This window comes from Stylophora pistillata, chromosome 1 (genome assembly GCF_964205215.1).
Source record: "Stylophora pistillata chromosome 1, jaStyPist1.2, whole genome shotgun sequence".
Taxonomy (NCBI): domain Eukaryota; kingdom Metazoa; phylum Cnidaria; class Anthozoa; order Scleractinia; family Pocilloporidae; genus Stylophora; species Stylophora pistillata.
The window spans coordinates 33,132,115-33,204,203 of NC_142519.1; the positions used below are offsets into that span (position 1 = coordinate 33,132,115).

The following is a 72,089-nucleotide window of genomic DNA, read 5'->3' on the forward strand; positions in this document are numbered from 1 at the left end:
TTTTCGTCAAAATAAATAGTTAAGCAAATAGCTATAGTCATTATATAATTTATAATCATCACTATAGTTCAATCAGAACTAATCAGTGTACCTGCCATGCGTCTTCTCCTTCCCTGTTTCTCAGTTTGTTACTTTTGTGTAACTTAGCTTTGACGATTGTTTATTTGAGCTAAATCGTCCAAATTTCCAACCTTATATATACTCAGTTCAATCTTCCGGCGTAGGGTAAATTCAGGACTTCTTATTCTCGAAGTCCAATTCAACGAAAAGGTTTTTATCCAAAGCCCGTCTTATTTTTGGTTTTTGTTCTTCCGCCGCCAAGCAGGAGACACCAACTTTTCAGGTAATACTTGGCATATTCAGGAAGATTTTATCGAAGAAATATTTCTTTTAATTTTGGAAGGATTACTTGTGTCGTTCTTACTTCACTAGCCAAAATTACTAGAAATCTTTCATACAGCTTAATCTGACCATAATAAAATACCTCCTACTGTTTTGAGCCACTTCCACTCAAGGAAGTTCAAGCGGGGTGCTCCAGATTATGTTGAACATAAAAAAACAACACTAATAACTCTTACTTGACTGTGCTACTCTCTACTTATGAAAATCCTGGTTAAAAGGAACTAAATGATTTTTTAAGCCTTAACCAAGAAGCGTTAGTTGAGATTACTCTTGAAATCAATTGTTGGAAAATTTCACTTTCAAAGGTTCTCAATCACATCTAAATTTACTTTCTTGATATCATTCAAGATATGTAAAATGCTCCTGTACTAAACTTAACACAGTTTCAAGATCTTTCATCCTTGAACTTTCCCCACAACACCTATATTTTTACCTGTTTATATGAGTCGTCTAAAAGAAAACCCAACAATGTTTGCATGAAACTTGCAATGTTCATAGAGGACCACTGATGAGGTCAATGAACATACATGATAATTGCTAGTTACAAGATGATCACGCTAACAAGCTTCAAGGAGACTATAGAATCATATGCGGTCGAAAAATTAAACTCACAGGTTCATTTTAACTCTTACGATTTATTGGGGGAACACTTCATGCTTATGAAATAAACTCCAAATTGGGTTAAGGGTAATATATTTATGAGAAGCCAATAGATCGTTGCCAGATCGGTTCTGTGGATGGTACATCTAAGGGACTCAATAGTAAAAGATTAATAACTACCGTTAGCTTTCTTTTAATCTGATTTCAGGGATAAATGGGATGATTAGTACGGCTTTATGATTGTATCCATTGTTCGGAGTAAACAGGAGAATGTCATTGACAATACAAAGGACTTACATAGCGAGAAAATTCGGTAGAACTCATGTCAGACATTGACAAAATACCGAAGATAGTACTGATACGGGATATTTCAAGAAAGGAGTGGACAAAAAAGCTCTCAAATTTGTCTGTGCGAACTTATTGTAGCCCTCATTAGAGTCGTACATCATCTTACAAGGGTTTATTAGGTGTCAAGGATCACTGACAAGATTTAAAAGTAAAAAGAGCTGGGTAACCTGACTTATACGCAACTTGAGGAAAGTATAAAAATGAATTACCCAAAACCCTTTTGGAATTTTCTGCAGCAATAATACACCGCAGAACGTCTAATGCGATCTATGTAATGGATTATAGTTAGTAAAGTATTGTTTGTCATTGCGTGTTATATACTGATCGTGAGTTTAGAAAAATACACTAGTCATAAGGTTTGGATGTGAGTTGATTGAATTGTAACTTATTTTTCATTACAATCACGCTGAATAAAGCCGGAGGCTTGTGCGCAGGGTGCATGACAAGAAAAAAAGGCTTCTTAGACTCGTTCCGCTGTTTTCTTAGTAAACTCGGCCGTCTGAGTAGATACTGGGAACAAATCTACCTGCAGCTGAGCCTAATGGTTCCCAAGAATAATGCGAAAAATGAAAGGACATAATCTAAGCTGTCGTCATTACCCGGAACGCTGTGCTTGATTACATGTGTTATAAATAGCAACAAAGAGTTATTTAATAGTTTCAGAAAAGAGTCGAATGGTGGAGCAGGATTTTAAATCATAGTTTCCATTTCAAACTAGATGGATAGCTAGATAGCTAAGTTTGAAGGATCGTGGAAATCTCTACCAAAACCGTCGTCATGTATCGAAACGCAACGATTCGTAGTGAATGTTACACTTCTTATAGGATTTTTATCGTCTAAGCGACAGACAACAAGCAGCACAGCATTTTTTAAAGTCCTTTACTTCTGTAATTCGATCCTGTATTTTCTTTTTCATTTCTAAGGCCACAAGATCTTGGTCACTTTCACAAAGGTCACTTTCACAAAGTTCACTTGTATTGCAACAATGTAAGTGTCACAATCCTCTAGCGTAGCGTAGTGATGCTTCTACAGCAACTCCATAAAGTGTTAGGGCGAGGATGCTGTTGTTATTGGAGTCTGGACAACAATCGGAACACCACGAACTGAGCTGAGAGTTGAGTTACCGACAGCGGTCGTACTGGGGCGAAGACCTGATGTTCGCGGCTGGCCAGCCTTCAAAAAAGACGGAAACACGGGCGACTCAGGAATTGTTTTTTTACAAGTTTTCTTTTGTTTTAAACTCAATGCCACATCATATTTTTAGCACTGCGTCTATTCCTTGTTTTCAACATTAAATGATTTTTCCCTCACCATGTCAGCAAAGAAACAAAATATTTCAGGTGAAAAAAGGGTACAAAAAGCGGTTTAAATTTCATGATGCAATACTAGCATTTGTTTGGTGCCGGTTCTGAAGTCAAAGGATACACACTTTGTAAAAATAACAAAAAGGTGATTGAACGTAAGGATCGTTCCACTGCTAAAGATGTGAATGAGTATGACATGACAGGTGTAACTGTTAACTTTACGTTAGCCGTCTGGCAGCTGTCATTCAGCCACCTTTTTTCTTACAATTGAAGCAGAAAAATGTTGCGAGAATAGGTCAATTTAAAATACATTTTTACTTTGACAATTGTTCCCTTATTCCGGCTGCGTGCTCTGTTCGTTTTTAGAAATAACCAAGGCTCTCCTTTTACAACTTTTTTCTCGCTTCGTTCATCTGATATTCGCATAGATGAGTGCCCAGGTAAATCACTGATACGGTAAAGATTATTTTTATATACGTTTTTATTTTGAATTTTGTCCTATAAATAGAAATTTACGTCACTTTCATTTAACTTTATTATTAAGACTCATAGTCTATACTAAAACGCTGGATACTTTCCCGTGAATATTGCATGCATCCTCCCCGTGTGCAAATTCCGTTTTAATCTTCCTTGGTATCCGGGATCTCGATGATAAGGAAGTTGTTTTTTTCGAACATCAACTTTGCATTTTACCGTCAGTCGAGGATCTTTTCCCTGACTCGTGAACACGCACTTTTTTATTTTTGATACAGTTGTTATTGCTTCTAGATACCAAAAGACATTCTTGAAGCTTAGTTAAAAAGCAGTTATCTTGTTTAAGGCAGGTAGTTCCATTAGAAACAAATAAATATCCTCAAAAAGTTGTATTTGCATTGTTTACGTCTTCAAGGTTTAGGCGAAGAAATGGCTAGTGCCGAACCTTACTGCATGCACCTGCGTGCCCTTTGTCTGGTTAAAAGTCAAAAGAGATAAGTATATACATTGAGAAACTTTCGAATTGAATCCTACAGATCGAAATGGTAATGTAACTTAAACACAGGCGACTCAGTCAAGTTGAAAAAAATTATAACCCACTGCTTTCTCATGCACCATCTATGAATTTCTTCACTTCCATTACCAACTCCTAGCTCTATTTGTGATTTCGGAGGCAAGAGGAGCTTCCCTTGTTAAGAGTTAAAGTTTTCTTGAAATAAATTTTAGGGACCTTGAAGGGTAAGTGTAAGGTTGATTTTTTCACGGGGAGCAGGTTAGGTGACTAAACTCTTTAATTTTCAAACCCTTTCATTTCAGATGACAGATTCGCTATTTGTGTGGTTTCTGAGGCATAGAGAAGTAAAAAACATATTAATCAGTAACGATTTACTTTTGATCGAGGAATAAAGGAATGCTTAGCATTAATATATCGGCTTCAATATTTGATAAATGTACCATTTATTCCATCATTACTTTTAACTGCCATATTATTGTAATACAAAAATGTCTAATCTTCCATAGGAAGTACACACATTCCTCAAAATTGGGAATGACGTCAAACTAAGTGTCGTGTTGTTTAAATCCATCCGAGCGTGTAACAAGTGAACAAGGTATTTTTAATAGCAGCTTTGTTTTGCAATTTCCTGTAAATCACCCGCCAAAGCAAAAGCATTCGTCCAGAAGTCGGTCAGAATGAGTTGGGTTCGGAACCCAAACTCTTGAACAGTTATGGAGCCATGGATCGATGTGATATTTGAAGGTTTGGTTAAGAAGGTAGGCGGCGTCTGTGGTTTGATGTCTGTGTTGTTCATCTGTCGGCCTCCGCTGCCTCTTTTCCCTCCTGGGCTCTGCTAAATCAAAAAAGAGTGAAATCACTTAGGAAGCATCCCTTTAAAAAGTCCCATTCCGTAAAAGTATTTTTATCGAATACTCAGATCCTACTGCAGAGGACACAATCGGATGAAGTTGTTTCATCCTTTCTAGCATATTAGTGTGATGAGTTGATAACCTTACCTACATGTCAAGTGTAAGTTTGTGCTACTTTCTCGGATTCTGATTGGCTAAAAGCGCATATATATATATATACATATATATATATATATATATAGCGGTTATAAATTAATGACAGGAAGATCGTTTCGCCATTACTCTGAGTAGCTTGCGCTGCGATCGTCAGACGGTCTGACGATCGCAGCGCAAGCTGCGTGAAACGATCCTCCTGTCATTAATTTATAACCGCTATTGAAACGCTCTGCAACCCGCATCGAGCACTTTTTCACAGCCACGACTTCTCCTAGTCTGTTTACTCTAGTTTGAGCACTCTGGCATGGCTTAGACGACACCACAAATGTTGGGTCGTTTGGGGTGATCCTCTCGGTTCTCCTCCATCCTAGCATCAGCACTGCGCTGATGAGGCCCAGAAGGCCGAAACAGTAAAGAGCTTCTCGTGCTTTTGTCGCTACTGCATAGTCAAAGCGTGATATACGGAATCCGAGATTTTTCAGGTCAGTTTGCCCTCTGGGCCCTCTCTTCTACTTTTGTTTTGTGTATGATAATGGCTTTAACAATGAATGTAGATGGACTGGAAGAAATGTTAAGGATTGGCAACGAAAATGTTCAAGACCGCTCAACCGTTAATGGCGACTCATACGCTTCAAGAGCTGCTCGCACTTCTGATATTGCAAGTGAAACAAGACCGCCACAAATACGGTTTACCGAAAACAGTATGCCTCAAAGGTCGAAATCTGCCTTCTTTATGCCAAACAAGAATACAAGCGCCCGTGCTGTATTTGATGCTCTTGCCGAGTATAATGTCTCTCCGACCGACATTCAGTGTTCACAACGTAAACTCAACGGTGAAGTTGTTGTCACCTTCAAATCTATTGCCGCCAAAGAACAGTTACTACCCCTAAATTCTCTCAACATTGATTCCGAACCTTTCGCCCTTCAAGACATCGACAAACCGCTCACTTTCCTAACTATCTACACGCTCCTTTCGAACTGTCTGAACTTGCAATAATTAAACGCCTTACGCCCTACTGTGAAGTCATTCATTATCGCCGAGGAAAACACTCGTACGCGCCCAACATTTATAATGGTCTCCGACATTACAGAGTCCGTATCATTAAGCCCATCCCCACCTTTCTTCGTTTTGGGAAGTACCAGATTTTTATTAAATACAACGGTCAGAACCCAACCTGCCGAAAATGCAATCGTCCAGACCATTTCAGCAACGCTTGCACAAACAAAATTTGCTTCAATTGCTAAGGTGTTGGCCACGAAGCCCGTGATTGTTCACGCCTCTTATTGTGCTGTATTTGTAAGCAGGAAGGTCACTTTGGCGTGAACTGCGAATACTCCTGGGTGTTCCCAACAATTTATGGCACTCACACTGACGAAAACCAAGATGTAAATATTGACGAAGAAATAGACGAAAACCTCCCTCTCGCCTCTGTTCTCCTGCCGCCAAAATCACCCATCAACGAAAATTGTACGCAAAATCCTCCACCATCCACCGACGAAAATTGTACGCAAAATCCTTCACCATCCGCCGACATCTGTACGCAAGATCCTCCATCCCCTCCACCGCCCGATGATTTCAACGAGACTTAGCCACCCTCTCAACCTGAACAGTCTGAGCAACATTCTCAACCCGAACAACCTTTGCAACACTCTCAACTTGAACCGCAACACTCTCAACCCGAACTGCCCTCGCACAATCTCTCTGAACAATCTTCTCAACCGTCATCCATCTCTTCTGATTCCCCGTTCCTGGATCCTTACGGTTTCATTGCTCCCTAACCCATCAAGCCATCATCCCGTCGCACACCTGCTCGCTTGCCTGATCTGTCCCTTGCCTGCACTCGTAAACCTACTACACCTACGCTCACCACTGGAAAGCCACGCTCATCGATACCTGTTCCCACCACAGCCTCGTCTCATCCACTGCATACCTCTAAAACCGAAAATGATATGGAAACCACTCACGATCTCAAAAGAAAATCATCCGATGTATCTCCAAGTCGAAAGGAAACTACCCCCACGGAAAAGAAAAAAGGAAAAAATCGACACTCTAAAAAGTCCAAGTAAGTTTTTATTTTTTTAAGTGAGTCTTTTGTCCAAATTCCTTCAAACTCTTAACTATTAATGCAAGGGGGCTAGCAAATCCCCTTACCTACAATTTCTTGTTTGATTTGATCGAGAAGTCCAACTGTGATGTCTGTTTTGTACAAGAAACGTTAATTCATCCTGAATCTACTTTCAAATCTCTATCCCGTAGATGGCTGGGCCGTAGTTTTTGGTCCCCTGCCTCCGGGAAACAGGGTGGTGTCGTCACCTTGATTTCTTCGAAATGCTCAAACGAAATCGTATCTTGGAAGAAGGACTCACAAGGTCGTATTGTCAGTGTTTTGATCAGGTGCAGCGACTTTGATATTAATTTAGTCAATATCTACGCTCCTATCAATCCTACCGAACGGAAAAGTTTTTTTGTTTCGATTCGTGAATTTTTCATTCCCTCCTCTGCGACTATCATCGGAGGAGATTTTAATTGTTACGACAACGCTCTCGATAAATGTGGTGGGAATATCTCTATACACAAAGACTACGAATCTTTAAAAAGTGATTTCGCGCTTTCAGATGTTTGGCGAAATTTGCATCCAAAATCAAGAGAATTTACGTGGTTTAATTCCACACGGTCAATTAGGAGTAGACTTGACAAGTTTTTAATTTCGAAAGATTTATTATCACCCAACGTTAAGTGTGACATTCGCCCTTGTTCGATATCCGACCACGATTTTATTTTTCTTACCTTTGATATTCCCACCGCTGTAAAACGCGGTCCAGGCGTCTGGTGTTTTAACAACTCTCTTTTGAACGATAGGGATTTTTGCGCTACTATAGAGAAACTAATCGATGATCAAGTACGTTTTTTATCTTGTTTTCCGTGTCTCCAAGATTGGTGGGAGTTTTTAAAACAGTCTATTAAAGAAGAAACGGTCTCCTTTTCCCGTAAAAAGCGAAGACAATTGCAAAGAGACCAGGTGATTTTGACGAACAAATTGATCCGTCTTCGTCAACGTTTAGTTGACGGAGACAATTCCGTTATCCCTTTAATTTCTGACACCGAATGTCGTTTGAAAGCCCTTCGAACTAAACAAGTCGAAGGAATCATTATTCGTAGTAGAGCAGAATGGCTAGAGGAAGGCGAACGCCCCAGTCGGTACTTTTTAAATTTACAAAGAATTAAAGCTCAACGATCCCACATCTCTTCGGTTTATGATTCTACCGGTATCGAAGTCTCCTCCCAAGAAGAGATTGAAAAAGTTCATATCGATTTCTACACTCAGTTCTTTTCCGAAGAACCGATAGATGCTGCTCTTAAAGAAGATCTTTTATCTTCTCTACCACGGAAATTAACTTTTGAGCAGGCGTCATCTTGTGAAGGCGAGATAACGCTTGACGAACTTACTCTCGCTATGAAAAATATGAATGGGAATAAATCGCCTGGCCCTGATGGCCTTTCGGTTGAATTCTACGCTAGATTTTGGGATCGTTTAGCTCCACATTTATGTCGAGTCTTAAATGCATGCTACCAAACCGGAGAGATATGTGATTCCATGAAGATGCGCAACACACGCGTTATTTTTAAGAAAGGAGATCGTAAGAATCTGAAAAATTGGCGTCCGATTTCCCTCTTAAACGTTTATTTTAAGTTATGCTCAAAAGTTCTCTCTCTTCGACTCTCTAAAGTTCTGGAATATATCGTTGACACTGATCAAACTTGTTCTGTGCCCGGACGCAAAATTACTAGTTCACAGGTTTCCGCACTTACTTAGTACTTAGTACTTACTAAACCAACTTCCAGAAGACATCAGAAAACAAATAGGCTTATACAGGGATGACGGCCTAGGCGCATTCCAGCAAACACCGAGAAGGATCGAAAAAATTAAAAAAGATATTTGCAAAGTGTTCAGCACCAACGGCTTGAAAATAACTATCAAAGCAAACAAAAAAGTGGTCAACTTTCTCGATGTCACTTTGAACCTAAACAAAGGATCTTATGAGCCATATTCAAAGCCTAACAACACACCTCTGTATGTGCACCGTGATAGTAATCACCCACCTTCCATCCTAAAGAACATTCCCCTGGCGATCAATAAAAGGCTTAGCGAAATTTCATCGGACAGAGTATCCTTCGACAAAGCAGCACCCATGTATCAGCAAGCGTTAGAAGCAAGTGGCTATAATCATCAATTAAAATTTGACACAACAACTAAAGACCAGAGGAGTACAGAAGGGAGAGGAAGACACCGAAATATAACTTGGTATAACTCACCTTTTAGTAAGAACGTTGCCACTAACGTGGGAAAAAATTTTTAGGCATCGTAAAAGAACCCTTTTCGCCAGGGCACTAGCTAAGAAAAATTTTTATTAGGAACACTTTGAAAGTAAGCTATTCTTGCATGCCAAATTTAGAAAGAAAAATCGACGCCCACAACAAGTCTTCCCTCGCAAATAATTCTCAGTCGCAAGAAAAATCATGCAATTGTAGAGACAAACACTCTTGCCCGTTACGTGGCAATTGCCTAATTCAAAATGTGGTCTACCAGGCCACAGTTGAAAGTCCCTTGGGAACCCAAACGTACGTCGGCCTTACTGCGAACCAATTTAAAACAAGATTTAGAAATCATACAGCTTCATTTAGACATGAGAACAAAAAGAACGCAACAGAGTTGAGCAAATTGTAAAACTGTTCCCTAAAGGATGCTGAAACGGAGTTTTCCGTGACCTGGAAAATAATAGCTCGCGCCAGGCCGTACTCAAATACCACAAAGAGATGCAATCTTTGCATAGCTGAAAAATTCTTTATCATATGCAGAACAGGGGCGGGCACCCTAAACAAAAGGAACGAACTGGCGAGTGCGTGCCGGCACTCAACTAAATATTTGATAAGGCTGCTCAAACCACCTACTTAAAAGGATCGTTAGTCAACTAGTGTCTTATCCACCTGACGAGAGAGGACTTTTAATCCTTTCGAAACAGATCTGTAGTACTAAGTTTTAAAATTTATTTTCCTAAATAATTGTTTACAAAGCTCCATATGATTGTAGAGCACTCTCCGATTCAAGGATGAGGTTTTTTACATTTATATATATATAACTTCCTTTTCTAGACTGCCTGGTAAGCCACAACGACAACTCATTACGAACGACAGTTTACAGGAAACCGACACACACCGACAGATTACTAGACGAGTCATGCTACAACCCTACATCACACAAAGCCACAACTATCAGAACTCTAACACGACGCGCACAACTAGTATGTGACTCGACAGACAGCTTATCCGACGAGAACAAATACCTTCACCGTGTTTTTACGAAGAACAACTACAACAACGACTTCATCCGACGAAAAACTCACCGACCCACTACCACTACCGAAACAAACGACACCGCAACCCCTACGACTACAGAAACCATACCGTACATAAAAGGCATGTCTGAAAACATCTCGCGCATCTTACTACCCTTCAATATCCGCGTCGCCCACAAACCCATCACCACACTACGTCAGTTACTAACCAACGTTAAAGACAAAGACGAACCGAGGAACAGACAGGGAACGATTTATAAGATCAATTGTTCCGACTGCCAAGCCTCCTACATCGGTGAGACTGGCAGAAACCTCGCAACAAGACTAACTGAACACAGACGGGCGACGAGGAAAGGTGATGTCAGCAATCACATTGTTGAACACCATCGACTTACCAACGACAACATTGACTGGGACTCTGCGCAGTGCCTAACCTACAGCACAGACTATTTTCAACGACTGACTCTGGAAAGCTGGTTTACTAACTTAGAACAGACTCCCCTAAACAGATGTCAACAACTACCCGCCCCATACAAACGCCTCATTCACGACATAAACATCACAAACGACCGAAAAAGAACGACCTAACTTTACCGACAAATCGAAACAGACCAATCACGACCGACTTACGTCACTTGAGTCTTACAGCCAATAACATCACGGCAAAACCAACCGATCATTTCACACGAACTGGAATAAGAACATTCTACTGATAACAATCATTCACTTGACTCTGATGATGACTTCCGCACAGGTTGTCGAAACGTCAGCCACTACCACCGACAACAGTCCTTCTCAGGACTACACTCACCCGGACGATCAGACTACACCTTCACATATATGTTGCAATTGCACATGCTCACTACTTTATTCTAGTTTGAGCACTCTGGCATGTATAGGCTGTGTATATATATGTATATATATATGTATATATATATATATAACTGCAGACAGTACTGTTTCGGCCTTCTGGGCCTCATCAGTGCAGTGCTAATGCTAGGATGGAGGAGAACCAATATGGTCACCCCAAACGATCCAACCTTTGTGGTATCGTCTAAGCCATGCCAGAGTGCTCAAACTAGAGTACACTAGCGAGCATGCGCAATTGCAGAGCAATGACTCATCCTAGTTAGAGTGCTCAATTTGGACATGAAAGCAAAGCTTTGTATGCCAAAAGAGCTATATATATATATATATATATATATATATATATATAAATAGAATAAATGTTTGAAAAGAAACAACCATGCTGGCAACACGGCAATCGAAGATGTGATTTACGTGATTGGAGACGTGGTCTCCGGGGAAACTTAATTTTCAAGGTGACCGGGTAGGGGAAGCCTTTAACCCCAACTGAAACCCAACTAAGGATCTATTAAAGATACACGACCGAAGTCAAGTTAGCGGATGACAAAGGAGGATCCAATTACGGATACAGGCTAATTTCAATTAAACAAATTCTGTATACGAGGGAAACCCTAATCCTAACCCTAATTTATAACGTGTTGCCAGCATGGTTGTCCTGATAGTGTAGTGGTCATCACACCTGACTAGTAACAGGGGGACGTGGGTTCAAATCCCGCTCAGGGCAAATTTTTTTTTCAAACATTTATTCTATTTAAGTATGATTACTTGGGGTGTACAGGGTTAGGGTTTCCCTCGTATACAGAATTTGTATATATATATATATATATATATATATATATATATGCAGTTAGATATAGCTCTTTGGCATATAAAGCTCTGCTTTCATGTCCAAATTGAGCACTGTGGGGCGAGTCATTGCCGCTAGCATTGCGCATAGCTCACTAGGCTTTCCTAGTTTGAGCACTCTGGCATGGCTTAGACGATACCACAAATGTGGGATCATTCGGGGTAAACATATCGGTTCTCCCCCATCCTAGCTAGCATCAGCACTGCACTGATGAGGCCCAGAAGGCCGAAACAGTACTGTCTGCAGTTATTTATGCAGTTATATATATCTTTTTTTTCTAACAATAATTGGACGATGTTAAGCAAAATTTTGTGATAAACCGAAGCCCAAGACTAAGGATGCCAATTTCTCAACAAAATATCAGTAAAATCACCATTATGATACTTTGCCATGATCAAATTCAATACTTGTTTCATCACCCATTTACTTCTTAGAAGACGAATAGTGTTCCTCCATTTCTATGGGTTTTAAAACCTTACCTTCATTTCGTTCAAAATCCTTGGTAAATGTTGCTGTACCAATGCGTTTGCCAGACGAATTATACCATTCATACCATTCCTTATTACCAGTTTCCCACCAAGTTGCAGATGGCTCAACTGTTTTGTGGAATTCATCGTCAGTGAGATGAAGGCTTTAAGTACGCGGATGTATTCGTCGAGCACTTGCTGGGGCTTAAAAGGAAAGGATACAAAGTCTATTTCTGGTAATTTAACAAAGTTATAACTATGGGATGATGAAAGGTTAATGGATGTCAGATTGGGATAAGTCTATGTTATTTTAAACCGGAACCATATCCATAAAACTGCTTATACAGTAGCTTTTTGTTTTCAGGTAGAATTTCGAGAACATGAAACAAGGAATTTCTGTTCCTAATACAATGTAGCTGTATATTTAAAAATGAATGATTCCGTTTACGTAGTACTGTCTTCATGAGACATGCGTTTAAACCGAATCTTTTCCATGAAATTATTTATTTCTAAATTAAAACACAACAATTAGAAATAAGGACATACCTTTACGACATACGTACATACCTTTACGACAGTTCTCCGAGTTGGACCATAAAAATGGACATTGCTGGCGTTATAGGAGTTCCGTGGCCATCTCGAAGACTATAAAAACGGAAGAGATTAATTCGGTAGATTGCTTAAAAAAAGATGCAAATGAAGGTCCAAGCTACCACGTTTAAGGGCTAAGAAGGATAATAAAGCTGTTTACACACACCATGTGTCTGCGGAGAACAGAAATTTTATCTGATAGAATGAGAGACGTATCTCGGGCTTCTGACAGTTCATGACGAACATGTCGATCTTTTTGGCATGGCCACGTGTCTGTCTGATTTGCAGGCAAACTGGTACCCATGGAAATGATCCAGCACAAGACAAAACTACCAATGAAATATCCTGTTTTAAAATCAAGAAAGAAGTATGATCGGTATAAACAGCTATAATTTTTGACAATTTGTTTTAAAGTTTTGAGAGGGAAGATCCTACGAAATTGTTCTAACTATTTCAAATAATATGATCTAAATCTGATTCTCTACCCAAAGAGTTATTTTGCTCTAAGTGTCACATAACGTTACGAACACATTTCTTTAGACCAAAGCAAGTTTTTTATTCGCAAAAAAGTACTTAAGTCTTGGTTATATGAGTGAGAAATAAGATGTCAAGTTCTTTAGATGTGCAATTATAATCATACCTTTCATCCTCATGAGCGGTGAAGATTTGACTGTTTAAACACCTTCTCAATTGGTTCACGAAAAAACAAGAATACTATCTTGAGTTTGGCTACAGGCCTTTTATACCTACATGATTGAGTCATGTATTCTACTTTAAGCGCTAACAAGCTGAGAAAGGAAGTTGAAATTTCTTTGTTAATGTTTAAAAGTAATTTAGACTTTGACTACCAGTTCCATTTTGTGTTCATTTCAGGCCTCCAGTAAGAAGCGTTTCTTTTGTGATGGAGTGCTAATGTACCTTTGTAATAAGGTTAATTTCTGAATAGTTATGTTCCTCCTTAACTTGTTCCGTAGTCAGGTAGCACCCTTACGTGTGTGAAGTGACATCCACTTGCAAAAGAAGTTTCTCGTAATTATACCAAACATTCAACTTTGGTATAACTTAAGTCGTCGACTTTTTTTCAAAAAGCATGACATCCCCATTTTTTTTTATTTTGGTAAGTTTATCATCTAGATGGAGTTGTTACTATTCGCATTAGCCTCAAAGTGCTAATCGGGAGAAATGTATAATGAAACAACTCGAATGTGACACGTGACGCACAAACTTTTTCAGGCCCAATAAACTTGAACGTAAGTAAATTTAGTTGAAGGTTTTTGTGAAAAGGATATTGAATTTGAATATGGTCGTTCAACGTTTCAAATCAAAAGCGGACGAAGTTATTCTAACAACTTCAAAACAGTAGCAACAGGGGGATAGCAAACCAGCTCATCAATAAAATTACTACAAAGTTTCGAAGAAAAATTATATTCTTTGACAATTCTAGAGAAACATATATCTATATTAAAGGACGATTCTAGAGAAATATATATATATATATATATATATATGGCATGGCTTAGACGATACCACAATGGTTGGATCGTTTGGGGTGACCATATTGGTTCTCCTCCATCCTAGCATTAGCACTGCACTGATGAGGCCCAGAAGGCCGAAACAGTACTGTCTGCAGTTAGATATAGCTCTTTGGCATACAAAGCTTTGCTTTCATGTCCAAATTGAGCACTCTAACTAGGATGAGTCATTGCTCTGCAATTGCGCATGCTCGCTAGTGTACTCTAGTTTGAGCACTCTGGCATGGCTTAGACGATACCACAATGGTTGGATCGTTTGGGGTGACCATATTGGTTCTCCTCCATCCTAGCATTAGCACTGCACTGATGAGGCCCAGAAGGCCGAAACAGTACTGTCTGCAGTTAGATATAGCTCTTTGGCATACAAAGCTTTGCTTTCATGTCCAAATTGAGCACTCTAACTAGGATGAGTCATTGCTCTGCAATTGCGCATGCTCGCTAGTGTACTCTAGTTTGAGCACTCTGGCATGGCTTAGACGATACCACAATGGTTGGATCGTTTGGGGTGACCATATTGGTTCTCCTCCATCCTAGCATTAGCACTGCACTGATGAGGCCCAAAAGGCCGAAACAGTACTGTCTGCAGTTAGTTATATATATATATATATATAAAGTAACGTGATGGATTAAAGGTAAGTGCCCTTAGTTTAAATCAAAGAGTTTTCAAATCCTCAATATAAAACGTCGTCGAGTTAGACAAAGAAAATCATATGGCGATTGAAATATGCCCGCATTTTCCGAAAAACACCCTGACACTTTCATTGACGAAAAGCTTCCTTACATCATAATGTCGTGATGCCGCTGAAATGTTTTCTACAGCTATTTTAAGAAAACACAGGTGAAAGAACCCAGCAGGTGTTAGCTGTAGGTGAGCTCCATCTATCGAGTCTCATTACGTGCATAAACAATTAAGAACTTTCCCGGAATTCAGCTCTGCAGAGAACATAATAAGAACCTCTGTAAAGATTTGTCAGTTCCTTCAAATAACGATTGCAACGTTAGATCTAATTGAATCGAGGTTCTGCATAAACACTAGCCACCATGTTTTCAATCAACTAAACCGCAGACAGTTATTCGATTCATATAGCTCAGTAGAAGTGCAGACCAGTCATCCTTTAGTTATGTAGATATCGAAACGTAGATTAAGAAATATTTGAAGCTGTTTTTTTTTTTAATGCACGAGATAAGCAAAGTATTCAAATTCCTTTGACTGAGTCTGGTTTGCATAAATTTGTGGGGAAACAATGCTAAGCTTGCCACCAACCCCGAACTTAGCTGATCGAATAACGCAACACAATAAGTCTTACAAGAAGTATCTATTCTATAAGTTTTAAAATCGGATTTTATTCCGAATCCAAAAAAAGGAGCTAAGACATCTATGAGTGTTATATTAACGACTACGGTAATTTTTGACCGATATCTCGTCTGGAAGGGTAAGGCTTGGGTGAAGATTGACTTTGATAGGAGAAGTGACAGTGACGTAAAAGTTCATATGCATTGTATTACATATTTATGACGATTACATTACTTATCGTTATGTGAACACTATACAATTAGCAATATGTTTTTTCAAGTAGGAAAAATTTCTCCTTTGATTATTACTTGTCATCTCTGGAACGTCTCTGAAAGTTTTGATTTTTACCCAACCGATAATCAAAGCCAATTCCATGTCCCTAATGATACTGGATAGGAGGAGATGAAAAGGACACACAGCAAATCTCATCTTGTTTTCTTTATTTCAAATTACAGTAATTCATTGAAATTACAACTTATTTTTTATCTAAAATCTACTTACACAGACAGTGTACTTTTGCCGGATTTTAATTGCATTAACATCTTCTCATTCTACTTTTGTGCTATATTAATATAACAATATGGTGTATATCTTTATCTTCCATAGGAAGTACCCAATTGCCGTTATCACAATTATTTGGATTAAATTAAACTAATATCTTACCAATTTATTCGTGGAAAATATTAATATAATAGAACGGTATATATCTTTATCTTTTATAGAAAGTACTCGGGTTTTGCTTTTTCCCTCCCAAGTAAATTTGGTGTACAGCGATACATCTTGAAGAGTTTGTGTTTTTAGATAATGATTCCCTGGTTTGTAGACAGAGTCGATTTCTTCGTTGGGTATCCTGTGGTGTACTGTTGTTCCTTCGTCTTTGCTGCTGATTCAATTATAAAAAGAGACGTTTAGAATACCAGTCCACGTAAGAAATTCCCATATTTTTCAACAAGGAAACATATGTCATTAGAGACACTCTTATTAGTTGTATAATGGGGATTATTAAAAACCAGATCATTGGATAATGCAATTCAAGACTTTTTATTGGCTTAGCCATCATGGTATATGAGCCAATATACCATAATCTAATATCTGTACATTGTAACATCCTGTTTCTTCTTACAAAATAAAGTCGAGAAGATTTGTCTAATATCTTGGGGGCGTTTTTTTAATAAAACAATTATTCCACTCGCGTTTGTTGGATATGAGATCATCTCATATCCAACGCGCGCTCGTGGAATAATTGTTAAATATACCTGTTTCATGGGTGTATCCAGTTACGTTATTCACGCCGGGTGAATAACGTTACAAGGAGGATAAAAAAAAGGTATAATTAAACATTTATAAAGGGTAAAGAGCAATAGGGGAAAAAGAAGCAGTCACATTTTCTTTAAATATTTATATGGGGAATTTGTCTAACAGTATTGTTCCTTTTTCTTCTACCTGACCTAAACTGGCAAGACAGATAGTCTCAACTTTTATTAAAGTTTTGTTTATTTTTCAAAACGGGAATCTCGTAAGATATTATTCCAAGTCAGTCATAGAAAGTGAATTTGTAATTTTTAAAATAAAGATGTATCAAGGACAAAGAAACTTTAAACAGAGAGAGTAAAAGAAAGAAAGAGAGAGAGATTGGGAACGACATTGAGTTTTCTCTAGCCGCTTTCTAAACTTGGCTCCTGACATATTTACCTATGACGTGTTTATGAGGACTGAAACTGAAAGGAGTTCTAGTCGAGATTATTCTAACACCTCCATTATTAATAAAAGTTTTGTCCACCAGCTTCAACAAAAACATTTCCCGTCCTCGCTCTAATTTTCCAGAATCGATTGCCATTTCAGGTCGTAGGCGTGCTACATCAGTGTTAAAAAATACTTTGTCATATCAAGGGAAAACAATACCTTCCCTACAGGGATAGAGCGTCCCCAAACTCATCAACAACTTAGTGACTTTAATGAGACACTGGGAAATTTTATTTTAAAGTTATCACGATCATCTCATTGAAAAATAAGGGTATCGTTTAGGGTGAAATTAATTCTGCTTCGGTAAAAGTTATTCCGCTGTTACAAAAATGAAGAAAGGAAAACATCGTTGAACGATAGGAACATGTTTCATTAGACAGGCGTCTGATTTGCGTTACTCAGGGAGCTAGGAAGTATCTCATTGTCACGTAAAATGCATAATTTTTCTCGGAAATATTTTTCCACGAAAAACGATGCACCTGTCTATCTCAGTGCTGAAGACCAAAAAACATTTTCAAATTCATATCGGTGAAGTCGTCAAAATCAACTCGATTTAAGCGTCCAGAGGAACATGAATTCCCTGGGACGTCAATTTAAAAGTGTATGACTGTCGGGTTGACACGTTCTTTAGGAAAGGATACAGCAACAATTATAAATTATTAGCAGTATTCAGTGTTAAAAAGACTATATTACAGAGGCTTTTTTCTTGGAAATATCACTCAACACGTCGATTTCATTTTATAAACAAATCTGTGATATTCGTTTACATTCAAGACCACGAAACCGTACGGAAAGAGACGAATGGTTTCTCTGGGGAGCTCCCGCGGAATATTTTTACACTGATATCTCCTGACATGTCCTTAAGTAACCAAGGAAGTACGGAGAGGGGGAATTTTATCATTTGGTAAAGAAGAAGTCGGAGAGTATCGCAGTAGAGGAAATTTTGCGGTAGGTAAATAACAGAAAACTGATGGTTTAGTGTTTGAACTGAGTCGATGTACTGAGGAGTTACTGAAACGACAGTATCATATATTTGTAAATGATATCAATAAACCACGGTAGCGGTTTGTTGACGTTATAAAATGCTTCTGTTTCGGAAGCAAACAATTCTTCAGGAAGGGAGACTTCGAATTATATTCTTAATCAGATTTAGCTGGGGCCGATGAAAAGGAGATTGTTTCGAAATGAAACAATCTGGTAACAGAGAGGAATTGAATTCATTCCGTGAATACTAGTTGTCATAAATATAGTTCGACGCAATCAGGCTATAGTACGAAATATTACAAGGCTTCGGTGATGACTCAGTTGCGGATGTCTATTATTTCTCTCCTGTTATTTACCACCGGTTCGACTGGACGGAAGTCCAGATCATTATGATCAGAAAGCACCAATTTAGAAATGAGACCCACGATCGTTTTACTTCTGATTCATTAGCAACACAAAAAATGAGTTAGGATGTAAACAATTAAGAGTTTGAAAGTTACAACTATATTTTATTTGACTGGAGAAGCGTTGAATTCACTGAGCAACACTTGTGCCTATAATCATTGTAAATTACAAGTTTATCTTGAAACACAAACACTTTCGTTTAATTGTGCACTTTTAAAGCTTTAACTTTAGCATAAAACTACCACATTTGTGTAATAAGCCAAACGATTTACGACCCAGTATTTTACATCAATTTCTGATTCAGAAAAATAGTATCCATCATGCACGATGTGCCCAATACTAATAGTCCCTTCCTATTCCCATGGGAATCATTCTCATCCGAAGGTAGACCCTACCAACGAGGTCTCCATTCAAAGATATTTGTAATGTTACCCTAGCCTGTCCGATCTGTTATTGATATTGCTATCAACATTTAAAACTACTAACTGACATTTTGTCATAAAAAAACTGCGAACGCAAGTAAAGCCGAAACAAGGATTAATTCTGCATTCGACATACTTAAGTTTACGCTTCTCTTTTAGGTTGAATTTTAAGCTACCAACATTAGTTATTCAAAGAAGATTCTTATTAAATTATTCTTAATAAATTAAGTCCTCTTGTGAAATCAAACCTCAGACCGCTGGATCCACTCTCTGCAACTGAGTCAGATGACTCTTTGATGACTATGGGCCATTAGTCTTTACTACACTTAGTCTTCAGAATCTTTTTGAAATCAATGTCCATCTCAAAGAGGCTCGAATAGAGATCATTCAAAACCAACGACAAGCGAAGTGATACGCTATGAGCTCTGTGGGTGAGCTAGAATTCAGGAGTCCTGTTGAGTTCTGGGATCTGATCTGAGAGGTACGAATAGGCATGACTGCTGAGACATGGCTTCCACTTATCCTAGATCCCACATGTGCTGTTGCATTTAAGCCCTAAAAGGAGAGAGACCACCTTAGTGAAGCTTCCATTCGTTCAGTTCAGTTTCTTCAGGACAGTCCCTTTCAGGACATGGGAGGGTAAATATAAATTGGAATAACGCGTGTGACGAATGCAGGAACTCTTCTTCCTTATTACCTAATACGAGTAAAATAAAGGGAAAAACGCCACATTGACCAGTTTAAGAGGCCTGTAAAAATGCTTTGAGAAGAATTGCTCATGATAAAAATGTTAATTGTCTGGCATTTGAGAGTATCTGTTCGACATCTTCGCGTACATTTGTGCTAATTCTCACGAAATGTCTGCGTACTTACCAGAGTAAAAACGATTTCCAGTTTTCGCAGATACGAAATCATGTTTCGCAGTGCGCTCTCCAAATTCATCGACTAGTGAACGGCTGCTGCACCCTCAGGGAATCTCCGGAAACTGACGATAGAATTTTGAATCAAGGATAGGAAGCTGCTCAGAATATTTTGATCAGTAAAGAGAATTGTTCCAGGCTGAAAACAAGTTGATCATTAGCCGTAAGAGAATATTGTTTCAGAATAAAGTGAAATAGCAGTAAATAGTACCATTTTCTGAAATGGGACGACAGAAAAGGTCTGGATGTAAAAGGGTTTCAAACACCTGATATTGAAAACATTTGAGGTGAATAGTAAGCCAAATGCATGTACCTGTAATCTGCTTCTATTCAGCGGTTGTGGCAAAGAGAACGAAAACTCGGCAGTTGTCCACTGGTCAGCTGGGGTGAGCCATTGCTTGGACTAAACGAAACAGTAAATTGATCATAGAACAATTGAACAAAGACAAATGAACATGAAAAATATCAAGTATAGTGTGTACAGTAAAATAAAAAACTGACCCTCTCGGTCACTAAATCAACCGATTGCACAACAGAAGGATCCATCGGCTGATCATGAATCCATATGTCTAAACTAAACTCGAAGCCAATTGGGAATCATGCGGTGAAAATATCACATTACTCCCTAAGAAAGAAACTAATTCATGAGAAAATCCATCAAGTCGGCAGCCCCTCAGAGAATTAAGTGGTTAATTTTTCAGCATAAAACTTTTGAAAGTAATTAGGAATTAACTGAATTCTTTCTTGATGAGGAAGTCGATTCATAGATAGCTGATTAATTGAGTGACTGACTGACTGACTCAGCGACTCACTGACTTAATAACTTAATGACTCAATGACTCGCGGACTAACTGACTCACTGAAAGAATGACTTATTCAGTAACTGCATAAGGCCTAAATCTTTCATTGCTGAAGGACCTACCGAGAACCCTAACTTATCACCAGACTCAATGACTCACTGGCATTCTTCCTTACTGACTTAAACGAAACTAGATTAATGTATGAAAAAAAAAAACAGACTTACTACATTCACATACGACCTATGAACGTCTCCTCCGAGTATCAACGACATCGGTAACAGATGTTTTATCAAACCTCGAGCTGTTTTGCTGACTTTACAGTAGGAAGAATGTCTATCAACAGGTGCACCATTCGTCGAGGATAACAGAATCGTCATGGCTATCCTGGCTACAACTGCTTTCCGTCTTAAAAATCCTTAAAAGAACAAATGCATATCAAATGTTTTTCATCAATCGGGTCAGTCGGCTACCGAATCAAAATTAATCCTTGTGTACTCAACGGAAATTTTTATTTACGTCGCAAAGTCGATATCATACACGTAAGGTTATAAATCGCAGTTTGAAGAGTTGCAAATAGTTTGGTAGTTCTCAAGCTTTGCTTCTTTGACAAGTAAAAAAGATGCCTTACCTGTCATTTTGCTTTCCTTGATTCTAAATTGGCAAGGTTTTTGCCACTTCTTGTCTTTAAGTCTAAACTGAGAGAATCTTTATTGGTGAACGGCTTTTATATAGTTTCTTTCAATATATAGTGTCTTTCTTTATATTGTGTCTTTCATTTTTCAAATGTGGCAGCAATTGCAATGGTGTGTTCCTATAATTTGTGGTTTAAATATAATGAAATATCCCCACAAACCAATCAGATGGCTATTTTTTTTCCACTCTTGCAACAACAACACATCTAAAAATTTTAAATTGACGTTTTGATAAAACCGAATAAAGTGAACACTAAGCTCGTTTCAGTGAGGTGAAGAGATTAAAAAGTCACTTTGAGCCATGTTTTGAAAATCAGGAAACTTTCAGTTCCTTTAGTCTGGGTTAAACTTCGCTCTCGAAAGGTAAACTTACTCACTTTGCGTCATGTTTCAGTACTTGTGGTTTCTGTCTCGGATCCGTTGTCGGCATTGAATTATTAATTCGGGAAAAAGAGACGGTATTTTCTTTTTTATCATAATTTTGTAGGGAACAGAGCTGCTTTGATTTTAGACTTGAACCAATTGCGAGAAGCTTGAAGATTTAAAAAACAAATAGCTATTTGTTACAATCTTGCATTGTTAGATAGAAGTCAGAGGGACAAAATTTCATTAAAGAAGATTCGAACAAATACTCGTTTTATAACCAGGTGGGGAAATTGAAAGTTAAGTTTTTCTTGAAGTAATTGTAACAACGTGAACATTTCAGGGTAATTTTGGGTGACAACAGCAAGGATGGCAAGATATCATCGATTACGAAGAACAGAACTTCGTCGGAACGAAATTCATCGATCGGAACACAATTGCAAATTGGGGACGTTTTCCAAGAAAGGCCACTTTTCCCATACATATTAAGTCGATAAGATTTTTCCCCCGAAGAAGTAGCGTGTCCAAAGACGTATTTGGAAACTGATCGTGGCCGTGACGGCACAGTAACATGATTCTCATGTGAAGGGTTAGTATTTGATTGTTGCTTTGCGATTATACGATGTACGCTTTTGGTTGGTGCGCTAAAAAATAGAAAATACAAACTACAGGGAAGAGATATCTGTTTTTGGCTGTGACATCAATAAATTATATCACAAAGTGTTCCCTGCACTGGACTGTGGGCGTCGAATTTTGGTCATCTCAAGAACCACAAGGGAAGAGCTTTTTTAAATAGTTTGTGAAGTTTCCATATTCAAGCTTGGCCTGTAACACAACTGAGGCCAATTTGCAAAGGAAGCACAAATTTCACACTTGACGTTTACGTATTCAGTCGTCTCGTATGTTATGAATGAAGAGTTACAATGAGCAAACTTGATTGAATTTGACCTTGTACTTTGTCGTCTCGATCGAGTGACTTCAGGAATAAGGCGTTTTGCACACTTCCCTCATATACTTTCGAGCTTACTGGATCATAACAACACCAATCCAATTGACAAGGCAGCTATTTTCTAAAGAGGAAGGAGCAAGACTACTTGCATCGTGAAAAAATCAGTTTGGACTCACAAGTGTACGCGTTAAAATTTGACCGATAAGGAAAGTTAGGAGACTCTTTATCATGTTGCCTACAACTACAGTTTGGTTTTTGGCGAGTCTTTATAGGACTCAACGTCTCGACTCACGACTCTCGACTCAACGTCACGACTCACGTTGAGAATGATCTGGAAATAGCCGTTCCATCACTTTAATTGCACGTAATGCCAATTTCAACTGCAGATGACCCGATCAGCATCAGGACAGTTGGCAAAACACCGTTGGCGAAACCACAAACACTGAACAACTGCATCTCAAAGGAATTTACCAAAACTTCATTTTCTTTTCAAAACAATATATAGCACTGGCCAAATGAGACCGAACAGCTTGCCAGGAATTTATCCTCAAATCAATGTTATCGATCATCATTTTACAAACAATGTAACATATGATCATAATTCTACTTCTTAACGCTTTCTCTGGCCAACCTTTTTGAGGTATTGAAATTTAACATAAAGTGAGCAATACATCCGAAAAGAAATGGAAAGACAGAAAAAGCGACGATATGAAACACCATTCTCCCATCTTTTCATAGTCTTGAAAAAATTGAAAAGTTTGAGAGTTGAGATGAATATATTACAGATGTCACTAGTAACGCCATACAACAAAATACACAATTAACGACATAGCGGCTCACGTGCTAACATACCGATAGGAAAGTATTTGCATTCTCTGTCAAAGGCACTTATAGTTTAGTTCCACAGAATGTAAATACATTCCTTATTCTCGAAAAACGGGCAGTAGTTCTTGCTTGTGTGACTCTCTACTCAGTTCTGAAAATCCTGGTTTAGAGGAAAACCGACTTCAAAACTCCACATCTTGTGGAACTAGATTTTTTTTCTCAGCCTTAACCAAGAAGCGTTAGATGAGATAATTAACAACTATTCACCAAAGTGGAGGTGGTTAGTGGTGGCAATAAAACTTTCATTCTCCCTCATTTTGAATATTGTTGCCCCCTCTTACTTGGATTGGGGAAAGTGCAAGCGAATCGGCTAGAAGATGCCAACTATTATATTCTTAGATCACTGCTAGGTTATCTCAAGTCTACCCTTTATGATGAATTGCTGCGAATCTTGAATATGAAAACGTTAGACCAGAGAAGGAAACAACAATCCCTTATTCTGTTATATAAATGTTTGCATAACGACGGTCCCAAATACATCAGAGATTTTTTTAGTTTTAGGGAAACTATGTACAACCTGAGAGGAACCGGCATTAATTTGTGCGCACCTAAATTTAATTTAAATTTTATGAAAAAATCTTTCACTTATATGTGTGCGCAGCTGTGGATTGGATTACCTACAAGTGTAAAACTGGCCAATGATATCAACCTTTTTAAGAAGCTATTGAGAATATTGAAACTTTAGCTGCTTCTCAATTTTATACTTGTATTTAAGTGACTCTCAATTTCATTGTACAAACTTAATTTTTAATTTTAATTTTAAATTATTTAAGCTATTGCTTCACCATTTTATACCTGTATTTAAGTGACTTCGAATTTTACTGTACAAACTTAAATTTTAATATCAATTGTTAGTTATTTTAATTTCTAATCAATTAGGTTTTGACAGCATGTATTAGGTTTTTTAGATTCTTAATCTTAGAGGCACGTACGTATTTTGAACGAGCTCTATGAGCTCCTTGACGCTACGTGGGTAAATAAAGTATTGATTGATTGATCCACCGCTAACCAACGACACTGAGGTGAATAGCTGTTTTAGTATATACTAAAACAGTGAGATAATATACACTGCTTCGTCGTTAATTTGAATGATTTCTTCGCTTGTCACGGATGCAAACCGGGACGCCATTTTTTCCCGAGTTGCTCGGAGGTAAACAGCAAAGGATATTCGGAGTTTGACTAGCCAATCAGAGCGCGCCTTCAACGCTATCCACTGTTTTAGTATATACTAATTGTTGATATCAGTTGTTCGAAAATTCCGCCTTCAAAGGTTTTCAATCACATCATGGTCACGCATTTTTCATTTCAAATATCAGTAAATCAAGACGCTTTTGTGCAGGTTGAGTGATAAGGAAAAACTGCTCCTTAGACTCGTTCCCTTGATGCGTTGTTTTCTCATTAAACCAGGCCGTCTAAAATAGATACTAGGAACAAATCTTCCTGCTAAGCCTGCTGGGTTCGCAAAAATAACGCAAAAAATCAAAGGACATAATCTAAGCTGTCACCTTTACCCGGAATTCCGTGCCTCTGTGTTGGTATTCTAAATAGGAACAAGAAGTGATTTAATAGGTTCAGAAAAGAGTCAAAAGGTGGAGCAAGACGCTGAATCATAGTTTCCACGTTCAACTATTACTCTCTTGCTAAGAGCGCCAGATAACTCAGTTTGAAAGCTTGTGGAGATCATCACCAAAGACAAGTCCTTTACTTCTGTGGTTTTTATTAAATTATGCCACAATCCTAACAGTAGGCTGTAATTCGATCCTGTATTTTTCCTTTTATTCTCATTTCTTAGGACATAAGACCTTCGTCACTTTCACAAAGTCCACTTGCATTAGGACGATGTTAGTGTAAAAATCCTCTAGCGTAGCTGATGCTCTTACAGCAACTCCATAAAGTGTTAAGGCCGAGGGTGCTGCTGTTCTTGGGGTCTGGGTAACAATTGGAACACCACGAACTGAGCTGAGAGTGGAGTTACTGACAGCGGTCGTGCTGGGGCGAATACCTGATGTTCGCGGCTGGTCAGGCTTCAAAAAAGAGGGAAACATGGGCGACTTAAGAGTTTTTTCTAACCAGTATTGTTTTATGTTAAACTCAATGCAACGTCATATTTGTAGCATTCGAAGAATGAGCGGTGCAAACAGCACACTATGAGAACTGATAACAAAAAAATTTAGGCCTGCTAGACAAGTCTTCATCATCACAGCGTGAAAAGGATTTTTATCTGCAAAAACACTGCTATTAGGTAAGTTTAAACATCATTTTAACCGCCATACCTTTAATGCACTTTGAATTGCGCGAACAAAAATCATGATATTTCCAACTTTCCACTTAATTTCTTGTAGTTGATGTGTTACATCTCTAGCCACTGAGAAAGAGCCGAGTTGCCTTTTTAACCTTCTTATAAAAGGCATAAACACTTTCAAAATACGATAGTTCACTTCCAATGTGCTTCGAGGCTGCAGATGGAAAACGCTCAAATTAGTAAGGTTGAACAGAGGTCAAGCTGCAGAAGGGAAGAGCCTCATACTGTGAAATTTCATGGAATTTTCCTGGCACTAAAGACTGTTCAAAGGTCAACCGCCCCCGGGGTTTGCCTTTCCTTAATGCGTTTGGAAGACCCTAGAATGATAACAATGCCACCATTTATAATTTCATATCTGTGTCTCATCATTGTTTCACTTTCCGTTTGTTTATTCCTTGTTTTCAACGTTTTCAACGAAAAAAGCAATTTAAATTTCATGATGCTTACTAGCGCATTCGGCTGGTGGTGGTTTTCGAGCGAAAGGGTTCATGCGTTGTTCAAATAAAAAACAGCTAATTGAATGTAACAATCGTAAAGATGTAAAGAAGTATGATGTGCCTCTCACCGTGGTTTTATTCGTAGCCTGTAATTGTTGGATAGGTGTAACTATTAACTTTACGTTAGCCGTTTGGTAGCTGTCATTCAGCCATCTTTTTTCCTACAATTGAAGCAGAAAAGTGATGCAAGGATAGGTCAATTTAAAATATTTTTTACTCTGGCAGTTTTCCCTCTCTTCCGGTTGCTTGCTTTGTTAGTTTTTAGGAATCACCAAGGCTCCCCCTTTACAACCTTGGGACACGTTCATGGTACTTCAATCCGCTTAACGCGTCAAAAACTGCGATTGAGGAGATTTCTCGTCTATTGCATCCTTGTCTCCCAACTCTCAGTAGCAAAATCTTTAATGCTGCCCTGTACAAAGTGAAAGAGTACTTGATTTTCCTTATTTTCAATTTCATTAGCTGCACTTAAATGACTCTATAGTGGGTCACAACCTTTTCCATTATGTGTAAGATATCTTTCAATGATTTCTTCGGCTTAGTGGATATGCTAACATCATGCATCATTCGTAAAATTAAACTATTAAAGATCTCTTATAATATATAAAGTACATAGATATTGGTTAAGAATGCTTACAATGGTTTCTTTTGTCTTGAATACATCTACGCCCAACTCTAGCAGCATTGGAAGCAATTTATTCAGTTGAGCCTTTGTGTTCGTATCTAACTGGCATCTCTTCTTAGTAATTGCTGTGGACGATGTGATCAGTATGGACAAGACAGCAAGCAAAACTATAAAAACGGACAGATGAGACAATTAGGCAAGTTGTCGGCACATACCAAGATATTATTAAGTGTTTATTAAAAACCTCTTGTATAAACCTAGTCGACTTTGTATAGAAAGATCATTTGTATGTTCGCTGCCATGGAAAAATCGCCTGTACTAAAAGAGGAAATTTATGATCGGTAAGTAATTTCACAAAACTTCTTCTTTTCGCATTAACTTGTTGCCTTCCTTTATTATCAGAGATTCCCAATTTCGAACCAAAATCAAAGTAGACCCAAAAGCAGTATATTTGGGGGACACTTCGATTACATTGCAAAAACTTACCTTTCATTGTTTGAGTGTTAGTCTTGGCAAAAACTCCAATAGTTGCCTATATTCGTGAGTATAATAAGGTTCCACTGAGACAAATCGAACTAGGCAATCTTATATAGTCATCATGTCTATGTCAAATTTTATATTTAAACCTAATTTACATACAGGTTCTTGGAGACTCAGAGTCGGTCATTTCCCTCCGTTATGAGAACTTTGATCCGGTAAAACAGGTGAATTTAGTTCCTTTGGACTCTGATTTCAATGTCAGAGGCAGTGCCCTGCAGAGTGGCGATGCAAGGAAAAAGATAGTATGCCGTAAGGGGATTTTCGGTAACGACGATCATAAATCTTTTTCTGGTACATTTCGTGTGCTCTCTCGAAGCATTTAACTATTGGAGCCTTCATCCTGGAAAAAAATTGCCCGAGTGAATTCTTATATCATACTGGATAGTGCTAATAAGTCCCCCTGGCATTGCGTGGTCCTTGATTCCGAAGTCTTTAGGGAAACTTTGTTACACCGGTACCCCATGTAGTTTTTAATCGCCGTTATTATGCATTAAAGCAATTTAAGGATATTATGGATTGAGTTAGATCACAGATGTCTCCATCAAAGATCAAAGACTATGATTTATCTCTCTTCTTTTCATCCAACTGTTCTTTAGCTACTATTCTACCTCTTGCTTTTTCTAATCTTTTGAAATGTCCTACATTATCACTCTTAGACAAACGTAAGAAATTTACATGACATTGTTTTTGATTTGACCATGCAGACATTAAAAATTAACCAGATAATTTTGCCTAACAGGCTCAGTGACGAACATTCGTTAGACTGATCAGCTGGTTGTACCAGATGATCACTTGTTCTTACTAACGCTACAACAGCGTCCTTATTATTAATTGCTGTTATGTTATATTCCCCTACGTCAAAGTACAAAAAAAAAAAATATAGTAATATTTGCCTACATAATTTATTCGAAATTGAATTTACTTCGCTTTATGTTGAAACGGTTGACTAGCCTTTTCGACATGAAATAGTTTTAAAACGCGCCATTGTAGTGTACCACCGTCACTGACAATCATAATCGGACAATCAATATGTTGTAGAAATGACTGAGTGTAGTACAAAAAACAACATCTAGTGCATTTTAATCTCAATCAGAGCACGTATGCATGTTGACAATTGAATAAATTACTTCATTTTTTCCAATAAGAGACGGTCTGGGACGTAGAATACATAGAAGTTCGGTTCAGATAATGGCTATACGATAATTCTTGCTTTATTCATCTGATATTCGCAAGCAAAGGTGCGTGGAGTAAATCAGTTTTACAGTAAAGAGAACTTCTTCATACGCTTTTATTTTGAATCTTGTCATAAAAGTAGGAATTGGCTGACGTCACTTTCATTTATTTTTCACTGTCAAGCAGTCATACACTATTTTTAAACACTGGATACTTTCCCGTTAATATTATAAGCGTCCTCCCTGTGTTTAAATCCTGTCTTAATCATGCTTGGTATCCAGGATATCGATAATAAGAAACACCTTTTTTTCAAATATCAAAGGAGCATTTTATCGTCGACGATCAGTCGCTGATCTTTTCTCTGCCTCGTAAACACATAGTTTTTTCATATTTAATCAGATACTGTTATTGTTCCAAAACAATTTTGCGACCGAGTTAAAACGCGGCAGGTAATTTCACTTGCAAAAACACTAGCTACCATGTTTTCAATCAACTAAACCGCAGACAGTTGCTCATCCTTATTTTTTAATTCCTACCGTGAGCTCAGTAGAGGTGAAGACTGACGGTTTTGATTTATCTAGCAAAGCATTTTTTCAAATTCGTAGTTTTGATCTCCTAGTTTTTTTTGACATCGAAGAAAAGATTAAAAACTGATATTTGAAGTTGTCTTTTTTCAAGTGCACGACCTAAATATAGTATTCAAATTCCTCTGTTTGATTTTGGTTCGATTATATTTATAAGGAAATAATGTTAAGCTTGCAACCCCAGACCTGGCTGATCGAATAACACAACACAATAATTCTTAAATAGCAAAAATATTTATTCTTTAAGTTATAAAATCTGCTATCTGAGAATTTTATTCCGGATTCAAAAAAGGAATCAAGGACATATATGAGTTTTATATTAACTACTATATCATAATTTTTGACTAGTCTTTGGTCTGGAAGGGTAAGGTTTGGGTTAAGATTGACCTTGATGGGAGAAGTGACTGTGGTATAAAATCTGTTACATTCAATATGCACTGTATTACACATTTACGATGATAAAGATGCTTGTCGTTATGTGAACTTTGTGCAATTGGCAATGCATTACTTCAAGCAGAGAGTGTAAAGTATTTATACGGGATTAAATTACATTATTATCTTTCCAATTTACTTTTGTGATATGTATTTATCTTCTGTGGGATATACCCACTTGACGTTATCGTTATTATTTCTATTACTTTTTTTTTACTCGAATATTAGTTTTTCCTGCAGATCTTAATTGCAAGTTCTTGTTTCAATTTTCTCTGAATGAGTATTAAGTGTTTCTACAAGTCCATAATATATTTATTAATGCTATTAATGCTATATTAATATAATAAAACGATATATTTATTTATCTTCCATAGGAAGTAAACAATTGAATTTATAATAATTATTTCTTTTACTTTTTTTACTTGGATTTTGGTTTTCCTACAGATCTTAATTACAAGCTATTCTCTTAATTTTCCATAAATCAGCAGCAAGTGTTACTACGTGTCCATAAAATTCGTCCAACGTAACTTTGGTGTGCAGCAAAACATCTTGAGTAGTTTGTGTTTTTAGAGGACGACTCCCTGGTTTGTTGACAGTACCATTTCTTCGTTGGGGAGCCTGTGTTGAAGGGTTGTTTCCTCGTCGTTGCTGTTGATATAATTACAAAGAGAGACGTTTACGCTACCAGTCGACATAAGAAATCCCCACATTTTTCAATAAGTGAATATACTAGCGATATTAGAGACACTCTGAATAGTTGATCACTTATACTCATTATTTTCTATATCGAACTATGAAATGAAATGAATTATGAATTACTTGCTACATGAAGAGTTAATTCGTTTTCGTAATCCGAGTGAGATTCACTTTGCTTTAATGAGAAGGGTAGTCAAATTCAGTATTGCTACAATTCCAACAAAAACAAGGCAGAATATCCTGATGTAGCTACCTTTTAATTTGAGTAAGAGGATGAATACAGGAAACCTCACATCATTTGTATGTTGAAAGATCCGTGCAAATACAAAACAACACTTACAATCATTCTGACGATTCTTTGCAGGTGATTTATGAGTGCCTTGGTGTGATTTTTGATAGACCCGAGTTCGTCAATAACCAGTCCTTTAACATCTTGGAGTCGGTTCAGTTGTCTCATGGAACTTTTTATGGCTGACATAAAGATTTTCAAAATGCGGAAGTTTACTCTGAGAATCTGCCTCGGCTAGAAAATGAGAAAAATATATCTATGAAAAATTTTTTTTAATAAAATGGAGATAATGCCATACCTGTTTTGTCTTGACGTGGTTACCTTGACGTAGTTAACTTATTTAGTTAATCAAGTTCATTAGCAAATTAAGCTATGATAAATGGTCGTAAGTTACCTACGTAATGAGCGTTACGTGCAGTGACTTACAAAACTATTCTGAAGGTCAAAAGATTAAGTGAGAAACTGTTGGTTAAACTGTTGGAGAAACTGTTGTTTACCGTATTTGCTGTTTTATTGAACCTTCCGAGAGGTACGGTGAAGTCAACATTGGTTTCCTTGAAAGGGTCCTTCCCCAATTTTCTTTCCTGTAAGGTAAATAATCAGAATAATTAGAACAACATGACGAATGATACAAAAACTGGGAAACGCAACACCCTTGTTTTGCGAATGTTTAAGCATATATGCCATTATGTTTCAACTGAATATCCAGACATCATCAAAGTTATGAAAAGTTATAACTTAATGTAGTAGACAAAACTTACAATCGTGTCGGTAAGGACAGTGATTTCATTCGCCAGAGACTGAGAGAGACTTAATGCGTTTGAGAGCAGGACACGAGCTCTGGCGTCCTTTTGGCATAGCCGTGACTGGAAAGGACGTGTAATTATAACGGGTAAACATGTCGCTACTGTGATGATGCAGCAAACGTGAAAACTCACTGCAGTGAACACTGGGGTAAAAAAAGCATAACTACAATTTAGTAGGTGCAATTAAAAAACAGAAACATTGTCTTTTACTAGTTCAACTGGGCTGCATGGTTAAACTAAGGACATATAATAGAAAACGAAATTCAAACTAAAAGTTTTTATCGGAATTGAAAGAACTAACCCTTGACTGGGATATTTGAAAAATCATGGCTGGTAATGATATCATTCATATTCTTCAGTTAGATGTTTAACTTGGCATTTATGAATGCAATATCGTTGTTAGACTTGTTTCCACTTTATTATTCGCCGGCAAAAAAAATGTAAATTTATATCACAGTATATGTAAACAAGATGAAAAATAAATGTGAAATATTTTTTGAAACTCTCATGGGCATACTCAATTTCAACAATACGTTTTCTTTGGTAGCTTTCTAGACTTGTCTCCAGACATATTTACCTATGACGCACTATACTCTGATGTACTCCGGAACCTCCAGTATCAATAACCTTTTTGTACACCTGCTTCAAAAAAAAAGCATTTCCCGTCCTCGCTTTAATATTCCAGAATTGACCGCCACTTCATTTTGTAGGCGTGTTACATCAGTACCAAAAACACAATGCAATATGAAATCGAAAAAAAAAAAAGCTGTAAGGCTAAATTACACCTTCTCTTTGGAGATAGATCGATAGATGAAAATTGCTTAACCTTCCAAAGACCCAAACGGATCAACCGTGACCACAACGGCTTAAATAAGACACTGGGAAATTTTATTTTGAGGTTACAAATTCATCTTAAGATAAGCGTATACTTTGAGGTGAATTTAGTTCTGCTGCGGTCAAAGTTATTCTGCTGTTATAAAAATGAGAATAGGAAAAAACATTTTTAAACAAAAGGAACATGTTCCGTTAGACATGCGTCAGATTTGCGTTACTGAGGGAAGTGGGAAGTATATCACTGTTAAGTAAAATGCAAAACTTTTCTCGGAAATACTTTCCCTTGAAAAATGATGCCCCTGTCTAACTCAGTGCTGTGGACCAAAAAAGAGATTCAAATTTATATCGATGAAGGCGTCAAATTCAAATCGATTTAAACGTACAGAGAATCCGGTTGTAAAAGTAGTAATGTATCATTGTCATCTTAACACTTTCTTTGGAAAAGGATACAACAACAATTATAAATTGTAAGCAATATTCGGTGTTTAGAAGAGGCGTTTTTCTTAGAAACATTAGTCAACACATCGATTTTATTTCATAGAAATCTGTAATATTCGTGTAAACTCAAGACCACGAGACCGTGCGGAAGGAGAGGAATGGTTTCTCTGGGGAGCTCCCTTGAAATATTTATACACTCGATGTCTCCCGCATGTCCTTAGGCAAACAAGAAGGCACAGAGAGGGGGGATTTTATCATTTGGTAAGGAAGAAGTCGGGGAGTATCGTGGTACAGGGAATTCCACGGTAAAGTAGAAACAGAAAGCTGATGATTTATGTAGTTGGACTGAGTCGTTTTAAGAGTTACTGGAACGAAAGTGCATCTATTTGTAAATGATATCAACAAACCGCGGTGGCGGTTTGTTGACGTGAGACAAAAGTTTCTGTTTTGGAAGCAAACGATTATTTGTGGAAGGGACAGACCTCGACACATACTCCTCAGATTTAGCTTGGGCTGATGTGAAGGAAAATTGCTTTTAAACTAAAGTTATACAACGGTAACGGAAAGGAACTGAATTCATTCTGTGAATCAAGTTGTTATAATATAGTTCGATGTAATCATTTATTTATAGTGTGTAATATTCAAAGGCTTCGGTGTTGATTCGGCTGCGGATATTTATCATTTCTTCCCGCCACTTGGACTGAACGGGAGTGTAGACACGAACAGAAAGCACCAATTTAGAAATGAGATTCACAAGCGTTTTATTTCTGATCCGTAGCAACACAAAAAATGAGTTGAGTCGTAAACAATTAAGAGTGATAATGTTACAAGTCATTTCATTTGACTAGAGAAGTGTTGAATTCACTCAACAACACTTGTACCTATAATGATTGTAAATTACAAGGTTATCTAGGAACACAAACGCTTTCGTTTCATTGTGCACTTTTAAAGTTTTAACTGCGATACCATATTTAAGTAATAAGCCAAACGATTTACAACCCAGTATTTCACATCAATTTCTGATTCAGAAAAATACTATCCATAATGCACGATGTGCCACAATACTAATAGTCCCTTGCTATTCCTATTGGAATCATTCCCGCCAGAAGTTCAGTAGACCCTGCTAGCGAGTGGAACAGGTCTCCATTTTGTAAGGGACCCTGTCAATCTGAGCCTTAAACCGTTTTAACCTGTCCGATCTGTTATTAATATTGCTGTCAATATTTAAAACTAATAACTGACATTTTGTCATAAAAAACTGTGAACGTAAGTTAAGCCGAAACGTTATCAAGGATTCTTTCGGCTTTCGACATACTTAAGTTTACGGTTCTCTTTTAGGTTGAGTTTTAAGTTACCGACTTTAGATTTCAGATCTGTAAACGTATTTACTTAAGGAAGAAAATAATTCTTAATAAATTGAGTACTTATGTGGAATCAAACCTCAGACCTATGGATCCACTCTCTACAACTGAGCCACAAACACTCTTTGGCGACTATGGGCCATGAGTCTTACTACACTTAGTCTTCAGAACCTTGTTGAAATCAACGTCCATATCAAGAAGGCTCGAATAGAGATCATTCAAAACCAACGACGCGCGAAGTGCTACGCTATGAGCTGTGGGTGAGCTAGAATTCAGGAGTCCTGTTGAGTTCTGGGAAGTGATCTGAGAGGTACGAATAGGCATGACTACTGAGACATGGCTTCCACTCATCACAGATCCCACATTTACTGTTGCATTTGAGCCCTAAAAGAAAAGATACCACCTTAGTGAAGCTTCCATTCGTTTGGCTCAGTTTGTTCAGGACACTCCCTTTCAGGACGTAGGAGGGTAAATTGGAATCAAGCATGTGACGGATGCAGGAATTTATTACATAACAAGAGTAAAATAAAGGGAAAACGTCGCATTGGTCAGTTTAAAAGGCCTGTAGAATGCTTTGAGAAGAATTACTAATGATAAAAATGTTAATTTTCTGTCATTTAAGAGTATTTGTTTGACATCTTCATGTACATTTGCGCTAATTCTCACGAAAAGCACGGATCACATTTACCAAGTCATTTATGAACCAAAAGTACATGCACTTACCAGGGTAAAAACGATTTCCAGTTTTCGCAGATACGCAATCATGTTTTGCAGTGAACTCTCCAAATTCATCAACTGATGAACAGCTGCTGCACCCTCAGGGAATCTTCGGAAGCTGACGGTAGAATTTTGAATCAAGGATAGGAAGCTGCTCAGAATCTTGTGATCAGCAAAGAGAATTGTTCCAGGCTGAAAACAAGTTGATCATTGGCCGTAAGAAAGTATTGTTTCAGAATAAACAGCAATAAATAGTATCATTTTCTGAGATGGATTGGCAAACAAGGTCTGGATGTAAAAGGGCTGGAAACTCCTGATATTAAAAACATTGGAGGAGAATAGTGAGCCAACCTGTAATCTGTACCTGTAATCTGCTTCTATTCAATGGTTGTGGCAAAGAGAACGAAAACTCGGCAGTTGTCCACTGGTCAGCTGGGGTGAGCCATTGCTTGGACTAAACAAAACGGTAAAGTAACGATACAGCAATTGAACAAAGACAAATGGTCTCAAGTATAGTGTGTACAGTAAAACAAGAAACTGACCCTTTCAGTCACTCAATCAACCGATTGCACTACACAAGGATCCATCGGCTGATCAATCAATATATCTAAAGTTAACTCCAAACCAACCGGGAATCAAACAGTGAAAATATCACATTACTCCATAAAGAAGAAACTATTTCGCGAGAAAATCCATCAAGTCAGACAATTCAGTTGTCAATTTGTCAGCATAAAACTCTTGATAGAAGTTTTGTTGGAATAAAGAATAGAGAATTAATTGAAATGAGAATTAACTGAATTCTTTCTTGATGAGGAAGTTGACTCATAAGTAAATGATTAATTGAGTGACTAACTCACTGACTTACTGATTCACTGACTTAATAACTTAATGACTCAATGACTCACAAACTAATTGACTCACTGAAAGAATAACTTATTCAGTAACTTTATAAGGCCTAAATGTTTCATTGCCGAAGGACCCACCGAGAACCCTAACTTGTCGCCAGACTCAATGACTCGCTGGCATTCTTCCTTACTGACTTAAACGAAACTAGATTAATGTATGAAAAAAAAAGACAGACTTACTACATTCACATACGACCTATGAACGTCTCCTCCGAGTATCAACGACATCGGTAACAAATGTTTTATCAAACCTCGAGCTGTTTTGCTGACTTTACAGTAGGAAGAATGTCTATCAACAGGTGCACCATTCGTCGAGGATAACAGAATCATCATGGCTATCCTGGCTACAACTGCCTGCCGTCTTAAAAATCCTTAAAAGCGCAAATGCATATCAAATGTTTTTCATAATTCAAGTCAGTCGGATCGGTTACCGAATCAGAAAGAGTCATTGTGTATTCAACGAAAACTTTTATTTACGTAGCAAAGTCGATATCATACACGTAAGGTTATAAATCGCAGTTTGAAGAGTTGTAAATAATTTGGTAGTTCTCACGCTTTGCTTCTTTGACAATTAAAAAGGTATGCCTTACCTGTCATTTTTCTTTTCTTGATTGTAACTTGCCAAGGTTTTTGCCACTTCTTGTCTTTAAGTCCAAACTGAGAGATTCTCTAAAAGTGAACGGCTTTTATACAGTGTCTTTCTAGTCATTTTTCAAATGTGGCAGCAATTGCAATAGCGTGTTCCTATAATTTGTGGTTCAGTATATGATGAAATATCCCCACAGACTAATCAGATAGCGATTTTTTTTCGACTCTTGCAAGTTTTACCAACAACAACGCATCTAAAAATTTAAAAGTGATATTTTGATAAAAGCGAATAAACTGAACGCTAAGTTCGTCTCAGTGAGGTGAAGAGATTAAAAAGTCACTTTGAGCCATGTTTTGAAAATCAGGAAACTTTCAGTTCCTTTAGTCTGGGTTAAACTTTGCTCTCGAAAGGTAAACTTACTCACTTTGCGTCATGTTTCAGTACTTGTGGTTTCTGTCTCGGATCCGTTGCAGGCATTGAATTATTAATTCGGGAAAAAGAGACGGTACATTTTCGATCATGATTTTGTACGTAACAGAGCTGCATTGATTTTAGACTTGAACCAATTCCGAGAGGCTCGAAGATTTAAAAAGCAAATAGCTATTTGTTACACTCTTGCATTTTTAAAGGAAAGTCGGACGGACAAAATTTTATTAAAGAAGATTCGAACAAAGACTCGTTTTATAGTCAGGTGGGGAAATTGAAAGTTAAGATTTTCTTAAAGTAATTGTAACAACAAGAAAATTTCAGGGTAATTTTGGGTAACAACAGTAAGGATGGCAAGATATAATCAATTATTAAGTACAAAACTTCGTTGGAAAGAAATTCATCGATCGAAACATCAATTAGGGACGTTTTCCAAGAAGGGCCACTTTTCGCATGCATATTAAGTCCATGTTTTCTCCCGGTAGCGTTATCAATGAAGTGTTTGGAAACTGATCGTGGCCGTGACGGCGCAGTAATATAAATTCTCATGTGAATGGTTAGTATTTGATTGTTGTTTTACACCCCAGTAACTACGATAGACGATTATATGATGTACGCTTTTGGTTGGTGCGCTAAGAAGTAGAAAATACAAACTACAGGAAGACTTTTAAGATTGGCTGTCTGTTTTTGGCTGTGACATTAATAGATTAAATTAGGACGTTTTCACATTGCATTCGCTTGGGGACGTTAAATTTTGGTCTTCTCAAGAGCCCCAGAGGAAGAACTTTTTTAAATAGTATGTAATATTTCCAAGCGTGGCCAGTAACGCAAAGCCAATTGGCAAGGGAAGCACAAATTTCACAGTGGACGTTTACGTACTCCTATCAGTCGTCTCGTATGTTGCAACTATAAATAAAGGGTTACAACTGGACAAACTTGATTGAAATTGACCTTCTATTCTGTCGTCTCGAGTGACTTCAGAATTAAGGTGTTTTGCACGCTTCCCTCGTATACTTTTGGGCTTACCGGATCACTGACAGCACCAATCCAATAGTAAGGCAGCTTTTTTTCTAAAGAGTGAGGAGAATTACTATTGCAGTAAATGGCTTGAACCCGGGGGTAACAGTCCTTCTCAGGACTACACTCACCCGGACGATCAGACTACACCTCCACAGAATTACTATTTACATCATGAAAAGGTCAATTTGGACTCACAAGTGTATGTGTTAAAATTTGACCGATAAGGAATGTTAGGAGACTCTTTTTGTGATTGTGTTGCCTACAACTACAATTTGGGTCTTAGCGAGTCTTTATAGGACTCACCGTCAAAGCTACCAGCATGACTCACGTCGAGAATGATCTGGTAATAACTGTTCCATCATTATAATTGTACATAGTGCTGATCTTAACTGCATATGACCTGAGCAGTATCAGGACAGCTGGGAAAACACCGTTGGCGAAATCAGTCACTGAACAACTGCGTGTCAAAGGAATTTACCAGAACTTCTATTTTCTTTTCAAATGAGACCGAACAGCTTTCCAGGGATCTATCCTCAATTATAGTTCACCACTAAATTTTCTCCGGTTCTTATTGGTTTAAATCGATCACGTGACGTGATAGTGTTCATCCGTGGAGAGACACTATCAGCCCATAGTGCCTGCCCGCGGAAGATACCCGAATGGATAGTGCCCGTCCGCGGAAAATACCTGGATTGATAGTACTCATCCGTGAAAAGTTTTGAATAGTTTGACGGCCGCGAAGTTAGGCAGATCGGAAAAACAGTGAGTTTTCAATTCTGACAGGTATAACGTATTATTTAGCCAATGTACGGTTGCGCATTATTGACATTTGTGACAAGCTGTAGGCGCGGAAGAAAATTTAGTGGTGAACAATAAAAACAAGAGTGTTTCTGTCTCGGAACTATCGGTCTGATAGTTGCCCCTTGGAAATTTGATGTTCTTAAAACTAGCATATTTGTTTTAAGAACATCAAATTTCCGCGGGGCAACTATCAGCCGATAGTTCCTCGACAGAAACACTCTATTGTTTAAATAAATGTTATCCATCATCCTTTCACAAACAATGTAACATGTGATCATAATTGTGCTTCTTAATGCTTTCTCTGGCCGACCTTTTTGAGGTAACTTACATACTAGTTGCAAATTATTTACATTCTCCGTCACTGGCACTTATAGTTTAGTTCCGCAGAATGTAAATACATTTCTTATTCTCGTAAAACGGGCAGTAGAACCCATAATGTAAAAGTTCTCTAGCCAATTCCCGCGGCTGTCTGATTTTAGGGTTTCGTCCTTCCCCCGCCGAGCAGGAGACACCAACTTTTCAGGTAGTATATTCCAGTATATATCGAAGGAATATTTCTTTTAATTTTTGGAAGGATTACTCGTGTCGTTCTTACCTCATCGGCATAAAATACTAGAAATTGTTTTGTAGCTTAATCTGACCGTAATGAAATATCTCCTGTTTTGAAACACTTCCACTAAAGGAAATTAAGCGAGGTGCTTCAGATTACGTTAAACTCAATAATAAAAAACTACCAGTTCTTGCTTGTGTGACTGAAAATCCTGGTTAAGAGGAAACTGACTTCAAACTCACATCTTATGGAACTACATCGATTTTTTTTCAGCCTTAACCAAAAAGCGTTAGATGAGATAACTGTTGACATGAACTGTTAGAAAAATCCCACTTTAAAGGTTCTCAGTCACATCACGGTCACGTATTTTTCATTGCAAGTATCAGTAAAGCAAGAAGCCTTTGTGCAAGCTGAGTGACAAGGAACAAGTAACTCCTTAGACTCGTTCACTTGATGAGTTGCTTTCCTATTAAACCTAGCCGTCTAAAGTAGGTAATGGGAAACAATCTCCCTGCTACACCTGCTTGGTTCACAGAAAGAATGAAGACAATCAAAGGACATTATCTAAGCTGTCGCCTTTACCCGGACCGCAGTACCTTTAATGTGTTAGTATCATAAATAGGAACAAGAAGTTGTTTAATAGGTTCAGAAAAGAGACGAAAGGTGGAGCAAGATGCTAAATCATAGTTTCTGTGTGCAACAATTACTTTCATGCCAAGAGCGCTAGATAACTCAGTTTGAAGGCTCATGGAGATCTTCACCAAAGACAAGTACTTCACTTCTCTAGTTTTTATTAAATTATGCCATAATCCTTACAATAGGCTGTAATTAGATCCTGTACTTTTGCCTTTTTTATTTCATTTCTTAGGCAAGAATTTGGTCACTTTCACAAAGTCCACTTGCATGCACCGAATCGAAATATGGCATCCAATTTGAATTGCCATTGTTCTGGAGTGACTAGCCTCTCACACATGTGATAATCCTTTTGTGTTTCCACGTCAAGACGAGGCTAGTTAGTCCAAAACAATGGTAATTCAAATTAGACGCCATATTTCGATTCGGTGAATTACAACGATATTAGTGCAAAAATCCTCTAGCGTAGCTGATGCTTTTACAGCAACTCCACTAAGTGTTAAAGCCGAGGGTGCTGCTGTTGTTGGGGTCTGGATAACAATTGGAACACCACGAACTGAGCTGAGAGTGGAGTTACTGACAGCGGTCGTGCTGGGGCGAATACCTGATGTTCGTGGCTGGTCAGGCTTCAAAAAAGGAAACATAGGCGACTTAAGAGTTTTTTCTAACCAGTATTGTTTTATGTTAAACTCAATGCTACGTAATATCTTTAGCACTCAAAGAATGAGCGGTGCAAACACCACACTATAAGAACTGATAACCGAAAAAATAAGCCAAAATTTTGCTTGAGAAGTTTTCATCTTCACAGTGTGAAAAGGCCTTTTATCTGCAAAACATTCCTATCAGGTAAGTTTGAACATGATTTCAACCATCATACCTTTAATGCATTTTGAATTGCGCGAACAAAAATCATGATATTTCCAACTTTCCACTTAATTTCTTGTAGCTGATGTGTTACATCTCTAGCCACTGGGAAAGCGCTGAGTTTTCTTTTTAACCCTCTTAGAATAGGCATAAACACTTTCAAAATGCGATAGTTCGCTTCCAACGTGCTTTGAGGCTGCAGATGGAAAACGCTAAAATTAGTACGGTTAAACATAGGCCAAGCTTCGGACGGGAAGAGCTTCTTATGGTGAAATTTCATGTAATTCTCTAGGCACTAGAGACCGTTCAAAGGTCAAACGCCCCCCAGGGTTTGCCTTCCCTTAACGCGTCCGAAAGACCCTAGAATGATAACAATGCCACCATCCATCATTTCATATCTGTGTCTCATCACTGTTTCACTTTCTATTTGTTTATTCCTTGTTTTCAACGTAAAAAGCGATTTAAATTTCATGATGCAATATCGGCATTCGGCCGATGGCGGTTCTCGAGCGAAAGGGCACATGCTTTGTTCAAATAACAAACAGCTAACTGAACATAAGAATCATTACACTGGTAAAGATGTAAATGAGAATGATATGCCTCTCACCGTGGTTTTATTCGTAGCCTGTAATTGTTTGATAGGTGTAACTATTAACTTTACGTTAGCCGTTTGGTAGCTGTCATTCAGCCATCTTTTTTCCTACAATTAAAGCAGAAAAATGATGCAAGGTTAGGTCAATTTAAAATATTTTTCACTTTGATAGTTATCTCCTCTTCCGGTTGCTTGCTTTGTTAGTTTTTAGGAATCACCAAGGCTCCCCCTTTACAACCTTGGGACACGTTCATGGTACTTCAATCCGCTTAACGCGTCAAAAACTGCGATTGAGGAGATTTCCCGTCCATTGTTTCCTTGTCTCCCAACTCTCAGTTACAAAATCTTTAATGCTGCCCTGTACAAAGTGAAAGAGTACTTGATTTTCCTTATTTTCAATTTCATTAGCTGAACTTAAATGACTTCATGGTGGGTCACAACCTTTTTCATTATGTGTAAGATATCTTTCATTGATTTCTTCGGCTTAGTGCATTTGCTTACACCATGCGTTATTCATAAAATTACACTATCATTGATCTCTAATAATATTTAAAGTATATAGATATTGGTTGAGAATGCTTACAATGGTTTCTTTTGTCTTGAATACATCTACGCCCAACTCTAGCAGCATTGGAAGCAATTTGTTCAGTTGAACCTTTGTGTTCGTATCTAAGTGACATCTCTTCTTAGTAATTGCTGTGGACGATGAGATCAGTATGGACAAGACAGCAAACAAAACTATAAAAACGGACAGATGAGACGATTAAGCAAGTTGTCGCTATATATCAACATATTATTAACTGTTTATTAATAACTTCTTGTATAACCTAGTTGACTTGGTATCAGAAAGATCATTTGTGTGTTCCGGCGCTGCCATGGAAAAATTGCCTGATCTAAAACAGAAAATTTAAGACTGGTAAGTAATTTCACAAAACTTCTTCTTTTCGCATTAACTAGTTGCCTTCCTTTATTATCAGATTCCCACTTTTGAACCACAATCAAAGTAGACCCTAAAATGGTATATTGTGAGGACACGTCGATTACATTGCAAAAACTTACCTTTCATTGTTTGAGCGTTAGTCTTGGAAACTGACTCCAATTGTTACCTTTATTCGTCAGTTAAATGAGGTTTCACTAAAGCAAATCGAGCAAGGCAATCTTCTATATTCATCTTGTCTTTGTAAAATTTTAAAAAAACCTAATTTACATACAGGTTCTTGGAGACTGAGTCGGTCATTCCCCTCCGTTATGAGAACTTTGATCCGGTAAAGCAGGTGAATCAGTTAGTTCCTTTAGACTCTGATGTCAATGTCATAGGCAGTGCCCAGCAGTGTGTTGATGCAAGGAAGAATACAGTTTGCCGTAAGGGGCTTTTCGGCAAGGACGATCATCAATCTTTTTCTGGCACATTTCGTGTGTTCTCTCGAAGCATTTAGCTATTTGAGCCTTCATCCTGGAAAAAATTGCCCGAGTGAATTGGATACTGGATGGTGCTAATAAGTCCCCCTGGCTTGCGAGGTACTTGATTCCGAAGGCTTTACGGAAACTTTTTATGCTGGTACCCCATGTATCAGAAAATACAGTTTTTAATCGCTGTTATTATACATCAAAACAATTTAAGGATATTATGGATTGAGTTAAATGTCACAGGTGTTTCCATCAAAGATCAAAGACTATGATTTATTTCTCTTCTTTTCATCCAACTGTTCTTTAGCTACTATTTTACCTGATGCTTTTTCTGGGCTTATGAAATGTCCTACGTTATCGCCCTTAGATAAACGAAAGAAATTTACATGACATTGTTTCTGATTTGACCATGCAGACACTAAAAATTAACCGGATAATTTTGCCTAACAGGCTCAGTGACGAACATTCGTTAGACTGATCGGCTGTTATACCGGATGATCACTTGTTCTTACTTACGCGACAACAGTGTCCTCACGACTAAATGTTGTCGTGTTATATTTCCCTATGCGAAAATACAGGAAATATAACAATGTTGCCTACATAATTCATTCGAATTGGAATTCACCTCGCTTCATGTTGAAACGGTTGGCTAGCCTTTTCAGCGTGAAATAGCTTTAAAACGCGCCAGTATAGGACTTTCACTTAAATCAGAATTGGACAACCAGAAATGTTTTAGTGTAGTATAAGAAAATCACAAAACAACATCTGGTGCTAATTCATTTATTTTGATCACAATCAGAACACGTATACATGTCGACCATTGAATAGATTACTCCATTTTTTCCAAGAAAAGACGGTCTGTGATATAGAATACATAGAGGTTCAATTCACTTAATGGCCATACGATGATTCTTGCTTTATTCATCTGATATTCGCAAGTAAAGGTGCGTGGATTAAATCAGTGTTACAGTAGAGATAACTTCTTCATACGCTTTTATTTTGAATCCGTCATAGTGTAAATAGCAATTGGTTGACGTCACTCTTATTTATTTTTGACTGTTAAGCAGTCATACACCATTTTTAAAAAGTTAAAATATTATGTGCATCCTCCCTGTGTTCAAATCCTGTCTTAATCTTGCTTGGTAACCAGGATGTCGATGATAAGAAACACCATGTTTTCAAATATCAAATGAGCATTTTTTATCGTCGGCGGTCAGTCGATGGTCTTTTCCCTGCCTCGTTTTCATTTTAGATGCTGTTGTTGTGTATTCTAGATACCAAAACATTTTGCAACCGAGTTGAAACACAGCTAACGTACGCTAGAAAAGTTCCGTTTTTCTCTGAATTGTGATTTATGCACTCTGAATCAAAACACAGAAGGAAAGTTTTTTTTATCATTATATACTAAGAATGTGTGAAGAAGTCTTAGTGTATACTCATATGAATCTGACTGTAAGAAATTGAAAATGATGACCGAGTCATGGAAACGTCATGCTCTCTATCCAAGAAAAGAAACCTAAACAGATTCAAGGGCGCCATTTAACTCCATCATTACTTATAAGTGCCATCTTATTTTAATACTAAGTGTAATATTGTTAAAGGCCATACGGGCCTGTAGCAAGTGAACAAGGTATATTTGATGTCAGCCTTGTTTTTTATTTTCCGTGAATCATTCGCCAAAGCAAGAAAATTGTCCTGAAGTCAATCAGAATGAGTTGGGTTCCGAACCCATGGAGCCATTGATCGATAAGATATTTGAAGGTTTGGTTAGGGCAGGCGATATCTTACGAAATTGCAATTGTGTCTAACTACTTCAAAGAATATGATCTAAATTTGATTCTCAACTCCCACATACTAGTATTTTGGTCTTAGTGTCACATAACGCCATGAATACATTACTTTGGATCAAAGAAAGTTTTGTATTCGAAAAAAGTACCTCGGTCCTGGGTATATGAGTAGAAAATAAGATGTGTAGAAGTTCCTTAGATGTGCAATTATAGTCCTACCTTTCACGCTCATAAACTTTTTAAACACATTTTGAATTGGTTCGGCCTCAGGCCTTTTATACCCTTTGATACCTACACAATTGAGTCATGTATCCTACTTTAAGCGCCAAAAAGCTGAAAAGGCAAGTTAAATTTCTTTACCGATGTTTAAAAGGAATTTAGATTTCGATTACCAGTTTTATTTTGTTTCTATTTCAGACTTCTCGTGAGAAGCGTTTCTTTTGTGATGGAGTGGTAATGTAACTGGGTAATTAAGTTTATTTTGAATAGTTATGTCCCCCCTTAACTTGTTCGGTAGTCAGGTAGCACCTTGACGTGTATGAAGTGACATGCGGTTGCAAAAGATTTCTCTCGTAATTATACCGAAAATTCAACGTTGATATCGTTATAGCTATCACATTTTTAAATTTTCAAAAAGCTTGACACCCTAAAATTTTTTAGTTCATTATCTGAATGGGGTTATGTAACAATTCGCTATAGCCTCAAATTGATAATCGGGAGAAATTAATAATGAAATGATTCGAATAGTGTCGCGTGACGCACAAACCTTTTCAGGCTCAACTTACTGGAACGTAGGTATATTTAGTAAAAGGTTTTTTTGTGACAAGTATAGTGAATATGGTCGTTCAAAATTTAAAATCAAAGATGGAGAAAGTTATACTAACAACGTCGAAGGTGGAGTGGAAAGATTTTTTGAGGGATAGTTTCCAAGAAAAGGGATTTTCTTCAACTATTCTAGAGAAATAGTCCCGTTTCTCTATGCTAAATTACCGTTATAGCTTAAAGGTAAGTGCTCTGAGTCAAAATCAAACGGTTTTCAAATCTTTAAGATAAAACGTCTTCGAGTTAGACAAAGAAAATCATTTGGCGATTGAAAGACGCCCGCATTTTTTCAAAAAACATACTGACACTAGGAGTCCATTCTGTCTGACTCTTATACCGACGAAAAGGCGGCTTCCTTACATTATACCATGATGTCGCTGAAATGTTTTCCTGGGCTATTTTAAGAAAATACAAGTAAAAGAAACCAGCTGGTGTCAGCTGTCGGTGAGCTCCGTGGATCGAGTCCTGTTACCAGCCTAAACAATTAGGAACTTTGCCAGAGTTCAGACTCCCGCTTAGGGTAATGTTAATAAAACTCAAAGGTGCAGAGCACATCATACAAACTCTCGTGAAGTTGTGTTTTGATAAAGTAGTGCGACACTAAACACCAGCCTTCAATGAATACTTTATGTGTTAGTTCATTCAAAAAAAAAAAAAAACCAATTGCAACGTTAGGTCTAACTGAATCGAGGTTCTACACAAACACTAGCTACCGTGTTTTCAATCAACTAAGTCGCAGGCAGTTAATCATCCTTCTTTCCTTAATTCATATAACTTAGTGCAGACTAAAGGTTTTGATTTATCCAGCAGGAGCATGAGTATTGATCTCCTAGTTTTTTTGATATCGAATTATAGATTTAAAAATATTTGAAGCTTTGTCTTTTTTCAAGTGCACGACATAAAGAAAGTATTCAAATTCCTTTGATTGAGTTTGGTTTGCATATATTTGTGGGGAAACAATGCTAAGCTTGCCACCAACTCCAAACCTGGCTGATCGAATAATACAACACACCATACACCGAATGAAAATATGGCGTCCAATTTGAGTTGCCATTGTTCTGGACTGACTAGCCTCTCACACATGTAATAATCGTTTTGTATTTCCAGGGCTAGTTAGTCCAGAGCAATAGCAATTCAAATTGGACGCCATATTTGCATTCGGTGTATGTCTTACCAGAAGCATTCACTCTGTAAGAGCAGATCCGTGCAAGAATAAAACAAAATCGCAAATCTTCGGCAAACCTGAAAAAAATTGAATTCACTCGTCTTTTTCATACAGATAGCCTTTGGTAAGTATATGAATGCCATGTGGTTTTTTCCTTGAAATATGTGTTAATTCCTGAGAAAAACGATGGAAGCCGTTTTCAACTTAGAAAAAGAAAAAGTTGCGGATTAAAAAATATCCGGATACGTGTGGACGGAGGTACAATTTTGGCAATCCCAAATACGTGCAAACAGGGTTGAAATTAGTCATGATTCACTTGACTCGCTTGTCAAAACTACTGCGCTCGAAAAAGCTGTCATAGTTCCAATTTGTTGTATAACTTGCCATGGTCTAAACACCCTAATTTTATAAACATTAGGTTTATCTGAGTATTCAAGAGAAGTGAAGAAGTTATGGCTCTCCCATGCCTCGTAAAACGGTAGGCAAAAAATAACGATAATTTTGAGCGTGTGCCTTTGTTTAGAATTTCGTAAGATCAAGAATGACAATACCCGAGTTAACGATCTTTCAAAGTATGTAAAGTTTACTTTGGGGAAATTAATGTGAGATTTTTTAGAATTTGTTGAAAATCGTCAACGAAATACTTAAAATCACGCCATGTTGTGTATGCGTGACCATTAACAAAAACAAAATCGTTTTTGTTTTAAAAATCCTGGCAACTCAAAAAGCGGAAAGAATAATGCATATATACTGACCTCAACTTGGATATGGTATTCTCGAATTTTCAAAGTGCTTCACTTTACCGTTTGTTTAATTTCATTCGGGAGGTTTATCATGAAAAGAGAAGCCCGCCGCTACAGCCACGATCAAAACCGGCTTAGTTTTCCGGCGATGAATTCTTCGTAGCTCACTTTACACATTTGTACTCTTTATACTGTTAATACACTTTTTCCTGAAAATTCTGAAAGAAACCGCGAGAGGGCTGACGATAAAGCCAACTAGTTCAAACATGTGTTCCCATGCAGTTCACAGTGAATCCATTTTGAGACTATGTGCAAATTACGTCTCGTTTGTAAAGCAACACAAAATTTGCATATCAGGCTGAGCAAGAGTTCATGGATAAGGTACTCCCAGTGGCCAAGACAGGGTCTTTTTGTCATATGTCTCTTTTCTTTTGTTTTTGACGATCGTTGTTCCGAAGTTTTAAATCAAATCAGTTCAAAACAGGAAAGAGATCTCGATGGTTTCAATTGACAGAACTACCCTACCTAATTTGCATTGTGCGACAATATGATATGATAAATGTACGAACATGGACCGCCGACTATACTCCCGAAAGAGCAAAAGACTTACATCATTTCCCCATGAGCAGGAACACGCAAAGTATTGTCTTTCCTAAATTTAGAATCTTTATTTAGTTCACGTGGGAAATAAACATGTACTAATGAGGTTAATTTAATTACATAAAATTGAGGTGTTCGATTCTTCAAAAGTAAGTAACAAGAAAGATAAATTCTTGGTAAAAATAGTATTAGCGTTCTAAAGAGAAATCTGCTACACCAAATTAACGCAATACAGAGAGAGAGACCGCTTCCTCCCCCCTCCCCCCCACCCTATGAACAATTTCAACTGTCACGCAAGCTCGCTCGGCCCCCCGCGGGGGTACTCCCTTATGAGGGCTTAATGGGGACGTGCGGCCAGCCAGGTATGTTTTTCGAGATTTTTGTCTTAAACAGGGTATCGAATTTATCATTTTTGTCTTAATCAGGGTATCGATTTATCAATTTTTGTCTTAAACAGGATATCTTTTCTTGGAAGATAAACAGCAAAACTTTTACAAGCTCTAATTTTAATTAATATTGAATTCCGTCGATTTTGGCATTGATACCAGGCACATTAAATGTCTTAAACAGGGTATAAAAAATCGGAATTCTGTCTTAAACAGGGTAGGAAAATCAGCGATATTTGTCTTAAACAGGGTCAGGGTATGAGGGGCCGCACCGCACCTCCCCACCCAGGAATATATCGAGTACCCCCCGGGACTCGGCCTCTGTCAAAAATAAATGATAAGCAGGATTGACGATAGAAAACTCTGAACATAAGCTTTAAATAGTCGCCTCGATCAGTGTTTTAATAAATTTTGTCGCAAAGAACACCAACATGTATCAAGCGCACAAGGAGCACAAATTGCAAAATTTAGACGTTTTCAGGAGCAGCCGTTTTTATCGAGACGCGACATAAAGCGACGGTGCAGATGTCAAACTTACGGAGACCGCAAAATGGAGAAAACGGCAAAACAGGAAAACTTTGGGCTCTTACGAACAGCTAAGAATATAATGTTTTAGTTAAGGTTATTATATTCACTTTGCTATATGCATCGGAGTTGTGTTAATTTTTATTATATCAATGTCTTGATGGTCACATGTACACAACAGGATGGCGTGATTTTATGTCTTTCTTCATGATTTTCCAAAAATTGTAAAAAATTCCAAATTCATTTCCCCAAACTAAACTTTACATATTTTGAAAGATAATCAACTCTAGTATTATCAATCGTAATCTTATGAAATTCTGAACTAAGGCACATGCTCAAAACTCTCGTTGTTTCTCGCCTACCACATTACGCAACACGGGAGAGCCATAAGCTTTTGACTTCTCTTGAATACTGGGATTAATCTAATCTTTATGAAATCACGGTGTTTAGACTATGACAAGTTGTACAACAACTTGGAACTATGATAGCTTTTTCTAGCGCTGTTGTTTTGATATGCGAGTCGAGTGAATCGTGACCTATTTTAAACCTGTTCGGTGTCGCCAACTCGATCCCGGGACTGAAAACGAAAATTTTTAACAAATAATTTTTTCAAGGAAAAAAACTACACAGCAATTGTATACTTTCTAAAGGTTACTTGTATACAAAAGAACAGCGAATTTTATTTTGCCATGCAATGTTTGATTTTGCACGGATTTGCTCATAAGTTGTAAAATCTGTTCTGAATATGGTGATTTTATCGCGGATTCAAAAAAAGAATCTAATGAGATAGTTATGAGTGTTATATTTACGACTACTGTAATTTTTTACCATTCTCTCGTCTGTAAATCTAGGTTTAGATCGACTTTGATGGGAGAGGTGACGATGACGCAAAATTTGTTAATATGCGCTGTATTACACATTTACGACGATAGGGATGCTTATCTTTATGTGAACATTATACAATTGGCAATGTATAGTTTTAAGAGCGACTGTTTTTCAAGACCGCGTGAGAGGTGGAACATGGACCGAAAAATGACTGTCCTCATATTTCAGGCAGAGATGCCTTATAGTAAACTTAGAAACGTGGCAGGGTTTTTTTTCCCAGACTTGCGTCTTTATCCTAGAAAATTCGCCAAAACTAAAACGAGCGTCGGTAGCCGTAAAATGGCGGAAATCAGTGCCCCGAGTAGAGGTAAATGAACTTTGTTCATGAAAAGCGCAAAAGAAAGCAAGCTCGTATCAATTTGACAAACTTGTATAGGAGGGATTGAGGTACGGCTTAAATCTAAAACGAGACCGTTTCATTTAATTTTGACATCACGGAACGCTTTCAAAAATCACCAATATTTCAAATATCGCATTTTGTGGCCCATTTTCAACTATCATTTTCACCGTGCGGTATAACTCAGAATCGGTTCTGGTTCAGCTCATGATAAGTGGAAATAGTGTTGTTATCGAGGATATAAAAACTAATTTGGGGCTTTTCATTTCCGCACGGAAAAACCAGGCTGAACTTTGTGAAAATCGCAACATCGTCATTTACGTCACGACATAATCCAATTAGGCACTCCGTGGTTAAATCCGGGATTTCAAGCACATTTTAGAAGTTAACACCGTAGTCGATCAGGAAATCAATACAGTAAGCTAGCCTTGCATAGCTAACCACGGCAGATTGGTTTTTATCTCTGCTTTCGTTTCAAATTCTCATCCATTTCCCATGGCAGAATTGTTTACAATAACACATTCCTTAACCCTTTTCTATCAATCTAAGCATACATTGGGCAAATAAGACCCATAACTGTTGTTATTTGTTTCTTGTTGAAATTAAGAGACAACATTATGTAAGTGTGTACATTGCAAGGCTGTTTGATGTGACACTTATTGCAGCCTAAAACACCCACAATGATTCCCGATTTCCATTGCAGTGAACCATTCATATAACAACAAAACACAAAAATCCAGTATTCTGCTCCAAGAGCAACACTGAAAAAGTGTCGATCTTTCAAGATCAAATCTTGCTCAAGAAGTCAAAAGTTTGTATTCAAAACACACCTCAGGGCCAGGCTTGCTGTTTGGCTGGAAGATGCCTTGTCTCTTTATCCGCTAGCCCTTGTACCTCTTTTCGACGAAAGCTAGTGTCGCAAACACAACATTTGCCTCGTTTATGATCGAAAAGAATTCTAGGAAATTCCACCACAACTCGAGAAGGCAACACCTCACATTTCCATTTTAGCAAGTTATTAGAATCGTGTCGGGCCACCCAGTCCTACCCGCAAAATATCACATCGATCGAGACTTTTGCCACTCAAAACTGGCCCAAAAAGCCTTGGTAGGTCCTAGTAGCCATCCACAGATGGCCAGAGACACGACTTCACTTGTGAACTCGCCAAGCTTGCATGAAAGCATTTTGGCGGTCCAGTCTACATGAAACCACCTCTCACCTCTGTTTTCCTTCAGAGGCTTGCCTCTACCCACACTCCAGCTTAATGATGCTGTCCTGAGGGCTTCTGTAGAGGGAAAATGGCTCGAACAACACTTAAAAACGCGAGAAAACGAATCGATTTGAACGCATCCAAACACGAGCGGGGATCTAGGTCACGTGAACCCAAAGTCTGAGCCCACGGTGTCTTAAAACTGCAAATATTGTAAGATATACTTCATATAAAGACAAACAAAGTGAGCTTAAGTTTTGTATTTTGCCGGACGGTAAAGTGTTAAGGAGGCTCGAAAGGGTTTTCCACAATTAACAGCAAGTGCCAATCAGTAAAAGATATCGGGACTGTCAAACTTATCATCGGGATAATGACTTGACATAATCTTAACACTATGTTAGTGTAACATTTTAAGGGGGCTCGTCAGGCATCATCTGTCACCATGGCAACAGTACAGTAGTGCTAAAAGACCTACTAAAACTCAGTTTTTGAAAGATATCTCAAAAACCAAGTCGGTGACCTAGTTTTTTTTTCAAATTTATTTAATATCATCACATTCTCTATCTGTATACGTGATCTATAAAAAAAACTAACTAGTAGAACTTGAATTATAAAGGAAAATGCTGTTTTAAAATGTAAAACATTTTCCACTAGATAAATTGTTTTAAATTTTTCTTCAGGAATGCGTAATGATGAAAATAATTTGTACACAAAAAATCAGGGTAGGTCACCGAACTAATTTTCGAGATATTAGTTCATCAATTTAGCAAGCTTTATTTCCGGTTTTTACAATTTTAGCTCACACTTTTATATCCGGTCACGCGCTTTAAACGATACCGCTGACTCCAGGGCTCATTTTCGCGAGGATGAGTCCGTGTCCGCGGGATTAATCGGTGGATGCCCTAAGCGCGGAAAAGATCGTACATCCTGAAGATGGATTCACATTGTTTCGTGATTTTACACATTCCTGAAAAGTCATCATTTGAGACTCTGACTGCTTACCGTTAGGACTGTTGGAAATGTAAGAACATTCCGGAGAGAATTCTCTTGCGGAATTCGATATATGATGAGATGTTGATTTTGAAGGTGGCGCCAATGCCAGTACAACATTGAGGCCGTTAATGTTGAGTTTCTCGTACAGAGATTATAGTGTAACATGAGACAAACCAGCCTCTGGCAGCTTCTGGACCATGTTTGTCGAAAGATGAAGCTTTCCATCGGACGTCTGGATGGTATCCCGTCGTTGTTCCGAGAAGATGGCTTGATCGAAGGCCTCATTCGGCGATGCACATTTACCATGATTGACCGTATAATTGTTTGTGTGCAATTTGAAGTGGAGGAGTGAAAACAATTTGGAGTGAAAAGAATTTGCTTTGGCGTCTTCCAGATTGTCATGAGCGTCAAACTAAGCGGAACTCAGGCTTTCGTATGCAACAGTAATTTGTTGGTCGTCACAGATTTCGCGAATTTCTATATTTTTCAAGGTACTAGAGGTATGAACAAGCCTTAGCCTCATTTTCCTTTGCCACTGTCATGGCCGTGAACTTTCATTATTCCGTTTTAAATGAAAAAAAAAAACAAATTTTGCAATGCTTTCTTATCAAATGCGAGTTTGCATTTTCTTAGTTGTAATTTACAGTTTATCAAGTGAAATATCAACAATCTTTCTCACAAGTTTAAGATGAATATTTTATTTTAATTTTACCGTTTCTGGTTGAATTAGAATTAAAGTCTTATCTACATTTTTACGATCTCTTGTTTACTGAAAATTATGTTTGTTTTTTTTTTTTATGGCAACATTTACACTTCTCCATTTCCGTTCATAAAACATACTGTCAATGTTTACCACCCTGGATCCAACAATGATTTCATTTTCCTTTCCATCTTCCGGTGAGTTGTTTAGGAAAGTTCTCGGTCATTTCATTTTATTAGGAATCAAATTCAATGCGAAACAAATCGTAGCACGCAGAGGTATCCACTTAAATTTTTCGCGGAACAAAGTAAGACGTATCGAATACACTCGTCGCGACTTTATTGATAGGGTGTTGACTTCACCATCCTCCTTTAGCTCGTTAAATAAACTGTTTTTGGCCACTTTTGGCAAAAATCCTGCCATCCAAATATTTCCCTACCTACTTTCAAGAAGTGAACTTTTCATTTTTGTTTCTCAAACGGCCAATTCTGCTGGAAACAATAGAGGTACCCGGCAATTTTGAAACGCTCAGCGTTTCAAAATTGCCGGCACCTCTATTGTTTCCAGCGGAAGGCGTTGTTTGAGAAACAAAAATATAAAGTTGACTTCTTGAAAGCAGGTAGGAAAATGTTCGGATGGCAGGATCCTTGCCGAAAGTGGTCAAAAAAAATTTTATTTAACGAGCGAAAGGAGGATGGTGAAGTCGACACCCCGTCAATAAAGTCGCGTCGAGTAGATCTTCTTTGGTCCGCGAAAAATTTAAGTGGATACCTCTGAGTGCTACGATTTGTTTCGCATTGAATTTGATTCCTAATAAAACGAAATGACCGAAAACTTTCCTAAACAACTCACCAGAAGATGAAAAGGAAAATGAAATCATTGTTGGATCCGGGATTGTAAACATTGACAGTTTTATTAACGGAAATGGAGAAGTGTAAATGTTGCCATAAAAATAAACATAATTTTCAGTAAACAAGAGATCGTAAAAATGTAGATAAGACTTTAATTCTAATTCAACCACCGACAGTAAAATTAAAATAAAATATTCATCTTAAACTTGTGAGAAAGATTGTTGATATTTCCCTTGATAAACTGTAAATGACAACGGACGAAAATGCAAACTCGCATTTGTTAAGAAAGGATTGCAAATTTTGTTTTGTTTTCCATTTAAAACGGAATAATGAAGGTTCACGGTTATGACAGTGGCAAAGAGAAAAAAAGAAAAATGAAGCCAAGGCTTGTTCATACCTCTAGTACCTCGAAAATTATAGAAATTCGCGAAATCTGTGACGACCAACAAATTTCGGATGTATATGAAACCCTGATTTCCGCTGAGTTTGACGCTCTGCTTGACAATCTGGAAGACGTCAAAGCAAATTCTTTTCACTCCAAATTGTTTTCACTCTTCCACTTCAAATTGCACATAAACAATTATACGGTCAATGGTAAATGTGCATCGCCGAATGATGAGGCCTTCGATCAAGCCATCTTCTCGGAACAGCGACAAGATACCATCCAGACGTTCGATGGAAAGCTTCATCTTTCGATAAACATGATCCAGAAGCTGGGAGATGCTGGTTTGTCTCATGTTACACTACAATCTCTGTACGAGAAATTCAACATTAACGGCCTCAATATGGAGTACTGGCATTGGCGCCATCTGCAAAATCAACTTGTCATCATATATCGAATTCCGCTAGATAATTCTCTCCGGAGTTTCTCTCCGGAGTTCATTTCCAACTGTCGTAACGGTAAGCAGTCTGAGTCTCAAATGATGACTCACTTTTAAGGAATGTGTAAAATCACAAAACAGCGTGAATCCATCTTCAGGATGAACGATTTTTTCCGCGCTGAGGGCATCCGTCGATTAATCGCGCGGACACGGACTCATCCTCGCGAAAATGAGCCCTTGAGTCAGCGGTATCGTTTAAAACGCGTGACCGGAGATAAAAGTGTGAGCTAAAGTTGCAAAAACCGGAAATAAACCTTGCTAAGTTGATGAACTAATATCTCGAGAATTAGTTCGGTGACCTACCCTGATGATTTTTTGTGTACAAATTAATTTCATCATTACGCGTTCCTCAAGAGAATTTAAAAAAAATTTATCTAGTGGAAATTTTTTTACAATTTAAAACAGCATTCTCCTAAATAATTCAAGTTCTACCAGATAGTTTTTTTAATATCACGTGTACAGGTAGAGAATGTGATGATGTTTAAGAAATTTAAAAGAAAAAACTAGGTCACCGACTTGGTTTTTGAGATATCTTTCAAAAACTGAGTTTAAGAGGGTCTTTTAGCACTACTGTACTGTTGCCATGGCAACATATAATGCCTGACGAACCCCCTTAAAAGATTGCCCTAACATAGTGTTATGCATATGTAAGTCATTATCCTGATGATAAGTTTGACAGTCCTGATATCTTTTACTGATTGGCACTTGCTGTTAATTGTGAAAAACCCTTTCGAGCCTCCTTAAGCTAGTCGAGGGCGTCTGTTTTTCTTTAGGTATTCGAACACCTATAAGTCTTAAGAAAGTTCTGGGGTAAACTTGACCTTCATTGGGGACTTGAAAGAGGGCAATTCAATCATTTACAACGGCAGGTCAAATGTTCTTTGCCGAAGACGTTAAAGACGGAAAGCTATCAGTGTGTAGATGTGACACACTCAAGCATTTGTCAAGCAAGGCTGAAATTATTTCAATCTTGTTCCCATCTATTAATTTTACGGCCACGAATATCGATGAATAGCGTTTTTTAACAACTTCTTTATATCGGATAATTTTTCTTATCAGTTTGTCATTGCTGTGAAACTTGTTAACTTAGCAGCGGGGATCTCATGTAATAGATTGTAACAGTGACATTACCTAGAAGAGCAAATAAGCAGAACACAAAGCAACAAAATAACTATAGAAAAAAGATTAGGGAAAGGATCAAAGGTCAGAGTAAAGGCGAAACACAGGCAAAGTACGAAATGATTGGAATAGGAGAAGAATACCAAGTATGGAGCTGGAAACAGAATGAAATAGATAAGGTGAACTAGACCTGAGGATAGACGTAGGATAAGCAATGTGCCATTTGAAATCACTACTACAAACAAAGTTAAGAATGTTCTTCCCAACTGATTGAGAGTTCTGGTTACAAACCTCACGGAAATTAGTCGGGCTGGAAACTGTTCTCAAACTGAAACAACTAAGTCGAGAAAAAGGTAATTTTTTTCATATTTCAGCCAATACTATTTCAGCTAATGTCGTGCCGTAAAGTCATTTCTGAACACCTAAAGACTGTCGGCAATACCGATGTTGAGGCCGAAATAGATTTAATTTTAGATCGAGCGCCAATTCTTTAACACACTTTCCAGCAATCAGACTAGAACACCAGTTCCGGGCATCACTGTTTTTTAAGCGTTGGATGAAGGAGAGGGTCACAAACGGATGCCTTGCATTCTAGAAGAGTTATCCAGCTATGCTAAAGGAAAAACGCGCAGGCCTTATCGCAGAATTAGTAAAGCATTTTTTAGAATAATTTTCTAGCTAACCCTTTTTTCAGCTTTTCATTGTTAAAAGTTATCATTTCGAGGAAGATTTCCAAAATGCTGCAAAGCGCCGGTATAGTGAAACTGCCAAAATGGTGCGGCATGTTCCGGATTTTCTTTAAAATTGTGGTTTGCTTACAGAGACTTAACGTGTCAGCCTTCTTAATTACAAAGGCTGTGGAAAGGAAGACAAATGAGCAGTTGCCGCAAAGAATTACTTCTTATTGTAACGAATCTGCGCCACAAAGGTGGGCGCCCTCTAACACAGACAAAACAACAAGCACAAACGAACCCGAGAAGACACGGCACAACACAACTAAACGTAGACCTACGAATATCTATTATCCTAATTAAAACAATAAAGCAACCAACACTAACGACAACACAATGAACTGAATTATTTATCCTAATTAATCTACAGAAATATGATAATTTAACCTACAGTACACTCAAACTATTTACAAGAGTAATTACTATTAAGATAAAAAAAGGTAGGTTTTTTTTTCAGTTCAGTTCCGTTCACCTTCGCGTCCTGTGCTTGACCTGTTCTTAACAACCACGTTCCACCAACAAACGACTCATAAACCAATCTTCACGTTTAACAACTCAGACTCACGTTTAACAAACCAAACTCAACTCGCGTTTAACGCAGCTAAACGTAGTAGTTTCCACTTAACGTAACTCGGTCCTCGCCCAGATTTCTCCTTCACTCCTCTTGTCTTCACTGGCTTTCCCTTTGACAGAAGATAACCTTCTCCTTTTCCTCTTTCTGCGCGTGTTTTTTTCGGCCAGCTTCCCGGCACACGTAAGCCCCCGGCAAATGAATTCTTTGTCGTGTGAAAGGACGAATTTTTTTCTGAATGACTCTCAGTGATTGAAACGTGCCCCGATCCGTCTCAGTAACTTTTCCAACCTTCGCCGCCGGTGACCTCTCTCAAAAAAAAAAACCAACACACACCATAACCACCCGAATCCTTAAATACACGAGGACGTAAGGTGCCAGAAAAGAATGAAGAAAACTATTTGATATATACACTAAAGGTTAATTATACAACAGCTTACACAAGTGAAGAATACAAGTTACGTAACAGACACAAATATCACGGACTACATTGATCCTAAGAGAATAAAATAATTAACTTGGTCTGGATTTTGCCCGGGTCCTCCACCAAATTTGTTGTGGGGAATTTACCACTCGCTTGGTGAATTAACGAAAGGTACTGAGACTCTGGAATTTTCTTCTTTATTCTCCTGTACTGCTGCTTCTACTACAGCTAATTTTCTCTCTCTTGTTCCACTGCTTATTTCTACTACTTTCAGCAAGGAGTGCTCCAGTATTAAATACAAAAATCACAGACATGTTTGGGTTAGCTAACCGTGGGAATTTCCAAAACAGGATGTTCAGTGTGGGTAAGACTCAAGGTCAGTTTTGCCAACTCAAACATGACCACCTAGCAAACTAGTTATCCTCAACCATAACAAGAGATTAAAATGTCTAGCACGGTAAGTGCTGAGCCAAGTTCAAGCACACACTAAAAATAAATGATCAAAACTATACATTCATCAAAATAGCACGTAGGGGCGAAAAGGCGAGACTTAATAAAACAAAAGGCAAACCTAAAAAATACTTGAAATATCAATCCTTGAAAACGCTCTACAACACATGACACTTATAAACCAAGCGCGAGGGCCGTACTGAGGATTACTAGATTATTTTACCCATGGGAATAAAATTTTCTTTCTTATGCAAAATATTTTCATTGTTCCTGCCATCCAACATGGCTGCTGTGCAAAACCTCTATTGGCCCAAAATTGTGGTAGTATGGAGCGAGTGCAGCGAGGTCCGTACAAAAATACCGAGGCAAATATTTCCCAATACAGCTCAAGCAAGCGACGTTACTAAGTATTTTATCATAGCGTACGGGAAAACTTCCTTAATTCTAATTTCTAGGCTTTCGCGAACAAAAATATACGGCTTATGACCGCTTCCGTGGAAATGATCTGTATGCGGGCAAAATCCAGACCAAGTAAGAACTAGTCAGAATGCTCGGATTTACCTCAAGACTGTTTTGCCATATAGTAAGTTGTTATAACCTTCAGGCTCGAGGTATTTTCATTGATAGTTTATTTCTTCCCTTATCTTTTTTGTTTGAAAATACATGTCCTTGCAACTTTTTACCTCATGCTTGCGTTTTTCTGCGAGAAATTCATTGAAGAGAAAGTCACGCATGATCACAAGTTTGTTTTATTTTTATAGGTGTGGTCGTTAACTCGATCGAATAAGTTTTGCTTAGTGTACAAATTATTATTCCCTTTTTTAGATTTTGACTTTAGAAAAATGTTGAATTGATGTCAGTGACGATATACATCGATAAATCGCAGCTTCAACACCCGGGGCAACCCACAGTCTTATGACTATCTTTTGAACCATACCTGGGTGGGGTAGGGAATCGTCAAGTCTTTCAGGTGGAACACTGGGGGTTTACCTTTTAATATGGAGGTACTTAAAGCGGGTGGCTTTAAAATATAGGGGCTATAAGGTCTAGGTTTTGGAACTTGAATAGTCAAATCAATTGCTGGCTGTGCCTTTTACGAAAGATGTGACAATGAAATGAGGGTCTCAATGGAAAGATGGCTGCTAACAGTTATATTTCCTGGCCATTTTATATGGCTAATGCGAATTTTTTTACCGTTACATTATTTTCAGTTAGGACTCTCGGTTAAAATTTGTCAATTTTTACGCCTAACGGCTAATTTTTGCCGTTTTACGGCTAACAGTTAACCCCATTGAGAACCACTAAGATCTAACACCTGGGCATGGCATTTGAAAATGATTTTGTCTTAGGGGGGCTGGAACCAATCTTCAAAAGTTGGAATTCCTGAAGGGGAGGCAATGTTGAAGCTTCGAATTGATCGATGCATCATTTTTTCTTGGAGCATAATACTTTCAGTATCCCTCCACCTAACGATGTCATCTTTTTGACAATAATCACCATGAAAAATCATGCCACAATGTCTTCTTTCACTCACGACCGAGTCTAATGATGTTCCGTTAGAAATAGTTACTACGAAATAGTTAACGGTTTTTAACGGCGGAGGGGGTGGGGTCGAGTCCTCCTACAGTTGTATCTATGCTTCTCAGTGAAACACTCTTCCAAGGTAACATATTCAATATTTATCTAATGGACAAGTTCTTTAAAAGTGTTATTTTCGTGGCCCAAAAAACCGCCAGAGGGAACAATCCAATGTGTTTTTGTGATTGTAAATATTTCGACCTTGCGTGACAAACGCTTGAGTGTGTTGAATTCATAGTAGTATCAGATAGCTTCCCGTCTTCAACGTCTTCGGCAAAGAACATTTGACCTGCCGTTATGAATTATTCAATTGTCCTCTTTCAAGTCCACATTGAAGCTCAAGTTTTCCCCAGAAGTTTCTTATTTTCAACGCTTAAAAAACAGTGATGCCCGGAACTGGTCTGATTGGTGGAAAGTGTGTTAAAGAATTGGCGCTCGATCTAAAATTAAATCTATTTCAGCCTCAACATCGGTATTGCTGACAGTCTTTAGGTGTTCAGAAATGACTTTACGGCACGACATTAGCTGAAATAGTATTGGCTGAAATATCAAAAGAATTACCTTTTTCTCGACTTAGTTGTTTTAGTTTGAGAACAGTTTCCAGCCCGACTAATTTCCGTGAGGTTTGTAACCAGAACTCTCAATCAGTTGGGAAGAACATTCTTAACTTTGTTTGTAGTAGTGATTTCAAATGGCACATTGCTTATCCTACGTCTATCCTCAGGCCGTCTAGTTCACCCTATCTATTTCATTCTGTTTCCAGCTCCATACTTGGTATTCTTCTCCTATTCCAATCATTTCGTACTTTGCCTGTGTTTCGCCTTTACTCTGACCTTTGATCCTTTCCCTAATCTTTTTTCTATAGTTATTTTGTTGTTTTGTGTTCTGCTTATTTGCTCTTCTAGGTAATGTCACTACTACAATCAACTCTACATGAGATCCCCGCGGCTAAGTTAACAAGTTTCACAGCAATGACAAACTGATAAGAAAAATTATCCGATATAAACAAGTTTGTTAAAAAACGCTATTCATCGATATTCGGGGCCGTAAAATTAATATATGGGAACAAGATTGAAATAATTTCAGCTTTGCGTGACAAATGCTTGAGTGTGTCACATCTACACACAGATAGCTTCCCGTCTTCAACGTCTTCGGCAAAGAACATTTAACCTGCCGTTATAAATGATTGAATTGTCCTCTGTCAAGTCCACAATGAAGCTCAAGTTTACCCCAGAACTTTCTAAGACCTATAGGTGTTCGCAAAGAAAAACAGACGCCCTCGGCTAGCTTAAGGAATGTGTTATGGTAAACAATTCCGCCATGGGAAATGGATGAGAATTTGAAACGAAAGCAGAGATAAAAACCAATCTGTCGTGGTTAGCTATGCAAGGCTAGCTTACTATATTGATTTCCCGATCGACCACAGTGCTAACTACTAAAATGTGCTTGGGATTCCGGATTTAACCACGGGGTGCGTAACGTAAATGACGATGTTTCGATTTTCACAAAGTTCAGCCTGGTTTTTCCGTGCGGAAATGAATATCCCCTAGTTTTTATATCCTCGAAAACAACCCTATTTCCACTTATCATGAGCTTAACCTGAACCGATTCTGAGTTATACCGCATGGTGAAAATGATAGTTGAAAATGTGCTCCAAAATGCGATATTTGGATTTTGAAATATTGGTGATATTTGAAAGCGTTCCGTGATGTCAAAATTAAATGAAACGGTCCCGTTTTAGACTTAAGCCGTACCTCAATCCCTCCTATACAAGTTTGTTAAATTGATACGAGCCTGCTTTCTTTTGCGCTTTTCATGAGCGAAGTTTATTTGCCTCTACTCGGGGCACTGATTTCCGCCATTTTACGGCTACCGACGCTCGTTTCAGTTTAGGTGAATTTTCTAGGATAAAGAAGCAATTCAAGCACACTATAAGGTATCTCTGGGCAAAATATGAAGGTTTTCAATTTTTCGAAGCAAGTCAAGCTCACTATGGTTGGGTTTCAGGTGACGTCACAAGCTTTGCTGAAGTTAGTGTCCGCCATGTTGGTGTCCCTCGGGTGTCAAATTTATGAATAATTAGTCGATTTCTATAGTGAAGCCCTCTCTCTTATCGCCGTATTATTTCGCCAACTACATGAATATCCAGACAGAAAAAAGCGATAAAAGTATCCGGCATTCATCTTAAGGTATCCCAGTGCTCTCTGAGTATGCCGAAAGCTTAGAGAGTTGGAAGGAAAGATGTTTGCAAAAGATCTCGGTCATTGGGGTTGACCCTGCAAGCATACCAGCCGAGAAGTTCAGTCCAAAATGCTTGCCTCCTGTGGAAGCGTCGGACTTGCTGAGTTACCTCGTTCTTGAGACCAGCTTCTACACCAAGAAGCAGTTCAAGGCGTTCAAGAGTCTAGAGGCGTTTAATCAAATGGTGTCGGGATTTGTAACCTCAGTTGTAGGCAAAGTAATCGCCGGCAAGTATGCCGTGAGAGCACGAGTTTGGCATTCACAGCATATGAGTGATCCTTTAGTGAACATTTGGGTCATTTCCGAAAACGATGGGACTATTTTGTCAGCCCATTGCTTGGGATGCAAAGCTGGACTGGCTGAGTCATGCTCACATATCGCAAGTGTTTTATTTATGTTTGAGGCAACTACTAGAATTCATGGCAAGCTCGCTGGGTGTCACGAAAACTCAGGTCCCTCGAAGTATTCTCCAAGCTTTCGAAGTGCTCCATAATTCGATAGTGCATAGCATAAAGCATGAACCAATTTTTTTTATAATATAACCGGTGGAACAATGCAACAAATCCGACGCGAAAGACGGACAACAATATCAAGAGTGATTCTTCAGTGAAGCGAATCGTGACGGCGCTGATGCCGAGTCTTCTTTCGCGTTGTTTTTCTCTTTCTGCCTCATTTAAGAACTCTAGCCCAAGGGTCGCAAAATTGTCTTCGTTTTGGGACTGGTGGGCCGAGTCTCTGTTTGTATCCATTATTATCGCGAAATATTTAAGAATTTTAACAGAGCGACAAGGATCTGTGCAACGAAGTACAAAAAGGTAAACAAACGTCTCTTTCGGCTCGTCAAAATCACGCCACATTTTAGTACTTTGATGTTGGAGCGAGCGCATTTGATCCCGTTAACTGTGAATGAAAAGTTCAAAATTAACGGGGAAAATGGAGGTAAATCTAAGCTAAATGAAGTCTTGTGTCACTCTAAAATGTTTTAATACTCAACCATCGGACGATTTTGCGAAACGTGCAACTTGCGGCCTTGCTTTTGCTGCTTCAGTTGGATCAAGACCCAAAAGGTCAAAATACACGTGGGATTACCAGGAGTGATCATGAGTCGAGTTTATCTCTTGAATTTTCGAGGAGTCTGAGTTTTCGGGGTCTGAGGTCTGAGTTTTCGGGGTGTGAGTTTTCGTGACACCCCAAGCTTACTTGCACTCCGGTAAAATGCTCATGGATTTTGCCGACATAGGTCAATGAAGTGCCGTATGCGAGGGCTAAAGACATCGATTTCTCATCGGCTAAGAAGCTCAAAGGAAAGCTCGACCAAAAAATCGAGGATCTACAACAGCCGCAAGCCTCGAACCATACAACAACTTCTAGTTCCTCCTATTCTTCCCCTTGATTTGTGATGATCTTAGGTATAGCGCATTAGATCATATATATAATGAATTTTGCGCTATAGAGATAATAAAATTATTAAATTATTATACGAAAAAATCCTTAGTCTTTATGCTTTCCACTTTTGCTCGAACAGCCAACAATAATGCATAAAACCATCCCTTCTTTCTCACATGAACTCTTCGTTAGATGCGGTTTGTTTACGCTCGAGGGACACCAAGATGGCGGATATTAACCGTTGCTAAGGTATTGGTCACGTGGGTGAAACCCAAGGATAAGGTATCTCTGGGCAAAATATGAAGGTTTTCAATTTTTCGATCATTTGCCACATTTTTCGATTTTCACTCGGTCAATTCATACATTCGTTCTTAAGCAGGAAAAAGGCCTCTTTTGATTATAAATCTTAACCTCTGGAACTTCTCTGAAAGTTTTGATTTTTACCCAACCGATAATTAAAGCGAATTCCATGTCCCCAATGATACTGGATAGGAGGAGATGAGAAGTACACACAACGAATCTTATCTTGTTTTCTTTATTTCAAATTACAATTTCATAAAAATCACACCCAATTATCTAAAATTTACTTACACAGACAGTATAAAATGTTTACACGGGATCAAAATTTCATTAATGTCTTCCCAATTTACTTTTGTGCTATATTAATATAATAAAGCGATATATATATTTATCTTCCATAGGAAGTACACAATTGACTTTATCATAATTATTTCTTTTACTTTTTTTTACTTGGATTTTGGTTTTCCTACAGATCTTAATTACAAGCTATTCTCTTAATTTTCCATAAATCAGCAGCAAGTGTTACTACATATCCATAAAATTCGTCCAACGTAACTTTGGTGTGCAGGAATACATCTTGAGTAGCTTGTGTTGTTAGAGGACGATTCCCTAATTCGTTGACTGTGCCATTTGTTCGTTGGGGAGCCTGTGTTGTAGGGTTGTTTCCTTGTCGTTGCTGTTGATATTATTACAAAAAGACGTTTAGAGTACCAGTCCACATAAGAAATCCCCACATTTTTCAATAAACATACTAGCGACATTAAATAGATGGTCACTTATCCCTCGTTATTTTTGGTATCGTTCTATGAAATTAAGGAATAATAAATTAGTTCTTCATGAAAAGTTAGTCGAATTAACCACTATTCCAACAAAAACAGGTCAGAATATCCTGATGTAGCTACCCTTTAGTTTGGGTAAAAGAATGAATACAGGAAACCTCTCATTTTTTTGACAAAGCATTCCGTAGAAATACAAAACAACACTTACAATTATTTTGACGATCCTTTGCAGATGATTTATGAGTGCCTTGGTGTGATTTTTCATAGACCCGAGTTCATTAATGAACAGTCCTTTGGCATCCTGGCGACGGTTCAATTGTCTCATGGAATTTTTTATCGCTGACATAAAGATTTTTAAAATGCGGAGGTTTACTCTGAGAATCTCCTTAGACTAGAAAATGGGGAAAAATATACGAAATTTATCTTGTTAGTTAAATGAACATATTGCCATATCTGTTATTTATATACCTTACCTGGACGCAGTTAACTTATTACGTTAATCAAAACCATTAGCAATTCTTAGGAACAAAAAATTAAGTCAGAAACTGTTGGTCAGTTGTTTACCGTATTTGCTGTTTTATGGAACCTTCCGGGAGGTACAGTGAAGTCAACATTGGTTTCCTTGTAGGGGTCTGTTGGCCATTTCTTTCCCTGTAAGGTAAAACAGAATAATTAGAACAACACGACCTATCGTACGAAAACTAAGAAACCGATCACCGTAGTTTTGCGAACGTTATATACCAGTGTGTTTCAATTTAAGATCCAGTAAACATGAAAGTTCTGAAAAGATATAGGTTAATGTGATAGAGAAAACTTACAATCGTGCTGGTGAGGACAGTGATTTCTTTCGTCAGAAATCGAGAACGAAGTAAAGCGTTTGAGAGCAGGACGCGAACTTCGGTGTCCTTTTGGCATGGCCATGACTGGAAAGTACGTGCAACGGGTAAACATGTCGCTACTGTGATGATGCAGCAAATGGGAAAACTTACTGCAGTGATCACTAGGGATGACAAACATGACTACAACTTAGGAAATTCAAATGAAAAACCGAAACTTTCTGTTCAACTGGCATGGGGCTGCATAGTTAAACTAAGGACAGATGGTAGTAAACTAAAAGTTTATATCGCGATTTAAAGAATTAACCCCTGCTTGGGATATTTAAAAAATCATGGTAACTAATGATATCATTCAAATTCTATAGTTAATTATTTAACCCAGCATGGAAACCTTTTCAAAGACAACACAACCGAGAACGGGAAATTAAGAAAAGTTTCAAATCTTACCTTTCATTTGACAGAACATAACTTTTGTTGTTCTAAACTCCAACAATCGATATCGCAAACTTTGTGAATTGGAATCCAGAGAAAAATTTGTGCTATTTTAAAGAAAAAAATGTGACTCATGTTTTCAGATTTAGCAGCAGGGCTGGATAAAATATGCAAGGATTGTCCCGCGTTCAACTTTCATTTCCGTTACACCTGCTACGTGGCTGCATTCGGTTACGTTACTCACGCCGTTAGGGGTAACAAGCAGAGTAAAAAAGGTATTTTAAAGTTTAAGGGGTGAAAAAGTATAGGGCGAAAAGAAGCGGTCATATATTTCTTAAATATTTTATAAGGGGAATTGTTACTTTTTCCTCTACCTAACCTCAAACCGACAAGACACATAGCCTCAATTTTGCTGTAATTTTTGTTTATTTTATATAAATGGGAATGTCGTAAGATCTTGTTCGAAATCAGTCATAGAAAATGGAATTTGTAATGGTTAAAATAAAGGTGCCTCAAGGACAAAGAAAACTTGAAACAGGAGTTAGAGAGAGAGAGAGAGAGAGAGAGAGAGAGAGAGAGAGAGATTGGGTGCGACATTGAGAGAGTGAGAGGAGAGGGAGAAAGAGACAGAAAGTTGAAAGAAATTTATTCATTTTGGACTCAAACTGTTTCAGAGGTCATGATAAGTAGTAGTAGTAGTAGTAGTAGTAGTAGTAGTAGTAGTAGTAGTAGTTCTTTATTTAATGTGGCACCACACTTAGCTACAAGCTACTTTTCAGGAAGCCCACAACAAAATATTCAATAAAAAATTACAACTTACATCAAGAATTATGTACATTAAGTAATATATTATTATAAAAATGATATCGCAAATTTATATATCTATTTGTATACATGTATACAGAGATAAAAAAAAAATAAAAACTAAAAACTTAAAATTTTAGGCGACGGATATCGTGAAGAACCGTTCTTGCCTTTGCGCGCATAGCATCTGGTAGCGCAAGGCGAATCTTTATGAATGTAGTGTCGCTGCTAGACTTGTTTCCACTTCATTATTATCCTGGCAAAAAAATGTAAATTTATATCACAGTACATATAAACAACATGAAAAACAAATGTGAAATATTCATCGAAACTTTCATGAGCATACTCAATTTCAACAATGCGTTTTCTTTGGTAGCTTTCTTAACTTGTCTCCAGACATACTTACCTATGACGACTAGTTTGTGAGAACTGAAACCGAATGGAATTCTGTCGGAACTACACTGCACTCCAGAACCTCCAGCATTAATTACCTTCTTGTCCACCTGCTCCAAAAAAACATTTCCTGTCCTCGCTTTAATATTCCAGAATTAATCGTTGCTTCATTTTGTAGGCGTGCTACATCACTACTAAAACCGCAATATGATATAAAATAGAAAAAAAAAGCGTTTTAAGTAAGCATGTTTTTTTTTTAACAGATGGGACTATAACCTGCAAGGCTAAACGATAGCCCCTCTTTAGGGGTAAAGAGCATCAGATGAAAATTGATTAATCCTCCAAATACCCAAACACATCAACACCTCACCTCAGGGAAATTTTATTGTGAAGTTATAACCTTCATCTTTTTCTGTTGCGGCCAAAGTTATTCCGCTGTTACAAAATGACCAAAGGATAAACATCGTTAAACGGAAGGAACATGTTTCATTAGACATGCTTCAGATTTGCATTGCTAAGGGAGCCGGGAAGTATATCATTGTTACGCAAAATGCATCACTTTTCTCGGAAAGATTTTTCCATGAAAAACTATGCACCTGTCTATGACCGAAAAAACAATTCAAACTTATATCGTTAGACTTATATCAACTCGATTTAAATGTCCAGAGAGACAAGAATTCCCTTGGATGGGAAAATAAAACTTGTGACTGTCATCTTAACACGTTCATTAGAAAAGGAAATATCAGTCGACACATCGATTTTATAGACAAATCTAAGATATTCGTTTAAACTCGAGACCACCGTGCGGAAAGAGACGAATGGTTTCCGTCTGGGGAGCTCCCGCGGAATATTTATACGACTGATGTCTCCCGACATGTCCTTGGACAAACAAGTGAAGCACAGAGAGGGGGATTTTATCATTCGGTAAGGAAGAAGTTGGGAAGTATCGTGGTAGAGGGAATTCCACGGTAAGTAGAAACAGAAAGTTGATGGTTTAAGTAGTTGGATGATGGTTTAAGTTTGTGGATGATGGTATATTCATTTGTGGATGATATCAACAAACTCGGCGGGGGCGGTTTGTTGACGTTTTAAAAAAAACCCTCTGTTTCGGAAGCAAACGATTACGTTCCCTGGCTAGACGGTTTTTTGACACTTTAATAAAGTTTCTACTACTACTACTACTACTCGTATTCTTAATCAGATTTAGCTTGGCTGATGAAAAGGATAAATGTTATGAGATGAAGGTTTATGCTGGTAGCAGAGAGAAATTAGATTCATTCTGTAAATCAAGTCGTCACAAACATAGTTTGGTGTGATCATTTATCTATAGTAGGAAATATTACCTAAGGCTGGTGTTGACTCAGTTTCGGTTATCTATCATGTCTTTCATGTTATTTCTCGCCGGTTAGACTGGATGGAAGTATAGACATGTTCAGAAAGCACCAATTAAGAAATGAGAATTACGATCGTTTTACTTTTGTTTAGACGTAAACAATTAAGAGTGACAGGGTCACACGTGTATTTTATTCGACTGGACAAATGTTGAAATCACTCAACAACATTTGAGCCTATAATCATTGCAAATTAAAATTTATTCTAGGAATACAGACGCTTTCGTTTCATTGTGCACTTTAAAAGTTTTAACTTTACCATTAAATTGCTACACTAATGATTATGTGACCAGCCAAACGATTTACAGTTTAGTGATATACATTCAAATTCCATCAAAATCTGATTCAGAAAATACCATCCATTCTACACGATGTGGCACAATAATAATCATTCCCACCCAAAGGTAGACTCTGATAACGAGTGAAGCAGGTCTCCATTAAAAGTATTTTGTAAGGTTATCCTGTCAGTCTGAGCCTTAAATTGTTCTGACCCGGCCGTCCGAGCTGCTATTGATATTGCTGTCAATATTTAAAGTGCACCTAAACCCAAAAATTTTCTTTCGCTTAACGAAATAAGCTTATTTTTGGAGTATTTCTGTACAAAAATTTTTTAATTTGCTTAAATCTTTAATTTTCTGTGCCTAGTCAAAATACGGAAAATCGGCCGCCATCTTGCCCCACGACCGAGTTTAAAGAGAAATGGCTCTAGTGGATAATGTGACGTCAAATCGAGAACACGAAAGTCTACATTTCACACATTTTCACTTGTTTGGAAAGTTGTAGTCGATATTGTCCGAAATATACCGACTAGGTGTGTTGTATGAGGAATGTATGAAGCGCGATACCCTCTTGCAAATTTCGCACGTTGCTACATCCTCCTACAACACACTTAGTCGGCATATTTTCGGTAAATATCGACTACAACCTTCCCAAACAAGTGAAAATGTGTGAAATGCAGACTTTCGTGTTCTCGATTTGACGAGACATTACCCGCTAGAGCCATTCCTCTTTAAACTCGGTCGTGGGGCAAGATGGCGGCCGATTTTCCGTATTTTGACTGGGCACAGAAAATTGAAGATTTGAGGAAATAAAAAAATTTTTGCACAGAAATACTCCAAAAAAATACGCTTATTTGGTTAACTGAAAAAAATGTTTGGGTCTAGGTGCACTTTAAAGCTAACAACCGACTGCCAACGCAAGTTAAGCCGAAACATTATTAAAGATTCTTTCTGCCTTCGACATACTTAAATTTACCTTCTCTTTTAGGTTGAGTTTTAAGTTACCAAATTGCAAATACAACATTAGATATCAATTCTGTTAATTTGTCTAATTAAAGAAGAAAATCATAATTCAGTCCTCATGAGGATTCAAACCTCAGACCTTCGGATCCACTCTCTAAGCCACGAAGACTCTAAGGTGAGTGTAGGCCATTAGTCATTACAACACTTAGTCTTCAGAATCTTGTTGAAGTCAACGTCCATCTTGAGGTGGCTCGAATAGAGATCATTCAAAACCAACGACACGCGAAGTGCAACGCTATGAATTGTGGGTGAGCTAGAATTCAGGAGTCCTATTGAGTTCTGCGAAGTGATGAGAGATACGAATAGGCATGACTGCTGAGACATGGCTTCCACTTATCCCAGAAACCATATGTGTTGTTGCATTTGAGCCATAAAAAGGAAAGATACCACCTTAATGAAGCTTCCATTCGTTCGTTTCACTTTCTTCAGGACACTCTCTTTCAGGACATGGGAGGGTAAATTGGAATGATGCATGTGATGATGAATATAGGAACCTCACTATAATACGACTATAATACGACTAAAATAAAGGGGAAAACGTTATATTGACCAGTTTAAAAGGCCTATGAGAATGCTTTGAGAAGAATTATTCATGATAAAAATGTTAATTGTTTGGCTTTTAAGAATACTTGTTTGACATCTCCATGTACATTTGTGCGCATTCTCACAGAAGTACACGTGCACTTACCAAGGTGAAAGCGATTTCCAGTTTTCGCAGATATGAAATTATGTTTCGCAGTACACTCTCCAAATTCATCAACTGATGAACGTCTGCTGCACCCTCAGGGAACCTCCGGAAACTGACGGTAGAATTTTGAATCAAGGATAGGAAGCTGCTCAGAATATTTTGATCAGCAAGGAGAGTTGTTCCAGGCTGAAAACAAGTTGATTATTGGCCGTAAGAGAATATTGTTTCAGAATATAAAGAAACAGGAGTAAATAGTATCATTTACTGAGATGGATTGGCAGGCAAGGTCTGGATGTAAAAGGGTTTCAAACATCTAATATTGAAACATTGGAGGAGAAGACTGAGCCAGATGTATGTACCTGTAGTCTGCTTCTATTCAGCGGTTGTGACAAAGAGAACGAAAACTCAGCCTGAGTTTTCCACTGGTCAGCTAGGGTGAGCCATTGCATGGAACTAAACAAAACGGGAAAGTAATAATAAAAAAATCGAGCAAAGGCAAATGAACACGAAAAATATCAAGTAAAGTGTGTACAATGAAATAAAAACTGACCCTCTCAGTCACTCAATCAACCGATTCCGCCACACAAGCATCCATCTGCTGACCAATCGATAAGTCATTAGTTAGATTAAGGACCGCGAAAATGGCGAACGCTGAACGTCGGCTAGCCGTTTGTCGTTTGCCGTTCCGTCCGCGATGTTCGCGTGTTTAAGCTTTCCGATGACACGGCAGAACAAATGTTCTCGGTCGCCATTCACTGCGACTAGAAATAATGGATACAAAGAAGTAATGTATTTTCCGCTTGAATTTGAACTCTATTAGCTTTACAAGCAGTTCATCTAGAAGTAAGATGATAAACGAAGCTTCGCTATAAAAGCAAGCGATCAAAATGTAGAAATAGTCGGTAAAAATGGGCTACAAATACTCACGTTTTCGCGTTCCCTACAAACGAGAAAAATGTCCTCCTCGAGTAGAAACGGCGGCCGGCAAACGGCAAACGCGGGAAATGTCAGGTCACGTGACCCTCTCTGCCGTTCGCGGAAAAAAATATGTGGTGCTTAATCTCTCTATTAATGTGGTAAACTGAACTTGAAGCCAATTTGGAATCATGTAGTCAATCTATCAGATTACTCTAAGGAAAAAACTAATTCAGTAGAAAATCTATCAATTCGGCAGCCCCTCACACAATTTAGTGGTCAATTCGTCCTCTTGATGCTAATTATGTTCGAGTAATGAATAGAGAACTGATTGAATTAAGAATTAACTGATGAGGAAGTTGACTCATACGTTGGCTCACAGACTTACTGACTCATTGATTCACTGACAACTTACCTGACTCAATGACCCACGAACTAACTGACTCACTGCTCATTGAAAGACTGACTCATTGACTTACTATACAAGGCCTAAATGTTTCATTGCCGAGGGACCTAGCGAAAACCCTGACTTATCATTAGACTCAACTACGTAAAGGCACTCTTCCTTACTGAAAAGAAAAACAGACTCCCTATATTCACATACGACCTATAAACGTCTCCTCCGAGTATCAATGACATCTGTAACAAATGTTTTATTAAATCTCGAGCTGTTTTGCTGACTTTACAGTAAGTAGAATGTCTATCAACAGGTGCACCATTCGTCGAGGATGAGAATCATCATGGCTACAACTGCCAGCCGTCTTAAAAACCCTAAAATGGACAAATGCATATCAATAATTTTTCACCACTCAACTCAGCCTGTTACCGAATCAGAAAGAATTTGTGCCATTGATTCAACGGAAATGTTTATTTACGTAGGAAAGTCGATATCATACACGCGAGGTTATGAATCACAATTTGAAGAGTTGCAAATTAATAATTTGCTGGTTCTCATGCTATGCTTCTTTGGCAATTAAGAAAGGATGCCTTACCTGTCATTTTGCTTTACTTGATTCTAA

General features: G+C 37.9%; 1 protein-coding gene and 2 long non-coding RNA genes across 5 annotated transcripts; 1 reads left to right on the forward strand and 2 right to left on the reverse strand.

The window, feature by feature from the left end:
- Positions 1 to 17,854: 17,854 nt before the first annotated feature.
- On the forward strand, positions 17,855 to 31,198 carry LOC148742171 (uncharacterized). The gene is made up of 2 exons (XR_015998538.1): positions 17,855 to 18,293; positions 30,979 to 31,198. It is a non-coding gene; the product is annotated as an uncharacterized LOC148742171 (long non-coding RNA).
- An 8,926-nt stretch (positions 31,199 to 40,124) lies between these two features.
- On the reverse strand, positions 40,125 to 51,470 carry LOC111323712 (uncharacterized). Of its 3 annotated transcripts, XM_088752559.1 has the most exons (6): positions 47,376 to 51,470; positions 46,630 to 46,697; positions 42,023 to 42,892; positions 41,455 to 41,547; positions 40,861 to 41,043; positions 40,125 to 40,609 (listed from the first exon to the last, which is right to left on the reverse strand). In XM_088752559.1, the coding sequence occupies exons 3-6, from the start codon at positions 42,068 to 42,070 to the stop codon at positions 40,385 to 40,387; spliced, it is 549 nt and encodes a 182-aa protein (XP_088608685.1). In that variant the 5' UTR covers positions 42,071 to 42,892; positions 46,630 to 46,697; positions 47,376 to 51,470; the 3' UTR covers positions 40,125 to 40,384. The 3 variants fall into 3 exon arrangements, with proteins under 3 accessions (XP_088608685.1, XP_088608692.1, XP_088608688.1); XM_088752566.1 differs by lacking the exon at positions 46,630 to 46,697 and having other exon boundaries at positions 50,927 to 51,470; XM_088752562.1 differs by lacking the exon at positions 47,376 to 51,470 and having other exon boundaries at positions 46,630 to 46,995.
- Positions 51,471 to 63,750: 12,280 nt separating this feature from the next.
- On the reverse strand, positions 63,751 to 67,257 carry LOC111323720 (uncharacterized). The gene is made up of 5 exons (XR_002694187.2): positions 67,146 to 67,257; positions 66,789 to 66,885; positions 64,875 to 66,638; positions 64,519 to 64,701; positions 63,751 to 64,207 (listed from the first exon to the last, which is right to left on the reverse strand). It is a non-coding gene; the product is annotated as an uncharacterized LOC111323720 (long non-coding RNA).
- Between the last annotated feature and the right edge of the window lie 4,832 nt (positions 67,258 to 72,089).

Bases quoted from the DNA above. Each gene is read 5' to 3' on its own strand.
- LOC111323712 (XM_088752566.1), bottom strand. From the start codon at position 42,070: ATGCTGCTAGAGTTGGGCGTAGATGTATTCAAGACAAAAGAAACCATT. The intron at 41,548-42,022 runs GTAAGCATTCTC...CTTTAATTGTAG, and splicing joins TCAAGACAAAAGAAACCATT to GAAAAAAGATGGCTGAATGA. The intron at 41,044-41,454 runs GTGAGAGGCATA...TTCCATCTGCAG, and splicing joins AGGCTACGAATAAAACCACG to CCTCAAAGCACGTTGGAAGC.